Source organism: Lissotriton helveticus, chromosome 8 (genome assembly GCF_964261635.1).
Source record: "Lissotriton helveticus chromosome 8, aLisHel1.1, whole genome shotgun sequence".
NCBI lineage: Eukaryota > Metazoa > Chordata > Amphibia > Caudata > Salamandridae > Lissotriton > Lissotriton helveticus.
In genome coordinates this window covers 1,271,724,712-1,271,796,800 of record NC_136069.1, presented here as the reverse complement: position 1 = coordinate 1,271,796,800, position 72,089 = coordinate 1,271,724,712, and positions in this window count along the sequence as shown.

Sequence of the window (72,089 nt, the reverse complement as noted above, 5' to 3'; positions counted from 1 at the left end):
GCTTTTTCAGCATCTATTGCTATAGCAGCAATATGATAATTAAGGGAAGAGGCCTCACTTAAAATTATTAAAGAAAACTCTGGAATTGTCTGAAGATAATCGACCCTTGACAAAGCCAGATTGTTCCGGGCCAACAATATTGGGGAGAACGGGATCAATACGAAGGGCAAGAATCTTTGCAAAAATCTTATAATCTAAATTAACCAAAGAAATCGGACGATAATTTTTACAGAAAGAGGGATCTTTATTATCTTTGGGGATTAAACAGATCACAGCTTCTTGAAAGGAACCTGATAAAGCAATAAAAGATGTGGAAGTAATAAGGAGGCAAAGTGAGCATAGAATTACATAGTAAAGCCATCAGGGCCAGGTGCTTGACCCCTTTTTAATTTTGAAACAGCATTTTTAATTTCAGAAAGGGTGATATCCAATTCAAATGAGGTAAAATTTGTGTCGTATGAAAGAGGGGGAGGAATGGAATGAAAAAAAGAGGAATGTGTAGCAGAGGAAGGTTGTTGCTCTGGTGTGTAGGGATTCTTATAAAAAGAAACAAATTAATTGAGAATATCATTGTCTTTGAATAACGAATCGCCGGCATTGTTACGTATGGAGTCAATTTTAGTCCATTCCTGACGAATCTTCAAATAATTTGCAAGTAGTTTGCCCATTTTATTTTGGCCTCCATAATGCCAGGCACTGCTTCTTAAGAGATAGATGGAGTAGCCTCTGTGGAGGACTTATTAAAAGATATTTTTGCCTCAATATGATTCTTTAAGGAGACTTCAGAGTTAGAACAATAATAAGAATATTCAAGTTGTTTAATTTTGGCCAATAACTGGGTATTTTTGGCTTCAAAAGATTTCTTTTTCCGTAAAGCAAAATTTATAATAAAACCTCTAGCCGCCGCTATAAAGAAGTCCCAAACCATTATTGGAGAAGAATCTAGAGTAGAGTTAATAGAGAAGAATTTAGACGCAAACTATGTGAATTGGCCTGTGAAGTTGGGATCTGATAATAATGAATTATTAAAACACCATCTGCCAGCTTGAGGGGAGAAAGGTAGCAGATCAAAATCTACAGAAACTGGATCATGATCTGAGATTAGGATGGAGCCAATCTCGGAATGAGAGACAAGTTGGGACAAAGGTTTACTGAGGAAAAGATAATCTATTCTAGATTGTGAGTTGTGGGGAGGAGAATAAAAAGTATATTCCTGTAGGTCTGGATTACAAAGCCTCCAAATATCAGTTAAAGCTTTGCGTTGTATGGCAGAGGTGAATTGTGAGTGCATCTTGGTGTTAGAAAACTTTACAGAGGAATGTCAATCTAGAATAGGATCAAGGACCTGGTTACAATCACCACCGAAAATAACATAGTCATCATTAAACATGACAAGCTTATCCGAAATCTGATTCCAAAACATATTATAAACAGTAACAGGTGCATAAACATTGAACAATATTAAGGGTATTTGATCAATGAGTAATTTAACAATGACCCTCAAGATCATTCTCTTGATGGACTACTGAAATATGGTGTTTTTCATGACACAATATAGATAAGCCATTTTTCTTTCCTAAGGCAGGGGAAGAGAAAACTTAACACACCCAACCTCTTTTCAGTTTAACTGCTTCAGCATCTGATAAGTGAGTTTCTTGAATAAAAGCAATATCAGTATTTAATCTAGCTAGATGGGTTAACACATGTTGTCTTTTTATAGGATTATTAACTCCTTTAACATTCTAAGTTAGAACTCTAAATGAGAACTATTGAAGTGAACATGCACACTAATTAAAAAGCGTCAAAGCCATAACTATCAAATAGGATATAAACAATAAGAATTCAAAAACCAAGTAATAAAAGAGTTCAGGATTCTATCGGTAACAATAACATGTACGATTTTTAGAAAAACAATTGAGGAAGATCTATCAAATTAAATGTGAGCAACAGAGAGGCCAACAGAATAGCATTGCAAAATGTTATTACCTAGGAGAGAAAGAAGAAAGAAGACGAGAAAGATAAATAGATTCAGGATTAAGTAGGAAAACAGGATAAAGAGAAAAGGAATAAGGAAAAAAGGAATACTGGGTAATGTAAAAAAGAAGAGACAGCAAAAGAGAAAGGGGAGAAACTGGGAAAAGAACGACGAAAAAAGAAGGAAGAAAAGACCAGAGATGTAATTCAATAGTAACATATGACACTGAAGAAAAACATCAAAGAGACATACCACGGAAAAACAATGAGACTGAGGGTGGTGGAGCCTCATGAGGAAATGAACACACCAAACCGGAGAGACCACAGGGACGTGCGCAGGGAGAAACGACCTCCAAGTGAACAAGAAGAATGTACAAATCAAGGGGTCACAAACTGCATCTAGCAAAAACCAAAAGAGATAATATTAACAAATTAAAATCACAACAAGATCAGAATACAATACAAAATACAGAATTCAAAATACAGAGCACAAAATGCAAAATACAAAAGGAGAGAACAAGAATGACATCATGACGAAACAACACTCCAATATATAGAGAATTTATGCACAATATTTATGAACGAGGGATCTCCATCGAGTCATTTGTACATGAGTCAAGAAACTGCTGGAGCATCGCCGGGTCTTCATAATTCATCGTCTTGTTGTTATAAGTCACTTTAAATAGGCAAGGGTGGAATAAGCCATAGCGAGCATTCAGGGAAACGAAGAGCAGGTCTCATATCCAGAAATCTCTTGCGACGGTGTGCTGTAGTTTTGGCGTAATCCTGTGCAAAGAAAAGATTGGAGCCATTCTAAATGATTTTTCCTTTCTGCTTGGCAGACTGAAGAACCTTGAGTAAATCAGTGTACGCCAAAAAAGTACAGAATAACGCCTCTGAGTTTCACTGAAGAGGAAGAAGAAGTAGAGATACGAGAAGGAGGTCCGAGGCGATGAGCTCGTTGAATATTTAAAACTGGAGAGTTGCGTATGTTATTGCGCCTGTTTCGGCTTTCCAAATTTTTCACTTGGTGCTTGAGACTTTGAATTTACCTATGCATATTCGGAACTTGATCAGTTAGAACTTGAACTGAAGTGATGGTTTTCTCAAGATGGTCAACTTTTTGCTCCGTATGAGACCAGTTGTCTTCAAGACTTCGAAGGCGAGTGTTAGTATCTGCCATGTAGGGCTTGAGAGAACGAATTTCCTCCATGTAAGGTTTGAGTGAGTACATTTCTTCTAGTAGAAGCTCCATAGAGATAGAGGAAGTTGTGTTGGTAGGTGATAGGGGAATCGTTTTTACTCGTTTCCCTGGAGTAGAAGCAGACGAAGAAGGTAATTTAGAAGTAACTTTTGTATTCAAACGAGAAGTATGAGGAGAGGAGTATTTTATGGAGGAAGAGTCATTGGCTGCATCATCTAAGTTTTCTTGCAAAACACTAAAGGGGTTAACATCCTCCAGGGGTATGTTAGAGGAATTACCTTGCTGAGAAGAGTTACGGTTATGACGCTACATTACCATTGAGAGAGAAGTAAAGACAAAATGCAATAGAAATCAAAGGATGAATACTCTGAAGACGTGAACTGAAAAAACAGCAATAAAGTCTGTATGAGTTGTAAAAATGAATCCACAAAAACGACCAACTTCGTCATTATAGGAGAGAGAGAAATTCACACCTATACTAATAATATGAAAAAGATCCAATGCACAGTCCAGTAAAGGAGCGAAATTGCAAAATATGCGTAAATTCATGAAAAACAGACAATAACCTTGACATTTTTCATGAGAGTCACATATTGTAAAAAGCTCTTGTCGTATGGAGAGAAAACACATAGAAAGTAAGTATCTGCCAGCTTATGAGGTAAAATCTTATAACCAAAATGGTGGTGAGGCCGAACTATGAACTGGAGCTTTGAAGAAAAAAATGAAATAATAAAAAAAGTCGTAATATCAATTTTCCTGGAGATAAGACTCACTTAAAGGCAGAGAAAGGAAAACAGACGAGTTCTTGAAGTGTTGCATGTAATTTCACGCTCCAGTATGTGAGGGAGAACTTGCAGCGCATACGGGGAGGCAGAGGCATCAAAATGGCAGATGCGGTAAAACGCGATCCACCATAGCCGAAAAAGCCATAAAATAAAGGCTGTCGCTCACCCCATGCGTTGAAAAGAATATCAGCAGAGGCAGAAGGCGTTCCAGAAATAAATAGTGTGAAGCAGCGGACCACATAGACGTTGGGGGCACTCGAAGGGTCCCGTCCCGACTACGTCGCTGCGGAGCTGCTCAGAGATGTGGTCATTCTCATCGGCGCCGAAGCCACACCCCCTCTTTTCAAACTCCTGAACACACATTCAATGACTTACACCGCACTGGTCAAGCATACCTCCATGCTGTCTTAGATCTGAGAAACCTTCCAGACATCTTTTCTCAGCATAGGCAGCACCAGAGCAAAGAGATTGGACTTCTCCTAATTGGCTCCTAAAGGGTGGAATGACCTGCCTCTTCCCATATGCACCTTATCTAAAATGAGTGCATTCCACATGAAGTAGCACTTGGCTCTTTGTCTATCTTACTCCATGGATCACCCTTGACAGCTCTTGCATTGGTGATCGATACCCTCTCAGGTGATTAGCAAAATGTTTGACCTGCTTGGTAGATGTTCAGTTTGATGTCTCATCAGTGCATTACAGTCACAGCACTCCACATAATGGTTGAGGAGACATACGCTAAGTTCTCACAGACTACCTTATGATGAAGTACACACTGCAAAGAGGCAATCAATGACACACCCTCCTACATTCAGTTCATCTTCGGGTATTTGGCAGTGGCACACTAAGAAAGTTTTCCTTCCCAAGAGAATAACATTCCAAGTTGCTCATTTGCCATGCAAGTGTTCTTCGAGGTAAGCCTGGTTCACACTTTAATACTGGAGGCCAAACAAAGGCTCCTTTAAAACAATTGCTGCAGGTGGTTGAGCTGACGAGAGAGGGAAATCAGCTCCAATCATGGTGTGAGATGAAGGTGATGAGGATGAAAAAGGTGACAGCTTTACATATAGCAGCTATGTCCCCGGCAGTGCACCAGTATCACTGGCCTCTGCAACCTCGAAATGGCACAAGAGTCAGATGGAGACACCACTGCATTCAGTGATATCCCCAAGACACTCATTGTGTTTACCACCTACTTGTTCTCTACAGGAAGTCGCCTGTGTCAGTGGAACCACAAAAACGAATCCAAGCTACTATTACAGGCATGTTTAGGCAGGAGTGGCCCTATGAATGCCACCACCCAATGGCAAGTTTGTACAACGGAAGCTGTTTAAAATATTAGAACTGGAACTCCTCCCTTTTCCTTTAGTGGAAGGAGTGAGCTTTTTTAGAATTTGTAGTGACCATCTGCCTCAAATGGATGGTTTACAGTCAGACCAATTTTGCCAGAGTTGCTGCTCCCGTACTCCCTCATGATGTGCTGCAATTGATTGGGCAAGCTTTGCAGCAGAGTGCTGTGCACACTATCCACCTGACAACCAACATGTGGACCTGCTACCAAGCCACTGATTGCATGTGTATCACTGCAAACTGAATCTCTTTTGTGGGGGTTAGGCAACAGCTATCTACAGGTCTCAAAACTGAAGAACCTTTTAAGCGCATTCAGCAGCATGCAGCATTAGTCATATTTGCCATGAAATAATCTTCATACAGCTGCAAACATCTTGGAAGGTTTTAACAGCAAGGTGTTTGAATAGCTGCAACCCAGAGGTCTCAGAATTGGATTTGTTGCCACAGACAATGGCAGTAATGTAGTTAGTGCCATGGCAGATGGTGGCTATTTCAGTGTTTGAAGGATTGCATCAACCCAATCATGCAGGACATTCTCAAAAAAGAAGACTTAGTCAGCAACATACTGACCACCTGCAGAATTAATCTGCACTCATTTCAGCCATTCTTTTAAAGCCCAGAAACAGTTGAGGATCATTCAGCAGCATGCTAATAGGGTAGCAGTTAAAGCCCTTATACAGGAGAAGCCAACATGTTGGAACTGGCTGTATTATATGTTGCAACATCTCTTTGGGCAGTACAAACTGATCAATGATGATGTCATTCAAAGAGGAGGGGATGCAACTGGGAAAAGCATGACCATGGAGTCCACAAATTGGGGCCTAGTCAAATGCCTGACACAGATGCTACTTCCTTTTGAGGTTTTCACCCAGGAAGTCAGCAAGGAGGACAGTACGATGAGCCAAGATATCCCATTGTTTCATCTGCTACAGGACCAATTAAACAAGGTGTCGCAAAGGTTCAAAGGTGTGGAAGGCAATGGAGAAGTGCATGCCTTAGTTGAGAGTTTAATCCTTCACTTGGCTGTTAATCCAAGGCTAGAAAGAGACATTGTATCATCCAAAGAGTACTTCTTTGACACTATGCTAGATCCATGATACAAATAAATCCTGGCTACTTTCGTTCCTTTTTCTGAAATGAATATTTCACTATACAGGATATGGATTGTTGAGAGACCTTGAAGAGGAATGGCTAGAAATTTGGGTCCTGGGCAGAAGTTCAACAGCTTCCAGAGAGGGTGATGAAGTTGTCCCAGAGCAGCCAACACCCCAACAAGAAAACTGACAACAACAACTACAAGAACAGAAGAATGGTACCCAAACTCTGCATTGGCTTGGTTTCAAGTGGCAGGACTTAAGTCAAGTGCACAAGTGAAGGCAAAAGAAGTTCAGCAAGTGGCTGCACCAATGACCATTCAGAGGAAGTTTCAGTACTATCAGGACGACATGAAAGATGTCTAAGTGGATCAAAGCCCATTGGTCTATTGCTATAAGAAGATGTGCAAATGGCCAGAGCGCAGCAGGCTGGCAATAAAGTATCTGGCTTGTCTGGTAGCCAGTCTATCTGCTGAGCCTGTGTTCAGTGTAGCTGGCACAGTTGTCACAGTGAGAAGGACCAGTCGCTCACCTCAAAATGTTGAGAGATTGACCATGATCAAAATTAACCAACACTTCATACTAGACAGTTACACTGTTCTTGAAAAACCACAGGAGAAGGAGGAGGATGAGGATGATTGGTCAGACTCAATTATGTTAGCTGAACAACTTCTGGGTAAACCACCTGAGCTTGAGGATGAAATCTACTTCCCTCAGTGAGTAGACCACCATAGACCTTTTTAGTTATTTTTCATTGAACTGCTTAGTGCTTTGCCAAAAAAAAGTGGATATAGCTAGAGAAACATTACATATTTTGTTTGTGTTTGACTCATACAGCCCCTCCATTTTTAGGCACATGCATGACTGGAGTTGCAGTAGTGTGCAGTGAAAAAATCTCCCCATTCCCTTCAAGGACTTTGCCTGGCTCCATTCTATGTCTATTCTTCTTTATTTCCCAAAAGCAGAACTGCCCCAGTAAAGATAATTTGATTTACAATACTGCCAATGGTCCCAGCAAAGAACATTCGATTTACAGGACTGCCAATGCATTGCTTGCATAAAAGAGGAGATATAATTGTGTACCGCGTACCTGGATTGGAACAGGTAACTATTGTACTAATGAGTGTCCCATTATTGAGTGATTGTAAGTGATAATTGATGATTCATGTGGGGGCGAGAGTGAGGGAGGGTGTTAAACTAATTTGTAAACTTGATTTCGATGATTTGCAATGATTGGGGCCTGATAGTTAATCATTTTTCCTACAGGTGATTGGCCCTTTCACACTTAGCAAGATTTACTTGCAGAGTCTACTCCTTTTTTCTATTTCTTTAGAAACCAGACCAGTCAGTTTAGATTGGAAACACAAATCTAGTCAAAGTACTCTAAATATTTTTCTCTTCTTGTTCATCAACAGCCGTGCACTTCAGGTGTATCGCGCTCATTTGGGTGGGGATGGAGTTTGACTGATTTGTTACTCGGAATCAGGAGGAGGAGGCCGGAAGGACTCAGGGAGGAACAATCCCTACAGCCAGAAGAAGGAAGTTAACAATTTGAAAGGGAAGTCAACATGAGGATGAATCTGAGGCCTACTAAGCTCTGTGGACTGTAGAGAGGTGTGTTGATTCGAGAAATGCTGCTGAGTGTGTGTGCTGGCACAAATGTGACACCCCTCTTATGTGGTTGTGGTTGGGGCACTGTTGTAACTGGAGACAGAAATGTGATGTATCTTGTCACATCATCATCACATTATGCACGCTCTCAGCTAAATGTTATTATGACAGTCGTGAGATTATTCAGCATGGTACATGTTGCTACTTGTCTGTGATTGGTTGAAAATTGCTCTCACTTCACGGTTATTCGCACAGGAGTCATAACATGAATGATTCCAGCTGAATATGCTCTTGCTCTGCCTCTCAGTCTTGGTAAACTCCTCATGAAGCTTACCTTCTGTCCCTCTCCTTGAATCTACAATACTGCTTCTGTTCTACTATCCACAGGCCTTCTCTTCTACTGAGTGAAAGGCGAAACTCAATAACACTCCTGCTTACCTTACCGGTCTGGTTCAGTCAGGCACCTTGTAAGAAGAATGCTGATGTTATGTTATCGGATTTGTAGAGCGCTTGGCTGCCCCATCGGCTGGGCATCCCAGTGCTAGATTTGCAGATACCAACCGAAGAATGTAAGCAAAGCAGAGAATTATTCAGGGAAGCGCCAGATCTTAACTTCCCTCCTGAAAACCCCATGATCCTGTATGCTCCTGATAGTGCATGGGAGAGCATTCCAAAGTGGGGAAGCTAAAGCCCGCAAAGACCTAACTCCCACCTGTGCTCTTCTAACACAGGGAACACGTAACAGATGTTTATTAGGGATGTGGAGGACACGTTCTCATACAGGGGGGATGAGAAGAACAAGAGGGGCTTGGGCATGGAATATTCTATGAGATATACACAAGGACTTAAATTGAATTCTCCTTTCTACTGTAAGTCAGTGCAACTTACGGATGAATTTGGAGGTAAGGCAAGGGTTAGGGAGGGTGAAGATGGTACATGCTGCGGCATTCTGTACCCTCTGAAGACGATTGATGCACACTATACTAGCACCCTTTGTCTGTGCCTGAAAAGTAAGTGCACTGTCTAACCAAATACCCAGGTTTTTTACAGTTTCCTTGGGGGTAGGGGAAGCTCCCAATGCGGCATGCCACCATTAATTACTCCAAAGATGCATCTGTTTTCCTATAAGAAGAATCTCAGATTTGTTTGCATTCAGCTGAAGACAGTTGGCTGCCATCCACAATGGCCATCATGTCATTTCAGAGCAATGTGTTGGTCAGAGGTGTTGGATAAGAGATCACGACCTGAGTATCATCAGCGTATGAGACCATGGAGAGCAACGCCCGCCAGGGGTTGACCATAGATATTAAATATTGTTGGGCTCAGCGCCGAGTCCCGTGGAACCCCGTGTTTTGCGAGCTGCATCTGGTAGCCGTAAGGAGGTGAGATCACTTTGAAGGATCTGCCTGATAGAAAGGATACAAACCAGGAAAAAGCAGTGTCACCTAAGCCAATCTCTTGTAAGTAAACATTGCACCAGGTTTTTATGAGATACAGTGCCGAAAGCGGCGCGAAGGCCAAGAAGAATCAAGACAGAGGTATGACTCTCATGTAATGAACTCCGCAGATGTTCATTAACTGCCTCCATAGCTGATTTAGTGACGTGGCCGGGTCTAACATCATTCTGCACAGGGTCCAGAATATTGTTGGATTCTATAAATCAGGTCAGAATGGAGTTAATGTGAGACTCAGTGACTTTAGCCACAAAAAGAAGTGGTGAACTCAGGTGGAAGCTTTATGGTTTGGAGGCATCCAAGGTAGGCTTTTTTAACAAGGGAATGACCTTGGCATGCTTCCATGAGGCTGGTATGACTGCAGATGCTAAGGATAAGTTTATCAGTTCACAGAATGTGGGTAAGAGTTAGGGTAGGAATTGTAGAATCATGTTTGAACGGATAAGTTGGGGATCCCATTTACATTTTATTGCAGAGAGTCCATAACGTTTCACAGGATAGCGCAGAGAAGGAGGATAGAAGAGTGCCCGAGCAGCTAGTGTGATCAATACCCCCTTCAACATTAATAGCGGACAGGAAAGATTTATAAATATCTTCATCTTTCTAAACAAAAAAATAAGGCCTCACATTGAGAGTTAGAGATAATGATGGGTGCCCTTGCTGAAGGGGGATTACCAATATCATTCAGCAAGGAGAAGATACTTTTGGTCGGATTGTTACTATTTTAGATTTTTTCTGCAAAATATTCAGCGTGTGATTTCCGTATAGATTTATGGTAGGCCTTGATGGTTGAGCTGTATTGTGTCTAGAGAGCCAGATCATATTTGCATCTCCAAGCACGTTCTAGAACTTTGCAGTTTTTTTCTCATCTGGGTTAGGGTCTGATTACACCAAGTGCTCGTGTAAGTTCTGTGGCAAGGCATAAGTTTACCAGGGATATGTTTATCAAGGGCATTAGTGAGCCATTCATGGAGGTGGCTGTCAGCTGCTTCAACATCACCAGACTGTTGGGGCGTTTGGCAATGTAGAGTGTCTGAGAGGACATTAGCTGATGCCAAGGGCTTTTTAAGATGAGATTAGTGTGAACTTAGAGTGCATGGTGGTGGATTTTTAGGAGTGACATAGAAATGAGAAAGTGGTCTGTCCAGGCCATAGGAATGGACTTTGGGGGAAGGTATGTTAGAAAACACTGGATCTAGAAGATGTCCAGCAAAATGTGTTGAGCTTGGGGCATATTCTAGTAGTTGACAGGCTGCGAGGTCCCCCAGAAAATTGGTGATCTCACCATATTGGCGGTCCTCAAGGTGGAGGTTATGATCCCCCACAATATTAAAATTAGAAGATTTAGTACTCAGGATGGTAATGGAATTGGTAAGCGATTCACTGAACTTTTTAGGAGGGTCAGGGAGGCCGATAGATAAGCAGTTCTGTCAGAGTGACATTGTGGTTTAGAGAGATTTTAAAAAGTCCACCTTCACAATCTGTGATCAACTCATTAGTGAGACTACAGGCATAGTTGGTTTTACAGATGATTGCTATACCTCCTCCCCTTCTATCCTCTCTATTCAGAGCCTTTATTGAATATCCCTGAGGTAACGTAATTTGTGACTCTGCGACAGCGATGGAGCTATGCCAAGTCTCTGTGAGAAATAGGATGTTGGGTCATTCCACCTGGTTCATACCAAACACATTGACGTGGTGTTTTACTAAGGAGTGACACTCTGGGACACGGTTTGAACCGACTCTTGAGGCCCTGCGACCCCATTGCACTAAGATCCGGTGCCATGAGTGTCCGGGGCCTGGGCCCTGTATCCTGATCGCCCAGTCGGACCTGGCCTGTGCTGCCTGCCTTGGACCACCTGGAGGCTGATAACCCACCTTTCACACCCCATCTTCACTTCTGACATCTGTGCCAGTGAGTCCCGCTGCTGCGGGGGCGATTTGTAGCGTGTTTGGGAGCGTGCTCGTCGCACTGCCTGGCCAACTCTTGGGCGGGCATCTTGCATAGTCCCTGGGTCTTCCACCTTCAGGCCGGGTGAAGCAGGCGGCGCGCTCCCTGTGATTCCCTGCTGCAGGCTGCTCCCCCTCCTGCGGCGGCCTCCTTGCTCCTGGCTGCAACATCCTGCGGCCACCGTGCTAACCGCTCCTCTGCCTCTGCAACCTGCATGGTCACCTGCTAGCTGCTGACAACGACCTACTGTGGAGACCCACAATCGAGCTGCTGCTGTACTGGACACTGCTCCTTTGCCCTCCGCTGGGTACTCCTCTGGCGCTCCTTGCATCTAGCCGTCGCCGTGGGTTAGGCTGACCCTAAGCAGCCCCGGCTCACATTTGATCAATGCAGACAAACGCGTAAGGAGGGCGCCACCATCGATGTGGAAAGAGCGCACCGCTCCCTTGGCCCTCGTCCTACCCCCGGACTGTCAGCTCGTCCGATCATTACAAAATTCAAAATTTCCAGGACAGAGATGCAATTCTTCGGGTGGCCAGGAAAAAAGGTAAAATCTGGCACCTGGATAACTCGCTGTCTTTCTTCCCTTACTACACCCTGGTGGTTCAACCTGCCTGCCGCGAATTCCTGCCCACAAAGTGCATTCTACAAAAACATGAGATCTCCTATTCTCTGGCCTGTCTGGCCAAGCTGCTGGTCAGGCAGGGTTCCACAACTCTGGTCTTTTGGACCCCAAGGGTGCCGTCACCTTCGCCAAGAAACTGGATAGCACCCATCATACCACCCCAGCTAACTCTCAGGATTCCGACCCAGCCAACCTTACGATAATGACTGAAAAGTGCTCCTCAACTGTTCTTGGCTATCTATCTCTTCTTTTATGACTGTTTATGTATCTACTTGACATGTTCTCACTGCTGCCCCGTGGTTGTCCGATTGTATACCTCCTGCTGGTATGCTGGTATGCCGGGATCACATGGTATTATTTTTCTGGGTTGCAATGTTTTCCTTAAGTCTGCTGATATGTTTGGCTTGGCCACCCTGCCTTCTCTGCCAGGGGTGTACGCTGTGCGCTGCCATGCCCCCATCTTTGTTATTGACTTCCCCTTCCTAAGTTGTGGTTCCCCGGGGAGGCTGTGGGTGGTTGCTCAACCTGTTTGGGGGGTTGGTGTGGGTGGTGGGTGGGAGGGTAATTGGTTGACACGTCCTCCTTCTGAGGCACTCTTGTGTCTGACTATATGCCTGTTACTTTTTTTTGTATGAGTCAGGTTGACACATTTTATTGCATGTGGTGGGTTTGTTTGGGTTCAGGGTTTTCTGGGTGGTTTTGCCTCCTTTCGAAGTGATGTAGTTTACATATTTGGTCTTCCTGTACTCCTTCTGCTTGCATCACATCACTGTTACACATGCTCACCGCACCACCTTTGTGCAACGCATTGCGCCCATTCCTAAGTTTGTGATCCCTGATCCAGCCCCACCTGCCACCCTTCTCTTGATTATTAATGCCCCCCGCCTTCGCTCAGCTATACATATTTGCAGGTGCCTGTTATCCCCTTCGCATACCATACATTTCTTCTCTGCCTCTCCTTTTCCAGGTGGCCTGCACCACCATGCACCCCCAGTTTTTGCTCCTGATAGTATTTGCCAGACTGTGCTCCACTCTTCCCAACACCCACAAAGCATGTCTGACACCATTTGTTGGACCTGGAATATCTAAGGTCTAAATAGCCACCACAAAGCCCAACTTATTCGCGCTCACCTACTCCGGCACAAAGTGGACATTTGCCTATTACAAGAAACCCACCTGCTACCTGCGACCTCCTCCAGACTTCATTCCCGATACTGGGGAGAATCACACTCCTCTTTCTACTCCAACTATTCTCAGGGAGTGTTCATTCTCATACGTAAGTGGCTCCCTTGGCACAAGACTCAGGTACTCACTGACCCTGAAGGATGCTATGTTATCGTACATGGCTTCTGGCTGACCCAACCATTGACAATTGCGGCAGTGTACAGCCCTAACACGGACGACCCTAAAGTTTTTGCGCATGTCTGGCACCTTATTTTGTCCTTGGTCCCTGCTGCACTCCTTTGGGGTGGGGGGACTTCAATGTTACACTTTCTTCAGTCATTGACCTCTCCAGCCCTTACACCTCCCACCCACGTTCCACAGCTCTCCTTAAGTCCATACTCACCAACAACTAACTCCCTGTGTGACGCCTGGTGCCACATGCAGCCTGATGCCCGCAAGGGAATTTGCGTTACTTGTGCTCGAGGTTGCTGGTCCCGTCTTGATCTCTGGATCACCTCTCCGGATGTCCTCTCCTGGCTCATCTCTGCTGATCATATGGCAAGCACGCTCTCTGATCACGCACCAGTTCAGCTCAATATTCATCTTCCTCACTCCCAGCCACGGAACTTTACGTGGTGGCTCCCCCAAAATGCACTCTGAGACTCTGTCTTCTGTAACGAAATTCTAACCGCGATCACCAACTACTTTGAATTGAATGAAGGGTCTGTGGATTCGCCCTCCACACTGTGGGAAGGATTTAAAGCTATAATCTGTGGCAAATGCATTTCTAAACAATCTGGAGTCCTACCCTCCATCCGCAATACTCTTGATAAACTAGAATCGGAGACCAAGTCCTTGGATTCTGCCCATGCAATCCGCCCCAGCTCTGATACTCTCGCCCGCCTGTGCGAAAAACATTCAGAATTTGCTGATGAGGCCAATAAAGAGCTTTCTTTCCTTGGCAGAGAGGCCCAGTCTCGCTGTTTTGGTGAGGGTGACTGGCCCGGTAAGACCCTTGCCAACCTCCTTCACCCCTCCCGAGCTGCATCATATATTACGGCGCTTCAGGGTGGCGGCCCCACTCGAACCACCTCCTCTGAGGAAATAAAAGCACATTTTATGGAGCATTTTATGCAACTCTACTCCACTGGCTCTACTCCCTCGTGCAAGGTCTTCAACCAATACTTTGATACCCTCGAGCTCATATGGCTAAAAAACTACTATTGTGAATTTCTTGACGAGCCCTTCTCTAAAGAAGAAATTCTTGCTGCCAATAATAGTATGCCTGCCGATAAGGCCCCTGGATTAGACGGTCTCCTCGTCTTGTTCTAAAAGACCTTCGCTTCACTTTTGGTGTGGCATCTGGCCACTAAGTATAAAGACTCATTAGAAAGAGGTCTCCTTCCAACATCGCTCCGTGAGGCTATGTTAACGCTCCTCCTTAAGTCGGACAAACCCCCTGAATGCCTTGACTCCTACCGCCCCATGTCCCTTATTAAACAACATTATCGCAAAGTTACTAACCTCGCGTCTTCTCCTCCTCATGCCACTCATTGCTCTTCCTGATCAGTCCGGTTTCATTCCTTTTTTTTTATTTTTTATTTTTTATTTTTATTAGCATCATGAGTAACATCAGATACAAATAACTCAGAAAATCTCAAAATAATAGGGGTGAAGAAAGGCATAAAGAAGGGGAGAAAAAAAAAACAACCCATAAGAGATAAAGCATAACTCCAAACAGTATTGAAAATCATTGTATCAGTTAATACACTGAGACATAATTGATCCCCATATTTTTTCTACTTTTCGTTTTTTCCCCTGTCCCCTAGTTACCGCCAAAAAGCTTTCCATATTATAAATGTCTTTAACCAAGAGCCACCATTCCATAACCGTGGGGGGATGATTTTGAATCCACACCCTAGCAATAGCTAGTCTGGCATATGTCAAAAGTATATTCATTAATTCCCTAGATATATTGTTTTCCCCAGCGACCCCAATCATGATATCCAATTGGGTGAGTACAATTGGCCTAGTCATTTTGGCCGAGATAACACTAACTACATCCTTCCAAAAAATAGATAATTCAGGGCAAGAACAAAACATATGAACAATATCTGCCCCTTTAAGTGCACACTTAGGACATTTTGTACGATCGCTCAAATCGTTATCACAAGCCCATTTTAGAATCCTGTCTGGAGAATAGTACAGCTGGAATAAAGTTCTAAACAGCTGTAGTTTCAGACTTAACGACTGAACTGCATTATTTAGACTGTTCAGTGAAGAAGTTATCATATCAGGGGTTACATTCACCTCTAACTTAGTACTCCACTTTTCTGCCACCTTGCTGATGTCATCCTTGTGTAAAATAGAAAAAGTCCTATATCCATAACTAATTAATGCTTTATCAGAATCTCTATACATACAGTTCCAGACTTCGGATTCGGCTATACTGTTAAGGCCTAATCTGCGAGTAAGATAATCTTTGATCTGATTGTATTTAAACCAAGCCCCTTCTGGTAGGTTATTCGTTATCTTCAGCTTTTCAAAAGTAGAAAATCCAATATGATCAAACAGGTCTCCAAGATTACTTATGCCATGATCAGAGAACATAGTGTTAGCTGAATCATGAAACACTTCTGGCAAACCTGGATTAGACCAAAGGGGCGTTTTGGCATGAAATAAAGAGATATTATTCTTATTAATAAATTCTTGCTGCCAACAATAGTATGCCTGCCGATAAGGCCCCTGGATTAGACGGTCTCCTCGTCTTGTTCTAAAAGACCTTCGCTTCACTTTTGGTGTGGCATCTGGCCACTAAGTAAAAAGACTCATTAGAAAGAGGTCTCCTTCCAACATCGCTCCGTGAGGCTATGTTAACGCTCCTCCTTAAGTCAGACAAACCTCCTGAATGCCTTGGCTCCTACCGCCCCATGTCCCTTATTAAACAACATTATCGCAAAGTTACTCACCTCGCGCCTTCTCCTCCTCTTGCCACTCATTGCTCTTCCTGATCAGTCCGGTTTCATTCCTGGACGCACTACTTCACACAGTCTTCGGACCTTTTTTTCCGCCCTCCATCAGATCAACCCTAGTCTACCCGCAGTGGCAGCTCTTCTTGATGGCACCAAGGCCTTCAATACCTTGGAGTGGCCCTTTTTATTCTTTCTCCTACCATGTCTCGGCTTCAGCAATATCTTAATTCATAACATTTTACTCCTTTACACTCCTTTACACTCTCCCTTCTGCCCGCCTTCAGATCAATGGCCAGATTTCCAATCCCAACTCTATTGGGCGTGGCACCCACCAGGGGTGCCCGCTCTCACCTATGCTCTTTGCCATTGCGATGGAGCCTCTTCTTGCTGCCAGACTTTTTTTAAGCCCGCACCCTCTTGGTCTCCATGTACGCGGACGATATTACGTTATATATCCGCCACCCCCAAGAAAATATCAGCCCTCTGGTACACAAGAGAATACAGTTTGGTGGATTCTCCGGTATCCAGGTGAACTGGAGTAAGTCAGTCCTATTTCCGCTTACTGATGCCACTACACCATTCACCCCGGATTATCCTTTTGTTTGGGATTCTGGTCCTACTCGCTATCTAGGTATATGACTGAGCAGAGACGTGGATGACCTTTGGATGGCAAACTTCAGACGTGCGGGGACTGGCTCGAGTCAAAAAAACTCCAATGGAACTGGATTACCCTGTTGCTGGCAGGTCGTATAGCCATTGCCAAGATGGAGGTCGTCACTAAATTTCTCTTTTTCTGAATGTCCCTGTTCCCCTAACTGCCCACTTTTTTTGTATGGTCCGCTCGCTTATCATCTCTCTTATCTGGGATGGTTGACATCCCAGGATTGTATACAAAATTCTCACCCACCCCATGTCATGTGGCGGCATGGGCGCTCCCAATTTTAAGCTTTATGCCTTAAGTGCTCAGGCCAGTTTCTTACCCTTCTGGATTCACCCCACTCCTTACCAGCCAAATGTGGTGGTTTAAACTGATCTCACAGCCCCATGGCCGCTAGCCACTGCCCTGTTTGCTCCAGTCAAACTCCCATGCACTGAAATAGACACGGTTGAGACCTTACCCTGGGCCTGGGAGGGACTGCGCCGTATCTCTAATGCTCCGATACTATCAGCTAACACGATGCCGATTGTTCGACATCCTGCCTTTCCTCCTCCACGGCCCTCCGGCATGGCCAAACACACTTCCCGCCTGGGGCTGGCAACATTGGCGGACCTTTTCCCTGGGAACACATTCTATTCTCTCCCTTCCACCTCTGGTCCCATGGACACTTTGCTTTTCTATCAGTTGCAGGCCATCGGTAGGGAACTTCATCTTACGTTTCCCCAGCCCCCTCCCTCGATGTCTACTCTTCACATATTCATCCCCCACTCCTCGGAAGTTAGTTACCAACCTCTACGCCCTGACGTTGGTGGCCACTTCCATCTCTACTGACTGCTCTCGTTTGTCATGGGTTGAAGATCTTGGTGTGGATATCTCCCAGGCTGACTGGCTCTACTGTTGCAATCAAACAAAGAGATTATCACCCAACTATCGCCTGCATCTTATACGCTTTAAATATTTACACAGGCTTTATTGTACCCCCGTTCAGCTACATAAATTGGGACTCATCCCCAGCAATAGGTGCCTGTGCTGCTCTGCTCCTGCTTCGGACTTCTCACATCTTGCGTGGTTATGCCCAAAGGTCTCCCACTATTGGCGGGAAGTCTGAACTACCATTTCCGAGATCACCTCCACTCTGGTTCAGCCCGACCCTCCGCTCTGCCTCCTAGGCTTTGTTAAGTTTTGCCCCGATGCCTCCCGCTGCTTGATGGCTATGCTGCTTGTCCTTGCGTGGCATAGGGTATCCATGTGTTGGGGTCACAGACCTGTGCCTAAGTTCGCCCAATGGCTCGAAGATGCTTCACGGTGCCAGACCCTACTATCTGAATGCTGGGACCTCATGCCTGTGAGATCTCGCCCACTCGACATATGGGGCCCCCTGGTGACATACCTTCATACTCATTCTCCCTTGAGCCGGACTGCCTCTCCCACACTCCCCACTGACATTCTGCCCCTGGCGGCCGCCGGTGTTGGTCAGTAGCCACCTCTTTCCATGTCCTCATTCCCCTCCTGTCGGGCCTGCTCCTTGCCCTACGGTGATATCATTCCATCCTACAACTGTTTGTTGATCAATGGTGCTTATGCAGTGTTGTACAAGCTATTGCTAATTGCTGATTTGTTTTTGGACCCTCGTTGTAATCCGCAAATTATCCAATGTATACGGTGCTCTGACTTGATGCAAAAATGTGTTTTGTCCATGCAAATTTTGTCAATAAAGGTTTTAAAAAAGGAAAAAAAAAGATGCACTGACTGGCTCCAAGGAATTAAGCCAGAACACTATACAATGAGATTAAAACTAAGGACCTGATTTAGATCTCTGCAGACGGGTTATACCATCACAACGGTAACGGATATCCGATCCACCGAAATATAAATCCCATAGGATGTATTAGGATTTATATTTCCCCAGATGGGATATCCATCAGTGTTGTGATGAAGTAACTTGTCCAACAAGATCTAAATCAGGCCCTAAGTGATTTTTTCTTTTAAAGAATTAGCTTGTAACAATAACTAAACTAACACTTTGTGTGTAAAAAAACTAAAAAGAAAAACAAATTAGCTCTCTTGAGTAAAGCATTGTGCACTGTGCAGTCCAAATATTCTACTTGTTGTGCTAAATTAATGGTGGCAAACCAGAAAGTTGGGTACTTTGCTACTTTCAGCAGTTTGCAGCTGGGGAAGCTGTAATGGATAATTTATTATCTTGCTATAATTCCTATGGACCTGCTCTACTAGTAGACATTAGGAAAAAGAATGCACTGCAGTAAAGACAAAGGAACTGGATATAGCTTATATTTGGCATGTTCATCACAGAGTATACCATCTGCAAATCTCTATATCAGGCACTTGATCCCACTTTACTCCCTGGCCCCTCTCTCCAGCACAAATTATTTTCAACACAATCATTCACTTGTCAGTAAGAAAAGGAAATCTACTGTAGGGTAGGTTAGAGGGATTAGTGTAGGCTATAAAATAATGGGGTGTCACTGATCATCATGTGCTTATCTTTGGCTTAGTCAGTCACTGTGGTTGAGGGATGATGAAAGGGAAAAATTTGAACAGGTGTACATTTCTTTATGGAAGTCATGAAATAGATATACATAAATCACTTAGCCAGAAACATTTGGCACATGTCAAGAATTGTTTTTTTACATGTTTTGGGTCAGCAGGGGCAAAGCTTAGTAAAGAATAATGGACTAAAGCATTAGTAGGAGGTGACTGAGTGGGCACTGGGAAACACACCCGGCTTTTGGTTTTTAAAGCATTGAAAACTTTGTAAATGTTTCATTGACTGAATCGCACTCACATTGCACAGCCAACACTGCAGTGCCGAACTGAAACATGCTGCAGTTAGGTGGTGAAATGACATGGGCGTGGAGGTGATGAATGATGATGAGTGGGATATCTGCCCCACTTAACAAATGCAGTGAGTCTAGTTAATTTGTCAATAAGCAAGCAATGAGACTTACAATCAACCATCCCTGGATCCCCTTGAACTCGCCCTCCATCCGCCTCTTCTGCCTCCAGTGAACTGGCACTGCTGCTGGCCCTGGCATTGGTGGTCTGTGCAGCTACAAAGAAATTACACATTTTAGATGCCAGATACGTCTCCCCATATTATAATTTGTTTAATGAAATACAACCACAATACCTCCCTACAGTTCGGGTAACAGTATATTCTATCAAAACTATTATTTTGGGTGGTTTGTTGCCATTGGTTGACAATGTTGGAAAAGCCAGGTAGTAGAGCCAACAAAAAACTTTTTGTAATAGAGGGGCATAGTTATGATGTTGAAGTTCCTAAATCGAAATGATGGGGTGGAATAATGGTCTTGGTTGGTATATGCAAAATGGGACCTAATCCTTTCCTGCCATGCTGCACTGTTATGGAAACTGGTTTACAAATTAATGATAACACAACTCTGAGGAGGGGAACCACAATACCCATTGCCACTCTATCAATTTAACTGTTTGATCATGAGCAAGATAAATGAACCCTTCTCAACAAACATTCTGAACAAACATGCATGGTAAATTATTATTACTAGCTTACTTGGGCCTGCAATCACACATCAGAGTACCTAAAATCTGTTCTTGTAGTCTTATAGTACCAGAAGATATATAAGGAGGTGAAGGAAAGCTTGCTAACAAAGCAGAAGAAAGGTACAGACTAGTACAGACAGGAGAAAGTCAACTAGAGAAACATGAAATAAAGAAAAATAGGATAATGCAGGAATAACAAGAATTTAACAAACATTCAATAGAGCATTTGAAATAAAAGGGACAATATAAAAAAAACAAGGCAACATTACAATTATTCTAATAGTGGGGAGGGGTAAAACTTAGGGAAATTAATGAGAAAAGGACTTACTGGGGCCAGCAGAACCGTGAGCCTAGGCCGTGGTGCTGGTGGTGGTGGTTCCACCCGCAGCTGCACTGGTGGTGGAAGTGTCTCCTTTCCCACCTTGGATGATGCCCACTTGCCCTTGTGTGTTGATGTGAGAAAAAAAGAAGAAAGAAAATAGATTAGTGGTACAGTTAATCTCCCTAAAATATTTTGACAGGCAAATGCAGTAGATTTGTACTTTTCTAAATCTGATCACCTATATTACTAGTAGTATTAATCTGGCCTAATCCTAATTTTCTAAACCTAAAACCTATTCCTAATTTCCTAAACCTAAACTGTATATAAAACTATTAATGCAATGAATGATGTTTGCTTCTCAACCCCCTTTTCAATGCATAGATGCATAGTACACATCACTGGGAGATTGGGACTGTCTGAGCGATATAAGGAAAGGCACAGAGGACGCTAATCCACTGGTATTACTAACATTATCTTAGTGACAGGACAGAGGAGTCTGCATGACTTCTTAAATAATTTGCTCACATGAGCACTGATGTGAATGATTAGGTAGTGACGAGCAACTGGACAGTTCATGCTGGCTCATATAATATTCGTAATGTGACGCAAGCTTAAATTTCCTATGAGTGTGAACTGCATGCTATTTAAAAAAAAAAGCATTTTAGAAAACAAACAATAAATAGTTACACACTGAGCCTCGCAGCCTTGACATCCAGCAGGTTGAGCAGGTCCTGTTCGCAGTTAGTTATATTCACCCAGGGGTGCGTCCGCTGCTGCACCGTACACTGAACTCCACTGTGTCTGCACACAGACACCTGCACACTCTCCCCACAGCAGCCAACACTCCAGCATGGCGTACTCCCTCCCAGGCCCACCCCATGCTGCCAACAAGGATGAGAGGTGGTACTGCACATCGAAAATCAAGTGCCGCCACCTCCGCCTCAGAAGAAATGGTGCACCACAAAGTCTGCGGTTTGTAGAACCCACTCTGGCACCGCTGCATGTTCCCTGGTGTTTTGCCTTGGAGCTGGGGTGGAAAAAAAGAAAATAAGGAGCAGAGCAGAAATGAAGAACTAAAGGATGTAAAAACAAAAATTAAAAAGAATCAAGACTTTTTTTGGACAAAAACGTAAAATACAATAACACAAAGATACACACTGATTAAACGAAAGGTAAATGAGGAGTGGATGAGTGGGACAGGGGGAAGTTTGAAAGCGTGAGTGAGCACATCGCGCTACTGGCATGTAAATAAACTGTGCAAATGGAGTGACAAGCACTTCCGCCCGCTGGCAGAGTGCCACGAAATCTCGCTGAGTGTTTTTGCCACTCCATGGAAACCTGTGGAGCAAAACTCTGTGAGTTCCTTACAGGCCTCGATAGCGTCAAGAAGTTGGTTGAAGGTATCTTCATCCATAAAACAGGGTAGGGTCATGGTCAGGTTGATCTTCATCGACAGGTTGCTCTACTGGAGATGATGTCATTTCCTCTGTAAGATGAGGAGATATATGTTAGCATTTTTCATACGCTGATTTACATTGTTAAGGACAGACATTCATTCAACTTTCTCCTAGACAGGGATTTTTTGGCTTTATAGAGTACAGCATGTCAATATGTTCAGTTTTAGTGTATGAAATACAATTCATTGAGCCCATGTGGGCTGTCTCCACACCATCAATTACGGACCTGACATCGTTGGCGTGGTTTTCACAATATGTGTTGGCTTCCCGGCTCTTGTTTTTGTGTACTGCTTTTGATGCCCTTAGAATTCTCCTCAATTCAACAATGTTAACAAGTGCTAACATGCTTGTGCTCTCTTCTTTAAATATGATAACGTGTGCGTACTACTAACTGTAATTTCTGTTTTAATTGTAAGTCCCTATTAAAGTGGTGATACATGTTCCGAGGGCATGTAAATTAAATGCTGCTAGTGGGCCTCCAGGGTTTATTGTGCCCTCCACTTCAATGCCATTTGGCAAAAACTCTTTCGTGTGGTGGAGTTTTTGCTCGTGCGCACCTCACCAATGTTAAGTTGGCCAGCGTGATCATGTAAAAATTAGCGCTAGACCACCTCCCGGCGACATGCTGGTCACGGCAGGTCGCTACAGCTCGCATTGAGAAAGTTGTTGCTCGCATTGCAAAAGATGCCTCTCCAGTAAAAAATCTACTCAAGTTGCAGAAGGAAGCAGCGCCCCCTGGCATGCTGCAGTTTGTGCTGATTTTACAGCATGGGACAAGCTCCCAGCACTAAAAATCAGCCTGAGCAGAGCGACGGACTGGTATTCTGCCGTTGGCACCTTGCACTTTTTGGCAGTATTTTTACATAAAACTTTAAAAATGAATGATCTGCAGTTTCCAATATTGGATTTTTGTTATTTTGTCGGTTTACACTATTTGTATAATTCAGTCTAGAGTTGTAATTATTTGGTGTTTTGGCTTTATTTCTGTTTTGGTACTGCACACATAATATACACTTTGCCCAATTTAGGTCTGTCTACTTTATGAAGTAGCTACCAGGTGGTTGAGGTCAGGGGAGTGTAAGTGACTTAGCACCCAGACAAGAGTACTTAAGGTGGGTGTTGGACTTGGCCCTTTTTGTGGAGTGATCCCCAAACGTTTTGCCTTCTTCCTCCTATTTTCTCACCCTATTTATGTTGGCTATAGGACTCTGGGAACTTTACAATTGCTAATCAGTGCTAAAGTGAATGTGCTGTCTCCTTGATTGGTTTACATCTGTTTAGCATATTTATTTTACATGTAAGTCCCTTGTACATCTGTAAGGCCGGTAAATTAAAACCTACTAGTGGGCCTGCAGCGCTGCTTGCTCCACCCACAGAAGTAGCCTTTCAAACCTGCCTGAGACCAGCTACTGCAGTGCCTTCAAGCGCAGTATACTGCCACATTGATTTGCCCTTGATAACTACTTGCCAAGTCTTAACCCCTTAGGTAGGACCTAGGTAGCCCTGTTGTCAGGGTGCTGAGTAAGTAAAAGGTAGGACATGTGCCTTTATTGTGTGACATGTCCTGGCAGTGAAAAACACCCTTTTTTATTTCTCACTCCTGTGAGACTACTCTTCTTATAGGCTAGCATTGGGAATTCCCTTATATATGTTTAAGTGGTCATTCCTGATATGAAAGGAGTAGTGCTGCCATGTTTGGTATGTTTAGAATGATACTGAAAAATCATTCTTAATGGTGTAGGTGTATTTTTAATAACTATTTTACAAATGCCACTTTTAGAAAGTGAGCCTTTCTCTGTGCTCATAACTCTATATGCTTTGCAGCCTGACTTCATTACACGTCTGGCCCTGGTTGACAACCACACTTTGTGCATACTTTCTAGACAACCACAACACATGAAAGGACGGGTGTGACAAAAGAAGTATCTGGATCCATTTGCATACTGATAGTCTACTTGGACTGGAGAGAGGGATGTGGGATGAACTTACATTTGCATAGGCTGTGTCAAGCCCTCACGCAAAGGACTTGCTTACTCCCTACTGACCGTCTGAAGCCAGGGCTGGGATTAAAAGTGTGTATTGTGCACTTACTTGCAAGGTTTCTTTTGAAGTGCCCCCTAGACCAAAGACAGTTGGAGCATCAATTAATTGTTCAGGGCACTATTGGAGCTGGGATTGAACATCTGTTTGAAGGATTGCTGCGCTGCACAAGGGACCTATCTGAACTGTTCTTCTGCTGTTGCCATGCTTTCCTTGCTGGCCAGACTAAAGGACTCAGTGGATTTCATTTCTGTTTTTGCCCTGCTGCCTGCTGCTCCCTGACTCTTTTCTGCAAGGGAACTGTGGCACTACAAGGAAAGGTCACCCTTAAGACTGCAGATCTGGTTGGGCTAGTCCGCATGACTAGTGTCCCCCCAGGAGTTCTCCCACGGGCACAATGCGTGGTGAGTGTTGGTTACTGCCTGTGGCCCTGCAACTATAGGGCCTGGTGAGCTCTGTAAATTGTAACTGTATTTGTACCAAGATTAGCTCACAGAGCGCGCATTCCGGTTCCTGGAAAATCACCATTTGCACTCGCTATTTCTTACACAGTGATTTTGTACGAAGCGCCTCACTTGTGGTTCCCAGAGCGCTTTGGTCCAGCTAAGCCTTGGTTCACAGTACGGCTGCCACCTGAGTCGAAGGGGCCATGATGGACAATTCTGCAAAGCTAAGTGCCATCATGTGACACCCTGTCCCTGCTGAGCATAACCTCAATCATTCAATCAATCAATCAATCAATCAATACATTTGTAGAGCACGCTACTCACCCGTGAGGGTATCAAGGCACTGAAGGGCAGGGGGGGTGCTGCTACTGCTCGAATTACCAGGTCTTGAGGTGTCTCCTGAAGGTGAGATGGTCCTGGGTCAGTCGTAGGTGAGTGGGGAGGGAGTTCCATGTCTTGGCTGCCCGGTAGGCGAACGATCTTCTTCCTGTGGTTGGCTCTGCAAATCCGTGGGACGGTGGCGAGGGCGAGGCTGGTGGAGCAGAGCTGGCGGGTGGGGGTGTAGAACGAGAGGCGGTTGTTGAGGTATTCGGGCCTATGTTGTGGAGTGCTTTGTTGCGTGGGTGAGCAGCCTGAACGTGATCCTCTTGCTGACGGGGAGCCAGTGCAGGTTTCTCAGGTGGGCGGATATGTGGTTGTGGCGAGGGATGTTGAGGATGAGTTGTGCGGAGGCTTTCTGTGTGCGCTGAAGCCGTTTCTGAAGTTTGGCTGTGGTTCCTGTGTATAGGGCGTTCCCTGTAGTCCAGTCCGCTGGTGACGAGGGCCTGGGTGACCGTCTTTCTGGTTTCAGTGGGGATCCACCGGAAGATCTTTCGGAGCATGCGCAGGGTGTTGAAGCATGAGGACAAGACTGAGTTGACTTGCTTGGTCATCGTGAGGGAGGAGTCCAGGATGAATCCCAGGTTGCGCGCGTTGTCTGTGGGTGTCGGTGCGGTGCCGAGCATCTTGGGCCACCAGGAGTCGTCCCAGGCGGATGGGGATTGACTGAGGATGAGGAACCTCCGTCTTGTCCAAGTTGAGCTTCAGACGGCTGTGCTTCATCCATTCTGTGACATCTTTCATTCCATCCTGGAAGTTGGCTTTGGTGGTGAGAGGGTCTTTGGTGAGGGAGAGTATCAGTTGGGTGTCGTCGGCGAAGAAGATGATGTTGATGTTGTGTTTGTGTGCGATGGTGGCGAGGGGGCTCATGTAGATATTGAAGAGGGTTGGGCTGAGTGAGGAGCCCTGGGATATGCCGCAGATGATCTTGGTGGCCTCGGAGCGGAAGGGAGGGAGGCGGACTCTCTGGGTTCTGTCGGAGAGGAACAATGTGATCCAGTCCAGGGCCTTTCCTTGGATCCCAGTGTTGTAGAGGTGGGTTATTAGGGTGCGGTGGCAAATGGTATCAAAGGCTGCCGAGAAGTGGGCGTGGCCGGATGAGCAGCGAGATGGCCGCCTAACCAGCGAGCTCCGCCGGCTGTAATCACAATCCTGCATTGGCCAGTGGCAATGGTGACGGTCAACCTGAAGCATAATCGACCAAAAAATCGGCGCCTTGGAGCACCCGCAACACCCTGATACGGACTCCGCTGTTTTCACCAGAAGGGATATGCTGAGAGGCCCGATGGCCCTGGAGGTCTGTGAGGGAGCTGTGCGCTAACTGAGGGCGAGGCGCCGTGGGCCCGGACCACTGAGAAGCTCCGCAACAGGCGAGGTCCCGGCAATCGTATCATCAATGGTGGGGTAAGGCTCCGGAATATCGGGGGTCAAGCCACATATTAACATAATACTGTGTATGCCCGCCGCACCTCCGGGGAATCATACAGCCTTCTCCTGGCTGATCGGCAACGTGGGCGGCCACCATCTTAGTTTGGGACCGAACACTGAAATTGGAAGTCAGTGCGGGATTGGCCTGGTTGGCACGGAGCCCTCGGCGCTAACATCGGCACCCCTAACAATCCACTGTCACATGGCGCACGGGTGCCCCGGATGCAACGGCCGTGATCCCATAACCATACTGGCCTGGCGAGTTGTGCTTACCGCAGAGGTGGCGGCGCTCATTGACTTTTGTAATACTGCGGCGGTGAGCCGAAAAGCTGCTGTGATACGGGCCGCTCTGTGCTGGCTGTGTTCCGCCTACCGCTGGGACTGTGCACGCTTGGAGGGCCTGACATACCCAAACTCTTAAGTCACCGGATTGCTGCCTGCCGAGTGGCGTGCCTGGTGACAGCTGGAAACACTTGTCCCGGCCCTGCCGATATAGGAGCTGTGGGGGAAATCACACTTGTCGGGGCCTAGTGACCTGTGCCTGGCCTTGCCAGTTTTGCTGTCCACGCTATCTGCGCTCCCCTAATTGTCAAAGCAGATAAAATAAGCCCGTATGTGACAGGGAACCCTGACCCATCCTATATCATAGCACACCTGACGATTGACCGTTAGTCATGGGGAAGGGGGATACGCGCCAGCCGAGGCTCACGTTTGAGCACAAGAAGACGTCCAAGCAGGCCGAGCAGGACACTGGTGCGTCAGGGGGGCCTACAACAGAGACATCTCAGGACGTAGATGTGACTGCACTGCTTCTGGAGGTGAGGTCCAGCCTGAAAAGTATCGATGCAAAACTCGACAACATGACGGCTCAACTGGACAGTGTGAGATCTCAGGTGGCCACCCATGAAACGCGCATCGACAGTCTAGAGAACAGACACACGGAGTGCTGCGAATTCCAACAGGGAACCAAGGCCCACATCAGCAGCCTGGAAAAGAGGATAGATGTGCTCTGCGCCAAAGCGGATGACCTCAAAGCGCGCTCTCGAAGATGCAATGTCCGAATCACGGGCATTCCAGAGACAACGGCGATGGGGAAAATGGAGGTCTTTGTGTCCGATTTTGTAGGTGTCCGACCTATTACACGAACTCTTCGATCCCAATCTGTCCTCTGTCTTCACTGTGGAACGGGCCCACAGAGCACTGGGGAAAAAGCCACCCCTGGGGGCCCCACCAAGACCGATATTAGCCAAGCTGTTAAACTACCAGGACAGAGACCTCATACTGCGATTGGCTAGAGAGAAGGGGAAAATATCACACAAAGGAAACACTATATCCTTCTTTCCCGACTTCACGCGCCTGGTGCAAGCTGCGCGCAAGGAGTTTCTACCTGCTAAAAAACTACTGCTCCAGGCACAGATCCCGTACTCTCTCATGTACCCAGCTAAGCTTTGGGTTGTGCACAACGGCACGACTCACCACTTTCTGGACGAGGGGACCGCCCTAAAATTTTCAAAACACATATGCAATCCCAGATCAAGGAGGAGGACAGATACTGGGGCTGAGACCGCAAGCCAGATGAGTGACAATGATTGAATCGTTGGCCCACATTGACATTATTTGCTGGTCGCGCATGGCCTGGTTTTGGTGATTTCATAATTTGTCTTCTGCAAGTACCACTGTGTTCCTATACCGGTACTGTAAGTTGCCGCATGTGACTGGCTGCGGAGTTGCGAAATGGCTTTTCTCCTATTTTGTTTATTATAGAAATAGACTAACTAATACAGCCACCCTGTGTGAGCAGGGGTGTACGCTCAAGATGCCACGCCTCCAAGGGGTTCTCCCGCAATGCTACTGTTTTACTGTTTTGGCGCCATTTGTTTAGGCGACCTTGGCGCATCAGGGGGGGTTTTGACACAACCTGTTTGGGGGTAGGTGTGGGTGGGGGGAGGTGTTGGGCCGGGAGTTCTTTGGTGTATCGTCAGACGTATTGTAATCAGCATGTTCTATTGGAAATCAGAATGCACGTCATGGGTCGTGTGGTAGGAGGACATGTGCTTGAGTGCTGTACTCAATGGTGGTGACCCGACTCTTAACATGGAACATAAGGGGCTTAGGGGACCACAGAAAATCCAGACTCATGCACAGCTATCTACTCAGACACAACATAGATATTTGTTTTTTACAAGAAACGCATATCAACTCCTCCTGCTCTCCTAGGCTTCTCCTGGGCTTAAGCACTCAAGGTGGGGTTCTGTATACTCAGCCATTTATTCCAATTATGCTAGAGGGGTAGCCATTCTTCTGCGCCGCGGCGTGGATTGGAGGGAAGAATCTGCACTGGTGGGTGAGGCGGGAATGTATGTCGTTCTGCATGGGGTTTTGATGGGCAAAGTGGTGGTGATGGTTGCCATATATGGTCCGAATGTAGACGACCCGAAGTTCTTCAGAGACATTTGGGCTAAGATTGATGTTACTGGCTGCTCCACTATCATATGGGGTGGGGACTTCAATGTAGTGCTCGAAGACACAATTGATAGAAAGGGCGCATCCAGGCAAATGCACCCACAAGCACGCCAGGCACTAAAGAATATCATATGTGAGGGCTCCCTTGTCGATGTGTGGAGGGCTCGCAACGCGGATGCAAGAGTAGGTACATGTATATCCGCTCACCATGCTGCCTGGTCCAGATTGGATTTTTGGTTGGTCTCGGCGGATGTAGCCACTTGCACCACACGAGTGGATATACTGGCCAGGTCTCTGTCTGACCACTCCCCATGTTTACTGGAGCTAGACATTCCAGGCAACCAGAGTAGTGCCTTCTCCTGGCGTCTTCCACCAGATGCATTCCAAGATGCCGCTTTCACTGAAGAAATCAGGCAAGACATTGTTGACTACTTTGCTACTAACACTGGCAGGGTCCAGCCTGATGCTGTCCTCTGGGATGCATTTAAAGTGATAATACGGGGGCAGTGCATCGCACGTAGGGCTGGAGTCCTAAAGTCCATCAGGAACACACTGGCAATGATAGAGGGTGAACTGAAAGTCCTTGAGCGATCATTTTGTGAGACCCAGACACCTGCGCTGGCAGGGCAGATTAAGGCCAAGTTGCTAAGTTTTTGCTGAGGAGGCGCAAAAAATTTTGGGGAAGCAAGCTGAAGCCCGCAGATATGGTGAAGGAGATAAACCAAGCCGCAGACTAGCCAGGATGATTAAATCCACCCCCACTCCCACACGAGTACACACTGTGGTTAATCACACGGGAAAGGCACTGACAGACCAGCGGGAGATACTACAGTCCTTTGCCACTTATTATGCCACACTGTACAAATCCACACATAATTTATCAGAGGAGACGCTTGAGGCCTTTTTAGAATTCATAGCGCTTGTGTGGTTTAACAATGCACACAGGTAATACATGGACCGCCCCGTAACGGTACAGGAGATCGCAACCACCATTAAAGCGCTACCACTAAATAGGGCGCCAGGTCCGGATGGACTAACGGCAGCCTTTTATAAAACATACACAGAGGAGCTAGCTCCTCGCTTACACGCTGTGTTTGTTGAAGCGCATGAAGTAGGGATACTGCCAGACTCGATGAGGGAGGCCCTTATTGTCACGCTGCTTAAACTTGACAAAGATGATAAATGCATAGACTCTTACCCCCCTCTGTCCCTAATTAATGTGGATGTCAAGATCTACGCTAAGATTATAGATGATGGCCTACAGCCTTTGCTCCCATATGTGGCCCTGCCAGATCAGTCGGAGTTTATACCAGGACGCTCCACCACACATAATCTACGAAAGGTTTTTTCTGCCCTACACTACCTCCACCTGGACACACAGGCTGCTGCGGTATTTCTGGATGCAACAAAAGCCTTTGATTCCCTTGAGTGGTCGTTCCTTTTTACCATACTGACGCGCATGGGGTTCAGTCCACTATTCATACATTTAATTTGCTTACTCTATACCTCCCCTAGAGCCAGAATAAGACTAAATGGCATGATCTCTGACCCATTTCCAATCTCCAGGGGGACCAGACAGGGCTGCCCCCTGTCCCCCCCTCCTATTCGCAATCGCTATGGAGCCACTTGCTGCTAGAATTAGACAGCACCACACAGCAAGGGGCATTGCACTCAGCTCCCGCAGCCTACTCATCTCCCTGTACGCGGATGATGTGACCTTGTATGTACACAACCCAAACGAGAACCTCAACAAGTTACAGCGAGAGTTCGTAAAATTTGGGGGTCTATCCGGCGTCTCCATAAACTGTTCTAAGTCAGTCATATTTCCACTCACTGATAACACCACAGAGGTACACTCAGACTATCCCCTCCGATGGGAGGCAGACGAAGTGAAATACTTGGGGATTTGGATAAGCAGGAAAATACAGGAGATCTGGAACCTCAACTTTGGCAGAGCGGTCACCTGGCTTGAGGGCAAAGTAGCGATTTGGTCCAAGCTTCCCCTCTCCTTAGCGGGTAGAATTGCGCTAGCAAAAATGATTGTGCTACCCAAGTTCCTCTACTTATTTGCCAATGTGCCAATTCCACTGACACAACACTTCTTTGCGCGCTTACGCTCCAATCTGTTAGCACTTGCATGGGCAGGGGGACAGGCCAGAGTATCATGGGCACTGCTGACACTCCCGCTGCGTCACGGAGGTTTGGGAGCACCAGACAGGCATTTATACGCACTTTGCGCACAGGCCCAATACCTTCATTTTTGGGCCTATCCCACGCCTTACCAGCCGCACGTGGCAGTGGAGATAGACATGGTCTCCCCGATTCCACTCAATGTGGCCCTATATCACAAAACACTGCGACCGTCACAGGATATCAACACAGCGGATATGCTCCGCTGGTCCTGGAGAGAGCTATTGAAACGGTCTTCTGTTCCCCTGTTGTATGCGCCCGCGAATCCCCTCAAACAGAATGCCATGTTCCCATGCTTAGAAGCCAACAGCGGTGATATCTCTATTGCAGGCACCACCTTGCGCACATTCGCAGACATATACCCGGTAGGCACATTCCTGGAGCTGTCCACAGAGACCGCAGAGAACCCGGTGGCTTTTGCTGACAAATTTACATACCACAAACTCAAAGCTGCATGCAGGGCACTCGGGGATTGCTTCCCTGAGGAGCCACCGCAGTTACTGGCACTACAAAACATACTAGCTACAGCGTCCCGCAAAAAACTTGTGTCCAGGCGGTACAATTCCATGCAGGAACAATCCCCATTGGTGGTGCCCAGGTCGCAGCAATTATGGGGTGACGAGCTGGAAGAGCCTCTGACGGATGAGCAGTGGACTTTCTGCTGCGGGCAGCTGTTGGCACTATCCCCAAACTATAAACTTAGACTTGTACACTTCAAGTTCTTACATAGATTCTACCACACCCCAATCTTTCTTTACCGCATGGGCCTTAGAGAAGATGACAGATGCTGGAAATGTGGGGCGGAGAAGGCTTCCTTTCTACACGTGGCCTGGCACTGCCCGGCGCTCTCTGAGTACTGGTTCGAAATATTTGATGCTATTAATCAATAGTGGAACGGCCGAGGCCAATGGGAGTCCTGGTACACAACGCTTAGACTCCAGTGGTTGCTACGCGCATTGAGTTGCAATTTCCACTCAGACTGATATCATTGTTATACGGCGCTGTCTGATTGCCATTCCTGACCCGACGTAGCGCAATATTGTATTCATGTTTTCCCATACCAATGCTGCTAAAATTGTTTTCATTAATGGTCACACTGCCGAACACCTATGTTACTGTTAGTAATGTTACAAAAAAGAAAATTGCATCCTTTGTATAACATCAAACAACATTGCCGAATTGACACGTGCTTATTGTACATTTCACTTGAATTCGTGATGTAATTGTTGCTTTCACGATTTGCAAATGCTCAATAAAAATATATTTTTTTAAAAAGGCTGCCGAGAGGTCCAGGAGGATGAGAGCGGCTGTCTCTCCGTTGTCCATCAGGGTCCTGATGTCATCGGTGGCTGCGATAAGGGCGGTCTCGGTGCTGAGGTTGGCTTGGAATCTGGACTGGGATGGGTCGAGCGAGTTGTTTGCTTCGAGGAATGCAGTCAGCTGTTTATTGACTTTCTTCTCAATGTCTTTAGCCAGGAAGGGGAGAAGAGAGATGGGGCGAAAGTTCTTGAGGTCTTTGGGGTACGCTGTTGGTGTCTTCAGAAGGGCGTTGATTTATGCGTGTTTCCAGCTTCCAGGAAAGGTGGCTGACGTGAAGGAGCTGTTAATGATGTTCCGGAGGTGGGGTGCGATGATGGTGTCGGCTTTGTTGAAGATATGATGAGGGCATGGGTCGAAGGGAGAGCCGGAGTGGATGGTGTTCATGACGCGGGTGGTGTCTTCAGTGCTGATGGGCGTCCATGCGCTAAGGCTGGTGGTGGGGGTCGTTGGTTTGGTGGCTGGGGGCGGAGTCTGGGGTCCGAAGCTGTCATGTATATCTGCGATCTTGCGGTGGAAGAATGCGGCGAGGGAGTTGCAGAGGTCTTGCGACGGTGTGATGTCGTTGTTGCTGGCGCTGGGGTTGGAGAGCTCTTTGACGATGCTGAAGAGTTCCTTGCTGTTGTGGGAGTTGTTGTCCGCCGCTCTTTGAACGATGTCCTTTTGGTGGTGCATATCATCTGGTGGTATTCGCGGGTGGCGCTCTTGAGGGCTGTCATGTTTTCTGAAGTCCGTTTGTGGCGCCAAGCTTTTTCGAGGGTTCGGCATGATTTCTTTACGATTTTGAGGGCGTCTGTGAACCATGAGGTTTTTCTGTTGCTAGTCTTGCCTGGGGGTTTCTTCAGTGGAGCGAGGTCGTCGGCGCAGTTGGTGATCCACTGTGCGAGTTTTTCTGCTGTGTCGTTGGTGTCAGGGGTGTCGACAGGTGGGTTCTGGCTCAGTGATGTAGTCAGCTGGTCTGTGGTGACTTTGCTCCCGCATCTGCGGGGGATTTGTAGCGTGTGGTGGTGGGATTTGGTCTTCTTGAAGGTGAAGTGGATGCAGCTGTGGTCGGTCAAGTGGAGTGTGAGAACCTCCCCTTCACCATGAGAAATCCTTTCCGGCTGTATTGGGCTTGAACCGCTTGCAGGGAAAAGATCCCTGTACTACCCCCAGTAGCTCTGACCTCTCAAGATGCCTCGACTGGCTTGACGCGGGCAAAGGAATGAGAACTGCTCCAACTCTATGCAAGGTACAGAGCCCCAGGAAGTAGTCCTGTGTGGTCCTCTATTAGGGTGGGGCCCCCCAAGGTGACTACTAGTATGTGAATTAGCAGCAACTGTGCCGTGTGTTTTCAGGCAGCTGCTCTCTTACCATTGCTGACTGCAGGATACCCAGTGAGGTATTCCTGCTCTAGTTTACACTGTGTGCACCCCCCCCTTAGGAGGCATACATTGGGGGCACATGTATTTGAAGGATTGGGGCACTACTCAGTGAGAAATCAATAGAGGGTCTTTGACTTGGGACATGCAGCTCTTTCGAAATGGAAAATATTACTGGAGTAAATTACCCTAGCCACACAAGCAATGATGTGCTCTATATCCCCATGCTTAATTACCATATTACTATAAATAAAAAGTGCAGGGATTTTGTCATATGGTTCAACTGCAATGTGATGTGATGTGGCATTTTTATAGCGCGCTATCACTCCAAAGAGCATCTTGGGGCTTCGACTCCTGATTACCAGCAGATAGCCAGACTAGACTACCCAGGTTTGAAAAAAGGTAAACATAGCAGGGCTTTACAGCCTGTATCCGACAGTGTGTAAATCCATGTTTTCAACATTTTCTAAACCTTGGCTCCGTAGTGGTTCCCGGAGGTGGTAGGGTAATTTGTTCCATGCTTTTGCACCAATGACTGCTAAGGATTTTCCACCTTTGGTTGTCAACCTAAATCTAGGAACGAGAAGGAGATTTGCTGTAGAGGATCTAAGTTCCCTCGTCGGATGATATTGTGTGAAATACCTACGCAGGTACAAAGGACCCTGTTGGTGAAAGGCTCTATAGGTGATGATAAGGACCTTGAACAGAATGCGCTTATGTACTGGAAGCCAGTGTAGGGCATCTAATGCAGCAGAGGCCGAGGATTTTCTGGGCCATCTAAGGACCATTTTGGCAGCTGCATGTTGGACCATCTGAAGTCTGTGCAGGGCAGATTTATTTAGCCCTGCATACAGACTGTTGCAGTAATGTAGTCTAGATGTTATCAGCGCCACTGCAACTGTCCGCCTAGCATGCAGGGGGAGCAGGTCAAAGAATTTTCTGAGACCCCTAATAATATTGAAGCATACACCTGCTACTTCTTTTGCTTGATGGGTAAAGGACAAGGTGTTGTCAAATTTAATACCCAGGTAATGTGCTGCATTAATAGTCTTTGGTGGAGCCTCTGTCTCCTTAGGCCACCAGTCAGGAGGTAAAAACAGTTATTGGGTCCAAAAGGCAGAATTTCTGTTTTCGCAGAATTACACTTTAAATGATTATTTGTCATGCACGTAAAAGTTGCCGATAGGCATTCCCTCAGGGTCATTTCCGCCTTAGTTTGATTCTTATCAAGAACCAGAACCATCTGGGTATCATCAGCGTATGCAATTGTGCTAATACCGAAGGAGGAGATCAGTTTGATCAGGGGAACCATATACAAGTTGAACAATGTGGGGCTCAAACTAGAGCCCAGCGGTACCCCTGTGTTCAACACTTTCTCCTCAGACCTAAAGTTTCCCAACATAACGATCTGGCGCCTATGTGCCAGATAATGTTTAAACCATTCGAAAACGGTTCCCGCTATGCCCGCATTTGCTAGACGATGTAAAAGGATGGCATGGGACATCGTATCGAACGCTGCAGAGAGATCTAATAGGATCAGGACTGCCATCTTGCCCTGATCCAATGCAGCTCAAATGGTTTCAGTTGAGGACAACAATGCAGATTCAGTTGAATGGTGTGCTCTTAAACCTGCTTGGCATGGGTGAAGAATTTCATTCTTTTCCAGGAAGGCCATGAGTTGCTTATTAACATACGATTCCGTTACTTTGCAAAGTGCTGGGAGGAATGAGATGTGACGCAGGTTAGAAAGGGTCGCAGAGTCCTGCAAAGCCTTCTTCTTCAGTGGTCTAACTACTGCCACTTTCCATTGGGGGGGAATTTCACCTGATTGAAGGGATGAATTTAGGATAGCATTAATTCCAGGGTTGACTTCTTCTATTGTTGCTTTAAGCAGTGTAGAGGGGCAGGGATCGAGAGTAGATCCTGACTTAATCGCAGATATCCCTTGATATGTATCTTCCAGACTAATTTGATTGAAAGTTTCCCAACAGGGTTTGTATATATCTATGTTGGTTTTATCCTCTAACTCCGCTTTATCAAACTGCGGGAAGTCTTTCGTGAGGGTATCAATTTTCTGTACGAAATAGTTAGCTATCGCGTCACAGAGGGTCTGGGAAGGTGGAATCTCTTGAGTTAAAACTTTGGGCTTTCTAAAGCTGTTAACTATTTTAAATATTTTTTTCTGTTGGTTGCTAGAGGCTTCAATTTGTGACGTGAAGTACTTATCTTTCGCGCCTTTTATGGAGGCATGGTAAAGCCTCCTTGCTCTCTTATATGCCTCCTTTTCTTCATTCCCATAGTTTCGTCGCCACCTTCGCTCAAGAACTCTAACTTTAATCAACATTTCTTTTAATTCACATGAGAACCAGGAAGCAGATATCTTCCTTTTCCTGGAAGTAGGACTTCTAACTGGATTTTTAATCTGGTTACCGATCGCCATCATCCAGCTCTCAAATCTCTGATAATCAGCCGTGGTATTCCCTGTGAGAGCCAGTTTGCTCTCCTTCATCCATTTACCAAGGTCAGAGTGCTCTATGATTTTCCCCCAACAAGGTAAGGATATACCCTTTATTGATGTCTTGTTTGTTTTTATCTCCTTTCCCTCTATCTTGAAGCTAAATTTAATGAAATAGTGATCGGTCCAGAGTTGCCTCACGGAGGGTTCAACCGTCATTGCTTCCATATTGGAGCCAATGCAGTCGAGAGTGTGTCCGGCCTTGTGGGTCGGTTCTGATATCTTCATCGTCAGCCCCAAGAAATGCAGCGTTTCTTTAAAACTGGATGCATAATGGTCATTTGGGTCGTCCAAATGAAGATTCACGTCTCCTAGTAAAGTAAAGTTAGCCAACCTAAGAGTCATATCACTAAGGGCTTCCCCAACGCTCTCCAGAAACTGTGTGGCTTGGCCAGGAGGGCGGTACAGCCGTGCCCCTGCAAAAGTGAATGTGTCGGACACTTGGATGCAGAAACTGAGGCCTTCAGCTCCTCTAATATCTGTAAGCTCCTTTGTTATACATTTTAGGGTATCTCTATAGATAATAGCCAGCCAACCACCTCGCTGTTCTACTCGGTCTTGTCTACAAATAGAGAACCCGGGAGGCAGGGCATGCACTATGTCAGGGTTTGACCATTCACGTAGCCAAGTTTCGGTGATAAATAAGCAGTCTAGCTCCTTTTCAGTAATAAGGTCGTATATGTGCAAAGAGTTTTTGCACATTGACCGTGCATTTATCAGTCCCCCTTTTAAATATTTTGGTTTCGTTTCCTCTTTAGGGGTGTAATGAGTTTCTAGAGTTTGCCTACAGCCATAGCAACTAAAAGGTCCCACCTATGCATCTACGTTAAGAGCATGTTGGCAAATATTAGTGTATTTATTTAGGGCTATTAGCTCCTCTCTAGGTATGGTATCTACCTGGGCAGAATGTCTAGCCCTCTGCCAGTCATCGACGCGGACGAGCGCAGATGGGCAGGACTTAGGCTTGACTTTGGCGCGACTCCGACGCGCCCGCTGACCGCGTCCGCCGCGCGGAGTCATCGCCGTATGGCTTTATACTGTGGCCTCGAGCGCAATCTATGTGTTTTGCTCCCAAACCAGGTCCCCATACTCACACTCGTGTGGGATCCATGTATTTGTGGTGACAGGTCCTCATTCGTGTACTTATGGGGATATCTGCTGGTTATTTTGGTTCTCCTAATCCATCTGCTACATCATATGCCCTAATTTACTAATGTATGTCATTTGTATCCTTGCATTACAACCATAAAGTATACTATTTTAGTAATTGCATGGTATGTACAGAATTAATGATTCATGTACCTTTAATCCCTAATCAAAGTACAGAATTTCATGCCCTGAGCTTGTAATGTTTGTCGTGTTCATTCTTGCTTAGTCAGGATAATGAGAACTATCCCGGAATACTTTTGATTCAGGTTGTTTTGGTCTATGTTATGTGTACAATGTATACTATATATTTTTATATAATTCTGTGTGGAGTCTCTTTTGTGGTGTATTTATTGTGTCATTGATTTGAGAGTATTACGCAAACACTTTACACATTGCCTCTGATGATAAGCCTGGCTGCTCTGCGCCAGGCTACCAGGGAGTAAGCTGTGGTGTAAGCATGGGCGGATTTTGCGAATTGGCAATCCGCGAACTTGCGTATTTACGGATTTGCAATCCGCAAAATCCGCGAACTCTCGCGAATTTGCGGATTTAAAAAATGTTTTTGTGTTCGCAAGGATTTCTGCCAGTTTGCGAGGGTTCTGTACCAGTTCGCAATTGCGAAGTTACTTGTCGGCTCACAACGGCCGCGACTATGTTGTTTCTACATCTGGTTCATCATCACAGGTTCACAGCACCCTCTGTTTCACCACTGCCACCCTCTGGTACACCCATGCCACTCTCTGGTACATCGCTGCCACCCTCTGGTTGGTTTATCACTGTAGATTATGGGGGTGAAAAAAAGCAAGCACACCTGCCCTGCTTCAACTGACATGAATTAATTTGGGGTTGATTAATGTGTCACTGAATTTAAACTTTCAGTCTGGCTGGCACCTGCTTCCTTATCTGTAATTTGCTTTCTGTTGCAGTGCACTTTTTTTTCACAGGACCTTTGTGGCCTATAGTTGCAAGTAGGCAACTGAACTCTGAAGGGGCCCCTCAGGAAGCACTACAGGGAATGGTTACTAATGATAAGATTGAACTTTTGTACCTGCTGAGTGCTTTCAGTTTTGTCTGTAATTGCTTTCTGTTGCAGTGTAATTTTTTTAACAGGACCTTTGTTGTATACTTGTAGCTATTCTCTGAGCCTGCTGTGAGGGTCAGAGCAGGGTCATAGAATAGTTGCAAGTAGGCAAATGAACTCTGAAGGGGCCCCTCAGGAAGCACTAGAGGGAATGGTTACTAATGATAAGATTGAACTTTTGCACCTGCTGAGTGCTTTCAGTTTTGCAAAAATCCAAATATCCAGCAGCATCCACAAAAAGTAATCCTTCCAGGTCAAGATCCAAATCAAAGTGACCAGCACATACAGAAAGCACTGGGAGGAGCCTGGTGGACAGGAACAGGAAGTTGGAGACTGTGGGGCACTTCCTTCATCCCACCCCCACCCCCCAAAATGGACTCCTTGCAAAGAAAAAGTGCAGGCAAATGTCAACCTGAGGAGTTATTCTGATAAAAATCATAATTTTCAAGGTTTATGCTGCCTGCTGGTGGATTTCTTGTGCGAAATTGCAAATTTTGCAATCTAGCAATTGCGAGATTGTCGCTGCCCGCCGCATCTACGTGTTCGCAAGTGTTTACTCCCGCAAAATTGTATAGTATTCTAGTTGGCAAGTGCGACCAAGCAAAAAATCCGCTTCGCACGGATTTTACGAATTTTTGGCAAGTTCGCGAGAGTTCGCGGATTGCGAATTTACCGAAAATCCGCAAAATCCGCGAGCGGAACGGATTTTACGCCCATGCTTACTGTGGTGTTTAACTTACTTAGCCTTACTAGAGTGGTGGGTTCTGCCTGGCTTATGTGCATACCCTAACCAACCAGAAACCCCATATCCAACAGTGGGCATTTGCCCATCTCAAATAATCCTATTTCTTACAAATGCTAGTCTAATTTTGCTGAAGTGTCACCTTAGAGTTCGGACAATGCAGTGGATATTTAGATTATTATAACTGTGCAATTTATATTTTTTGACCATTTGGCCAGGTTTTACATAGAAAAATGTTTGAGAGGGACTGAAAATTAGGAGTCTGGTATTCCCACATGTTATGTCATTCTGAATTCAGCAGATACTGGTTTAGGACAATTTGGAAAATACAGGCAATGTGAGAAGAAGGCCCAGGTATGATATTGAACTCAATAATTAGAGAGGTGTAATAGCATCGTAATACATATATATATTTCAAGCACCACATCTTTGTTTTTGGGAGCCTCCGGCCCTACAGGGTGGCTTCTGCAAGTGGGAACAAAGCATCCCATAAACCAACTATCTGAGCAACAAAAAAAGCTGAAGCCAGCCTCCAGTAGTTTACCTTGTGTTTTATTCCATGGTATATTTCACAGCACATCAAATTTCCTGACGTGTTTCAGCTTTCACAAAACATTGTTCACAGGTACAAATGTTTTCAAAGTGTCACATACTTTTAAAGGCATCAAAGTCCTCTTGCTTTAGTCCATCTCATACAAAAACCAAAATACACTTCCTGGATTAAAATAAATTGGTTAAAACTGCAGGAATAATAAAATACTGACATCAGTGGCATTACGTTGCTGCAGTTAAAATATCATTCTTTAAATAGTCATAATCATGATTGAAAAATGAGCGCATGCTTTAAAAGTTCAGAATATAATCCATCAATCAATCAGTCAGTGAATTAAGAAGTGTGCTAGTCACCTGTCAAGGTCTCAAGGCGCTGGGGGGGTGCAGCTCCGGTCAGTCGAAGAGCAAGGTCTTGAGGTACTTCCTGAAGATGTGCAGAGTGGGGGCGCTTCTGATGATGATTGGGAGCTCATTTCAGGTCTTTGCTGCAATGCAGGAGAAGGCTCTTCCACCTATTCTGGCTCTGAGGATTCATGGGGTTTTGGTGGAGCGAGGTCGCAGAACGGAGGTTTCTCTTGGGTAAGTGGAAGGAGATTCTTTCCTTAAGATATTGGGGTCCAGTTTGTGGAGGCAATTGTAGTCGTGAGTGAATATCTTGAAGGTTACTCTCTTCTCGATGGGGAGCCAGTGGAGGTCCTGCAAGTGTTGGATCATTTGTTCATGTTGGTGGATGCAGAGGATGAGTCTGGCTGCGGTGTTCTGTATGGTCTGGAGCTTGTGGAGCAGACTTTTTTTATCCCGGCGCAGAGGGCTTTTCCATAGTCCAACCAAGCGGAGGGTGTTGAAGCAGGTGGAGGTGACTGTATTGATCTGTTGGGTCATGGTGAGGGGAAGTCGAGTATGATGCTAAGGTTCTGGCCGTGGTCCATGAGGATGGACTTCCTGGAAGCTGAGTCTGATGGAGTGGGGGTCTTTAGTGAGGAAGAGGATGAGCTGGGTGTCGTTGACGTAGGATACTATGCTGAGTCCATGCTGTCTAATGATGGTGGCGATGGGGGCCATGTAGATGTTGAACAGCGTGGGGCTGAGCGTTGGCTGACTCTTCGGGTTCTGCCAGTGAGGAAGGAGTGGATCCAATCGAGGGCAGTTCCCCAAATGCCGGCATCAAGGAGTCTGGTGGTGAGAGTGCGGTGGGAGACGGTGTCAAAGGCTGCAGAGAGAGGTCAATTAGGATCAGGGGTGCGGTGTGGCCTTGGGCGAGGATGGTGTGGATGTTGTCTATAGCGGCGAGTAGGTTGGTCTCGGTGCAGAATCCTGATTGGGAGGGTGTGAGGATGGAGTTCTCTTCAATGAATTGTGTTAGTTGGATGTTGACAATCTTCTCTGTGACTTTGGCCATGAAAGAGAAGACAGGGATGGGTTGGTAGTTCTTCTGGTCCGTCGGATCCGCTGAGGGCTTCTTTAGGATGGGCTTGACTTCTGCAAGTTTCCAGTCATTGGGGAAGGCGCGGGCTTCGAAGGTGGCGTTGATGGTGCATCTTAATTCAGGTGCAATGGAGGCGATGGCTCTGTGGAAGATGTGCAGAGGGCAGGGGTCCGTTGGGGCTCCTGAGTGAACATTTTTCATGATTGATATGATGTCTACAGTGGTGGATGGAGTCCAGGAGAGGACGGTGGGCTGGTTGTCCTTGCTGGGGGGAGGAGTGGGTTTGGTGTCCGGAGTCTGTTGTTGAAGTTGTCTTAGAGGGATCTTATTTTCAGGTGGAAGGAGGAGCTGAGTTTGTTTCGGATGTCCTGTGAGGGTGTGATGTACGTGGCTTCACTGGGGGGCTTGGTGAATTCATGAATGATGCTGAAGAGTTCCTTAGAGTTGCTGGCGTTGGCATGGATTTTGTTTCAGGTGAAGGTCATTTTGGTGGATCTGATGAGTTGGTGATGTTCTGTCATGGCGTTCTTGTGAGTGGTGTGATCTTCTGAAGTTTTGTTGTTTCTCCAGTTCTTCTCGAGACGTCTGCAGTTGCGTCTGGATTCTTGGATGTCGGCGGTAAACCAAGTGGCATTCCTGGGGTGCTGTCTTTCAGGGTTGCGGAGGGGGGCATGCTTATCTGCGCATTTGCTAATCTTTCTTTCTAGTTCTATGGCTGCGGAGTATGCTTCGCTGTTGAGGGTGGAGTTGAGGTGCTCCTCGGTAACGTTGCTCCAGTTCCTTTGCAAAGGGTCAGGTGCAGATTTGGGGGTGGTGAGTTTGTCGACTTGGAAGTGTACGCGGTAGTGGTCCATCCAGGGGGGTTGTGTGGTGTGGCTGAAGTGGATGTTGTTAACTCCTATGAAGATGGGGTCAAAGGTGTGTCCAGCCTTGTGTGTGGGGGTGGTGATGAGTTGTTTCAGTCTGAGGTTGGCAAGGTTGTCCAGGAGGGTGGTGGAGTTGGGGTCGCTGAGGTTGTTGAGGTGGAAGTTGAAGTCTCCAATGAGTATGTAGTCCATGGAGGCGATGGCATGGGGCACGATGGTGTTGGTGAGTGCACTTCAAGGTGCGGTGGGTCTGCAGGTGAGGGTGCCACGTAGGGTCATTCTGGGGTTGATCTGGATCTGGAAATGGAGGTGTTCAGTGGTGAGTAGGGAGTCATTCATGCTGGAGGTTGTGAGTCGGAGGGAGCTCTTGCGTTTGATGGCAAGTTCTCCGCCTGGGTGGTTGGAGTGGTCCATTGGAGATGGTGGTGGTGATTTCAGGGGCAGAGTTGGTCCACGTTTTTGTGAAGAAGGCAACGTCTGGAGTGAGGGTGTTGAGAAGGTCCCAGATCTCCACAGCATGTCTGTGCAGGGAGCACACATTGAGGAAGATGCATCTAAAGGCTTTGTGGGTGCTGGCGTCCAGCGCAGGGGCGGCTGCCATGAGGGTGCGGAGGATGGTGAAGGAATGTCTGCAGTGTCAGCCGGAGAACTGGCCATGGGTGGTGTTCAGCGTAGATACCTGGCAGTTGTTTTTCCTTACATGGTTGAGTTCAAGGAGGGTAGCTGAGTCATAGCGGTGGGTGGTCGGAGAACCAGGGTCCCTGGCGCTGGTCGTGGTAGGGTTGTGGACGAGCACTGACGGGTTTGCCTTTGTCCAGCCTTCAGTGCGCCAGCAGCGTACCCGTTGAGTGCGGCTGCCATACAATACTGGAAGGGGGAGGGAAGTGCAGCTGGGAGGTGTGAGCTAGAACCGGCAGGTAGGAGGGGCTGTGGGGGCAGCCACAGCGAGTAAAGGTTGTCAAGAAACAGGCACGGAGGACACAAACAGGAAAAGAGACAGGAAAATAAAGAAAGAGGGCAGAATAAAATGAGAGCAGAAATTAAAAGCACAAAAGGACAAAATGACAGACAAAGACAGAAAACGGCACAACACAAAGACAGACAGCAGCGGACCAGCAGAAGCGCAAGGCTCTCCCACTGGTCCAGCAGGGATGAGGGGCAGGAAGGAACCTGCAGTGGGGGAGGGCCTTACACCTACCTTGCAGAGAGGTCAAAGGGGCAGTGGCAGCAGCGCAACAGCAGATCTGCAGGGGCGGAGAGCTAGGTCCCTGACCAGGAGGTCAGAGGTCTTGCTCATTATCATTTGTTTTATATCATTCTTACAGTGCTGCTTCATAAAAATACATCAACTTACAAGGGTCTGGAATCCACAAGAGCAGATAATACACCCCTTGACTCCCTTGCTCAAGCCCCACATGTGGGCAATGTTAGGATGAGTCCTTTCTTTATGTGCAGGCAAGCACACCATGCTCCCTTACTAACATCAAGCACCACATCTTCATTTTCGGGTGCCTCCGGTCCTACAGGGTGGCTTCTGCATGTGAATGCTTAGTATCCATAAACCAAATATCTAAGCACAAAAATGCTGAAGCCAGATTCCAATAGTTTACCATGTGGTTTATTCCATGATATATTTCTCAGCTCATCTAATTTCCTGACGCGTTTGGGCTTTCACAAAGCCTTGTTCACTTCCAGGCCACATTACGAGGCGCACACTGGCCGTTAATTTAAATTTTCTTTATTCTCCACTTGACAACACAACCGACAGACTTGTTTTGGCTACACGCCTTTGTCAGTTCAGTTCAGTTCAGTTAAACTTTATTTCGGCTAATATAGCCATAAAAGCAGGAAGTACAAACAAGAAAACATTTGTAGACAAATATAAAAATACCCTTGACAACTATTACTTGCATAACACATTCCAATTAATATAATGGGGCAGAGTAACAATTAATTCTATAACAATTAATTAAATATATTTCATAAAATACAGATAAAACCCATAAAAAAGGTTAATTCCTGATAAAAAGCCAGATTAAAACCTAGATTTAAAATCTTTAAAATCACTCAATTTTTACAAAAGTGGACTCAGTACGTTTTGCATAGTTTAATTCGATAGGTGAAGACTGCAGATTCCAATATTATATTACAATTTGTGTCCAAGACGTTTCCTAATAAGAAGCACATTGAATAGGAACCTGCTTATGCAAAAAAACATAATTTGTGAGGTATTAGACTCAATGATACGCTCAGCCTCTTTATGCGTCCTGATACCCATATTTTTACACAAGGGTTTTATCCAACGCTGTATAGGTAACGCGTAAGCGGAGCAAAAAAACAATAGATGCGCATCATCTTCCTTAGCCTTTAATGAGCAAAGGGTACAGATGCTATCCTCATTTTTGCCTCCCCATCTACATGTATGAGCATTGGTCTGTAATACCCCATATCTAAATTTCAAATATAAGGTTTTTGCTAATGGTGGATTTATCTCATCCACGAATGGTTCAAATGCAGCGTTGCCTTTTATGGACTAAAATTTCTGAGTCAATATGCCAGTAGATAGACAGTGAGATGGCACATCGCTAACATAAGACCAGTAAGTAGTTTTTAAAACCTTTTTACACGCTGAACTCATATTCTGGGGTTCATCCCAAAAGTGGGACAGCCCTAACCTGGTACACCAAAGTTCAATGTGTTTTAACCACGCAATTTTCTTGTACTCATCAATCTGGATAATTTCTATCAGTCCATATTTATAGTTACGCAACTCCGGGGTTGTCCATAACCTTACTCAATACAGCAATGGCCTAAGAGCTGCTTGGTGATCTGTCCGCTTAAGATCCAAATCCAAAAATACTGGAACTAGGGGGGTTCTAGTTGGTAATTTTAATAACCTGCGCAAAAAGTGGTTTTCTTCCCGTTCGAAATTGTGTTTACAGCAATACCCCCAGACCTCAGCACCGTAAAGTGCAGCTGATTGGGCCTTTGCCTTAAAGACTTCTAGTGCCGGTGTAATGGCTTTGGAGTCACTAGCTCCATGCACTTTTAGAATGGGCATCGAGTTTTGCTTGAAAGCCAACCTACTTTTTGTCAGGTGTCCCTTCCATGAACGATTACTGTCCAGTGTAATACCTAGATAGTTAAAGCTCCCCACATATTCCAATTTTTGGTTATTTAAGGCCAAATTCTTCCTAAAGGACTTTTGCGGATTTATTGACATGTATTTTGTTTTAGATGAATTTATTTCCAACCCCTTCTTTACACAGTAACCATAAAAAGTGTTCACCAGATTTTGAAGGCCCTTCGGAGTCTGTGAGATGAGGATTGTATCATCGGCAAAAAGCAATGCCGTAATTGCCTCATCTCCTAACCTCGGAGAGTCATGGTCACAATCCCTTAGATAAAGAGGTATATCATTAACGTACAATGAAAAGAGCGTAAGCGCCAACACACAGCCTTGGCGCACACCACGGCTCACAGGTATGGGCTTCGATATTTCACCTCCCTTTCCCCATCTAACTTTTGAATAATTCCCTGTGTGTAGTCGGATGAGTTCATTAAGTAGCTCGCCTGGGACCCCCAAATCTCTTAGTGTAATCCGCAGACGATTCCGTGGGACGAGGTCGAAAGAAGCCCGCAAGTCTATAAATGCCACGTACAAACTGCCCTTCCTTATGTTGATATACTGCCAGCAGATGCACGTGAACCTAAACACTTGATCTACTGTGCTGACTTTTGATCTAAACCCTGCTTGGTATTTAGATAATATTTGTATCTCGTCCATCCATTTTGTAAGTCTATTTAAAATATGTCTGGCAAAAACCTTCTGTAATAGGTCAATTAAACTAATTGGGCAATAATTGCCCGGATCATATTGATCTCCTTTTTAAAAAATTGTTACAATTTCTGCCCCTTTCCAACTTTCAGGGATTGGCGTTCCAGCCACTATAGAATTACATAAAAAATTGATGTATGGCCCCCATACTTCCACATCATGTTTTAGTAGGTCTCCAGGAATCCTATCCGGTCCTGGAGCTTTACCCGCTTTAATAGCCCCTAGTGCCTGTATAGTCTCCTCTATGCTAAATCTTAATGGCGCTATGCTCAATTCTAAATTGCACTCTAGTTTTTGTGTGAGCGACCCCTCTTCTTCTTCTGAGTAGAGTTTAGCAAAATGGTCGCACCAGGTTTTTTCATCTAAGTAAAGGTCCTTGGGTGATCTGCCCTTTCTGTTCCCTTTTGATATTAAACTCCAAAAGGTGCCTTGATCTCTCAGTTTAGCTGCTATTAGTAAATCTTCCCATAGTGCATCATCTCATGCTTTTTTCGTTTGGGTCAGAGTTTTGTTATATGCATGTCTGCTTTCTCTTATAGAATGGGAGTTTTTAGTTTTAACAGCCTGGATCAGATGATACTTTGCTGTGCGACATTCTTTATTATACCAGGGATTAACCAACTCCAAGTGATTTGGAGTCTTTTCCCTTTTGCAAGCTTTACTCAGAAGGGGGCCTAGAGCATCAACCAATTTGTAATGTAGATCTAAGACACCCTGACTGCCCAATAAGGGTTCCTTACAAGATGCGACAGTATCAGAGAAGGTATTGTATATGTTTATCATTACATCTTCTTTAGCCAGGATATAAGGCCATCTTAGTGCACGTCTGTTTTAGATATCTGAGGTTCAACAGGGGAACTATTTCGTGCGACCTCCTCTTCTCGATTGGATATAAAGGGTTGTAGGTTTAACCATAATTGGAGTGGAAAGTGATCACTCTCAGTCCTGGCATCTATTTTAAGATCAATGAGTAAATACCATAAGCTCAAGGAGACTAATATGAAGTCTATGTGTGACTTGCAGTTAGCTTTATAGAATGTTGGGGCTGCCGGTCTATCCGACTGTAGGCGGCCGTTACATGCTCTTAGTTCATGGCCTACGATCAACTGAAAAATGTGGGTTGCTGCTACAGTGCATTTAACTGGCCCAATAGCATCATCATCAAAGCTTTATTCGAGAATTATACTCATAAAAGCACAAACATACATTTAAAATACATCATTTAAAAAGTTAAATTCGAATTATACAAAATTTTAAGACAGTTGTGCAGACATAATCAATAAGAAACGTTGATGTATAATTACACAAAACCCACAAAATGTACCCCGATCAATATACATTAATAGGAATTGCCCTCCGTCTAATGGACCATGCCCACCCCAAATACTTTGCTGTTGCTAGGACAACAGGCATATCGGTGGAGGTACAAAGAATTCGTAATGCCTCAACACCCCTAAGTGTCCCTAGATTTCTACAGACAGGGGCTAACCAAGCTTTTCGCGGGGTATTATAAGCTATGCACATGAATAAAAAGTGACCTATACTTTCGTCTGCTGCACCACAGACAGGGCAGCAGGAGGTGGTGGAGCTCCTCCACCTACCCGTCAATGATCTCAGAGGAAGGGCACCTGATCTTAGCTGGAAGAAAAGCTTCCTGTCCCCTGGGCTAGTAATACTGTCCCAGTATGGTTCTAATACAGGACATTGTTTAACTTCAAAAAAACGCAACGTCATGGTGTCAGATCTCGTTTTTTTCCATAGTCTTCCAGCTACCCAGTCCCAATATAGGCTTTTAATCGTATTTTTACTTGGGAAGGGTTCCACAGATGGATTGTCCCATATATTTGAGAGGCCAAGATCGCCTAAGACAGTCCTGAGATTTTTTAGCCAAACTATCTTATGGAAAGTATCAGCTTTAATTATGGCCAAGAACCCATCTGCATAGTGCCGCATCTACGGGGTAGTCCAGAGGCGTCTCCAATAGAGAATCAGGCGCAACCTCGCTTGGTCGCTAACTGGTCTTCTCCCTAAATCAAGACCAAGTGGGATTAGTGGTGTACTCTGCGGGAGTCCTGTGATTCCCCTAAGAAATCTATTCTCAGATAACTGCAAAGGGAGGAGCTTCCCAAATCCCCACAGCTCTGCCCCATAAAGTGCAGACCCAAGAGCCTTGGCGTCATATACAGCCAAGACCGGTTTTATTGGCTTAGTCTTCGACTTTTTGTGTTCCGCCCGAAGTGCCCCCGAGATCTGTTGGTGCCTCAGAACCGCCATTTCTATGTGCTGGGACCATCTTGAGTCGTTTGCAATCTGTATCCCCAGATAGGTAAATACACTGACCACCTCAAGCTGACAGTTATTCAGAAATATCTTCTGCCGGGTCTACGTTTTGATGTAAAGGCCATCAACTTGGTCTTACCCACATTGACTTCTAGGCCATGCTCCCCACAAAAGAGATCGAAAATATTCAAAGCTCGCTGGAGGCCAGCCGGGGTTTTGGATAGAATTAGCGTATCGTCGGCGAACATCAGGATCGGAACCCTGAGGCCCGCCAACGAAGGCGCGTCTACACTGGCATCCAGCATCCGAGCCACAATCCCATTAATAAATAGGGAAAAGATCAGGGGAGCCATTGCGCATCCCTGCCGCACTCCACGCTCAATCAGGAAGTCAGCAGATGATTCACCATTCATGCCCCATTGGACTTTGGCGAAATTACACTCATGCAACCTCATTATCAGGGAAAGTAACTCAACCGGAAGACCTGTTTCACTCAGAACTGCCCAGAGCTTTCTCCTAGGGACCAGGTCAAAGGCAGCCCGCAGGTCAACAAAAGCAACATACAGGCTGCCCTCACCAAGCACCACCGTCCCCCACTGCAGCAGAGCAAAGCGAAACACCTGGTCGATTGTACTTGTTGCCCGCCGAAAACCAGCCTGATAAGGGGACAGGGCATTGTTCTCGTCAACCCAATCCATTAGTTTGTTTACCACCATCTTCCCTACCACTTTTTGGACAGTGCCGATCAAGCTTATCGGCCTGTAATTAACCGGGAGAGACCGATCCCCTTTTTTATATATCGGTATGATGGTTGCTCCCTTCCATAGTTCAGGGACAGCTGTTCCCTTTACTATAGCATTTCCCAGAAGAAATACATATCTGGCCCACCTCACCTTGTCGTTAATAAAAACATCAGAGGTTACACCATCTAAACCCGGGGCCCTTCCCCCGGGCGCAGCGTGTATTGCGACTTCGGTTTCTTTAAGGGTAAATACATTTCCAGTGGGGAATACAGCCAAAATTGCTTCCACATCCTTAAACTCTGCAGTCTCAGCATATTGGGGTTTGAAATAATCCACCCAGGCACCCTCAGCGACATTATTATCGGGTTTGTCTGGGGTTCCACCTCTACCCCACTTAACAATATTCCAGAATAACCTGGAGTCCTTAGCCCCCAAAGCCTCCTTTAGTTCAACCCAATGCTTTTCGTCCCATGTTTTTTTTGCTAGGGATATACTGACCTTGTAGTCTTTCCTGGCGCCACTAATCACTACCCTGTCCCTGCTCCTAATTGCTCTGCCCAAATTTAACCTGGCTGCCCTGCACTGATGGTTAAACCACCTAGCTGGTTTGGGTGGTTGTTTCCTGTTTGTCTTGCGAGTCCTCAGGAAGTGCGGTTTTAGGAGGGAGAAGAGCCTGTCATGTATGTCAGTTATTTCCCTAGACCCAGGGATTACTGTATTTGCATCCTCCATAGCGGTGATTACAATATCTACATTTGAACTTATAAATGCCATAGATTCTGCATTAGCCAATACACTCGGCCATTTAAATCTGCGCATGTCGTTGGCCATAATAGGCAGTGGGCCATCAGTCGATGGAGAATTCCCTGATTTGTCCAACCACCAACTGTGGGTCACACAGAGAGGATTATGATCACTCTCCAATCTGCCCTTAATTTCCATGTCGCATACCAACTGCCACAAGTTTAGGCTACAAAGGACATAATCTATCCGGCTTTGGTAATGACCATTGTCGAATGTGCAGGCGCCTTCCCTATCGCTCTTCGTTCTCCCATTTAGGGCTCTTAGTCCTTGTTCCAGGCAAATGGCATTCAGTTGTAATATGTCTTTCGTCCAGCGCTTGACCGGGGCCAGATTTAGAATAGGGACGCCCCACTGCATGTCTTCCTCTTTCCCCAAGGGAACATCGGAGGTATCCAATGGTTCGAAAGTCCTATTTAGGTCACCAGCTACTACAACTTTATTTCCCAAGGACTGCATTTCCAAAAAAGTGAACAAAGCCTCTAAAATGGGTGAATTCCCTATGGTACTGCCCCTAGCATAGATGTTATAAATGTCTATCCTTCCCCAGTGTTCTGATGCTATTCTTACCATTTGGATATCCTTGCAACCCAAATCCACCACTTTGATTGTTGCATGTAGGCTTTGCCGTATCCAAATTGTAAGGCCTCCCATCGGTCGGCCCCTGCCGCCTCTGCTAGCCGGGATTGCAAAATTTAGATAGCCAGGGAGGAATATAGGATTGCAGGCCCATGTCTCTTGGAATAGACATACATCAAAACCATTGATGAAGTCTATCCAATTTTGGGATTCCAGCTTGCTACTCAACCCCGCGATGTTCCATGAGACCAACTTCCCTAAACAGGGACCTTCTATAAGGGCTGCTCTTGTAGACACCCCAGAGTGCCCAAATACATATCTGGCCCACCTCACCTTGTCGTTAATAAAAACATCAGAGGTTACACCATCTAAACCCGGGGCCCTTCCCCCGGGCGCAGCGTGTATTGCGACTTCGGTTTCTTTAAGGGTAAATAAATTTCCAGTGGGGAATACAGCCGAAATTGCTTCCACATCCTTAAACTCTGCAGTCTCAGCATATTGGGGTTTTAAATAATCCACCCAGGCACCCTCGGCGACATTATTATCGGGTTTGTCTGGGGTTCCACCTCTACCCCACTTAACAATATTCCAGAATAACCTGGAGTCCTTAGCCCCCGAAGCCTCCTTTAGTTCAACCCAATGCTTTTCGTCCCATGTTTTTTTTGCTAGGGATATACTGACCTTGTAGTCTTTCCTGGCGCCACTAATCACTACCCTGTCCCTGCTCCTAATTGCTCTGCCCAAATTTAACCTGGCTGCCCTGCACTGATGGTTAAACCACCTAGCTGGTTTGGGTGGTTGTTTCCTGTTTGTCTTGCGAGTCCTCAGGAAGTGCGGTTTTAGGAGGGAGAAGAGCCTGTCATGTATGTCAGTTATTTCCCTAGACCCAGGGATTACTGTATTTGCATCCTCCATAGCGGTGATTGCAATATCTACATTTGAACTTATAAATGCCATAGATTCTGCATTAGCCAATACACTCGGCCATTTAAGTCTGCGCATGTCGTTGGCCATAATAGGCAGTGGGCCATCAGTCGATGGAGAATTCCCTGATTTGTCCAACCACCAACTGTGGGTCACAAAGAGAGGATTATGATCACTCTCCAATCTGCCCTTAATTTCCATGTCGCATACCAACTGCCACAAGTTTAGGCTACAAAGGACATAATCTATCCGGCTTTGGTAATGACCATTGTCGAATGTGCAGGCGCCTTCCCTATCGCTCTTCGATCTCCCATTTAGGGCTCTTAGTCCTTGTTCCAGGCAAATGGCATTCAGTTGTAATATGTCTTTCGTCCAGCGCTTGACCGGGGCCAGATTTAGAATAGGGACGCCCCACTGCATGTCTTCCTCTTTCCCCAAGGGAACATCGGAGGTATCCAATGGTTCGAAAGTCCTATTTAGGTCACCAGCTACTACAACTTTATTTCCCAAGGACTGCATTTCCAAAAAAGTGAACAAAGCCTCTAAAATGGGTGAATTCCCTATGGTACTGCCCCTAGCATAGATGTTATAAATGTCTATCCTTCCCCAGTGTTCTGATGCTATTCTTACCATTTGGATATCCTTGCAACCCAAATCCACCACTTTGATTGTTGCATGTAGGCTTTGCCGTATCCAAATTGTAAGGCCTCCCATCGGTCGGCCCCTGCCGCCTCTGCTAGCCGGGATTGCAAAATTTAGATAGCCAGGGAGGAATATAGGATCGCAGGCCCATGTCTCTTGGAATAGACATACATCAAAACCATTGATGAAGTCTATCCAATTTTGGGATTCCAGCTTGCTACTCAACCCTGCGATGTTCCATGAGACCAACTTCCCTAAACAGGGACCTTCTATAAGGGCTGCTCTTGTAGACACCCCAGAGTGACGTGTTAAATTTCCTACAATCCCCTCCATATCAAGATTTTTGTCCTCATTATTTTGCACAACCTCCAGAGTTCCAACAGTGCTAGTTGTGATTAAATCTTCATTTGCAGATACCCCAGAAATTGAGATAAACTCCCCACATGTTGCCTCCAAATTCACGGTTTCCCCGCTAGTGCTAATTTCATTTGGCTCCACATTTTCGGTTAACGAGAGAGTTAATACAGATTCCCCACATATATCCCAAAGATTCATATTTTCCCAGTTGTTCAGTGGTATAAACAGATTTAGATTCATCATAGCCCCAACCCTGGGAATTTTTTCCATTTGGTCATTGAGCCCACCCTGGATCTGCCATCACTTCAAAACGATTATACGTTGGTACATTACAATAGTTTCCCCGTTGGAAGGGTGCAGTGAAAGGAACAAATCCTGGAGAGGGGGGATTGTTGAAGCAACCTGCTTCAGGAACTATGCCAAATTGAATGCCTGGTGGTCTTGGATAGAAGAATGTAAGGTCCACAACACCAATTCCAGCACTGTTTGTGCCCCAATTTTGTCTCGTGATCAAGCGTACCACCCTGGAATCCTGGAAATTAACTACAATACAATCCCCCTCCAAACACTTGGGAGTACAACCTATCCAGTCTGTCCTTCTTACTCCAATGATCAGCCTATCCACTTCCCTGGGCAATGGTCTATTGATCCTTAACCAGTTCATTACCTTGTTTTTCAGCATCTGGAAGGATTCTCTTTGCCCAACCTGCAAAGATGGTACATTGGTGAGGATGACAACGAAGGGATAGGAATCTGGGGGGAGATTCATTGGTGGTGTCCTGCGAAGGGTCCTCATAGGAAGTGTAACAGGCGGGCCAGGGGCTGGAACAACAGGGTGGGATGTTGGAAAGCTTGGTGGGGGTTGTGTAACAGGCAGGCCAGGAGCTGTAACAACAGGGCATGATGTTGGAATGCTTGGTGTGGGTTGGGAATTGTTCATTACAGGGTTACCAGTTTTGGAACTGTCTTTATTACCCGTGTCTACAACATCAGGGCACTTTTTGGGTTGGAGAGTATTGTTTCCCCGGCTGTCCGGTAAGTATAAGTTAGTCTTTGGTACTTGACCCGTTGACCGAGGCCTATTAGTAGTAGTGACTACAGGGGGGAGAGGCTCAGCAGCAGAAACACTGTTTGCCAGCCTACTTGATTTTGGAGGATTATTACTATCCCCCACCCTGGGATAGGACTTTATTAATGATTTGGTGGAAAAGAAATTATCAAGGGTAGCCTGCTCGAAGTGGTCATGTCGATCGGCTAGTCTTTTGACTCGTTCTTCAATGGGAGTCAAGAGAGACCTCATCAACCTTTCCAACTGGGCGAGCAATGGTGGAACAGGAGATAGGGTCTCGGCCAATCCCACCGTTGAAGGGTCACTAGGGTTAGATGCAGGGCAAGCCAAGGTTACTCCATCACTAGTGATCTTGGCCCCATCGGAGCCAACCCCATCAGGCTTGCAAGGGGTACACAAGCCTAATCCAATTTTCCTTAGTTTTTTGGGATGTTTGGGAAGATAGCACTTCTTCGGGGCAATGCATCTTTTCCTTTTGGTGCACGGTTTGTTAGTGGCCACGTGGAGTGGCACAGTCGATTGGGCAGTATTTACCTCACTAATAGATAAGTCAGTTGATATAATGGGCGAGGTAGGAACCAGGATGGTCCTATCGTCACCCGCAGGAAAGTTAATCGATGGGCCAGGTGACTGGGAAAAAGCATAGGGTGTTTCTAATACCGCTGGCAGGGTTAGAGATGATAAAGGAGGGACCAATGCCGGGAAACCCAGAGATGGCCGTTTCTCCAAGGGAATTTTAAGGAGTTCGATAGATAGCCTACGCTCGGCACGTCGCTCCGCCAAAGCAATCTCCTTATCAATATCTTGAGTTGCCCGACTAAAATATTTGTCTAGGGGACCCAAGATTATTAGTCCCATCTCGGGCTGGGGGAAGCTTTGGATAGGGGTAGACAGAGGGGAAAGCATACTTAGCAGGCAGTGTACTTAATAAGGGGAGAGCAATATAAGCCCAAAACACAATTTATCAGGTCACAGTAGCAGACTATGGCAATGAATTGAAAGTTAAGCAAGTTAAAATGTCAGAATGGCTTACACGTGAAATCAGTGACCCCAAAGCAGTAATACGATGTCAGAGAGCGGGCCCAGCCCAGCCTCCTTCAGCCCCTGACGGCCACAGATGGTCCCGCCCTTGTCCCGGGCTTCTCCCGGTGCACTCACGCGCAGCGGTAGGCAGATCTTGCTATATAGAGTGTGGAGAGGGCAGGGGGCGTGTCAGGCAGGGAGAGCGGACCAGGTGTCTCCAATGGGTCTATACAGGGACTCCTGGGATACGGAGTCCCTGTTAACGCTCGCAGCCCTGCAACAGTTTGTGCCTCAGCCCTCGCACTCTGCTACAAGTCCTGTCAGTTCCTTTCCTCGACCCGCGAAGCGGGACTCGCGCAGCGGGTCCGGCGAGCGGTCAGCAGCAGCCCCAGAAATTCAGCGGGTATCAAAGCAAAGGGCAGCAACCACAACGCCAAACAAACACAAAGTATCCCACAGAGGCTCCAGGTAGCACCGCCTTTCAGTGTTCGAGGGCGGGGGGCATGTCAGGCAGGGAGAGCAGACCAGGTGTCTCCAATGGGTCTATACAGGACCTCCTGGGATACGGAGTCCCTGTTAACGCTCCAGGCCCTGCAACAGTTTGTGCCTTAGCCCTCGCACTCTGCTACAAGTCCTGTCAGTTCCTTTCCTCGACCCGCGAAGCGGGACCCGCGCAGGGGGTCCGGCGAGCGATCAGCAGCAGCCCCAGAAATTCAGCGGGTATCAAAGCAAAGGCCAGCAACCACAACGCCAAACGAACACAAAGTGGCCCAACAGCATCCACGTTTGGAATATCATTTGCTGTGTCATGCTCTTCAAGTAAGTTATCAAGTCCCAATACCGGTTCATATTTACAATTAAAATCCCCTCCTACTATTACTTGGGCATTTGGTCCTAAGGTATCTAAAAATGAGTCTAGAGGTTCTACTACCTTAGATTCTTTATTTGTTGGCTGTGGCCTATTATATATGTTTATTAAGTATATGGTTTCATTCCCCCTTGTCACCATCTTTAGTCCCAACAAATCAAGGGAAGTAATATTTAATGAGGTAACTTCAATTTCTAAAGAGACTTTAACCCAAATCACCAGGCCCCCTGACGCTCTTCCTCTTGTTGAGGGAATTGCGTCACAATGGAAAGTTTTAAAACCAAGCCTGTGTGGAGTTATTAAAGACCAAGTCTCCAGAAGAAGGATGATATCATGGTCCTCAATATAGGTACACCAGTCGAGGTCCTGAAGATTCTTGGCTAGCCCTGCTATGTTCCATGATACTAGTCTTAAAAATAGTATGTCACTGGATCTGAGTGGGGGTGCTTCCAGCAATATATCTTGTGTAGATTTAGCGGCTAGAGGGGCAGCTTGGGTGTTTAATTCTTCCAGAGAGTTAGTTCCTGTAGTAGGTCCCTCAAGCACACTTCTGTCTATTAGGCTTATACTCTCCTTTTCAGAGATATGGCCAACGCAATTAGTAATCTTGACTGTTTCCTCTGCCTTTTGGATGGGCCCAATTGCAGACCTATCATCGTGATTCAGTATGGGCACCACTACCTGTGCCTGTGTATGCTCAAACTCTGGATTTGTCATAATTAATTTGCCTACTTTGCTACTTAAAGTTGACCCCAAACCAGAGCTATCAATCAATGTGAGTCAATCATTCTGATACAACGCACTCAGTGCTTGATATCTAGTGTGCGTTGTGATCGCAAGGATTGGACTCCTATAAAAATTAGGGGGCCCTGATGGGTTATTGCGCTGAGGGACCTTGTCTAAGTGACTATAGAAATATCCCAGGGGATGCACACCCACGCTATTCTCACCCTGCTTCAAAGAAGCAGCTGTAAGTAGTACAGTCGCAACATGCTGGGGGTGTCTAAAATTAATGATAACACAATCACCCCTGCAAGGTTTCCTGGCATTTCCAATCCAGGGTGCTTGTCTAGTTGACAATATCTGATCAGAAAATTGGATGGGAAACCCACAGTTTTTATTCAGCCAGGAAACTGTTTTGTGTTTGAGTGAGTCGTGTGACTCCTGGCAAAAGTTAGACTCTATGGGGTGTAAAGGTGGGACATTTGAAAGAACAACTACGTATGGTTCACAAGCTGGTGGGAGATTAACTGGTCGTATTTTCCTTAATGGGGTTGAATTCCCCTCCATACTTGTTGGGGTTCTTTTGGTCTGGGTAAGCTGGTCATCCAGAACGCTTGTCACCTTAGCCGTGGCCGTAGTTGACCCCCCCGCCTTTGGTTGCTGTACAACATTGTCTGCTGAAATATTCCTTTCCCTCATTTTAGGGCTCTCGCCATTGGTTGTCTGGTTTAAAAGCTCCCCCAATCTAGATATTTCAGTGGTCAGGGCATCGATTTTTGCCACTAGAGGCTTGACAATCACTTCTAGTTTATCCTCTAACAACTTAGCAATATGGTCCAACAGATCAGGGTTTATATTAATGCCAATGTCAGTAGTCATAGTTCCCTTGTGACTGGGAGTGCTCCTCTTGGCTGTGTCAGGCTTTTTCCTAGTGTGTGTTCCTCCCCGTTTGGACGCTGTTTTCCTACATTTCCTTACTGCTCTCTTGGCTGGTGAGCAATAAGTGGAAACCTCCATAAGATCGTCAGGCGCATCATCCTCTAATGTGTCCTGGTCTGCCCTGTTTATCTCCTGGGATTCCACTATAGGAGCACTGGAGATGACATCAGTAGTGGAAGGGGAGGCTAATGTCAATCCACCACTGGCGTCAGATACAGACGTTATTGTTTCTGGTAGATTATCACGCCCCAGTGACTTCCTTCTGTCATTGTTAATTTTGCTCACCATTTTCACTAGGTAATTGTCCATAGTTACTTTGCTTTTAGCCATTAATAATAGCTAGGTGCTGGCCCCTTCGATATCAATGTCTTTGAGACCACCACTGGTATTAGACAGGAAAACAGGAACAGTGATTTGTAAAATCAAAGTACTTCCAAGTTTAACTTAAGAACTGAAATAACAATTAAAATGTAATCTGAAAGTTCACGAGTCTTACTTCTTAGGGGGGTGGCCCAGCCCTGCCTCGGTCTGCCCGGACTGCACAGACTGCCCCGCCCTTTTCCTGGGCTTCTCCCGCGCGCGACTCGCGGTGCGGGGGTCGCTCCGTTTACTTATGCGCCTCCGGGCGCGCTGGTGGCGTGGCGTGGTTGTAGCGCGACTCCCTTGTGCTGCTGGAAGTGGTAGTCCGGAAGCCTTCCCCCTCACGGCGTGACCGGCAACTGCGACTTCAAGCCGTTCCCCTCACGGCGTGTCCGGTAAGTTTTTGCGGCCCCCAGGTGCTCCGGGCGCTCCGTTTACTTATGCGCCGCCGGGCGCGCTGGTGGCGTGGAGTGGGTGTAGTGTGACTCCCTCGTGCTGCTGGGAGTGGTAGTCCGGAAGCCGTTCCCCTCACGGCGTGACCGGCAACTGCGACTTCAAGCCGTTCCCCTCATGGAGTGTCCGGTAAGTTTTTGCGGCCCCGCCTTTGTCAATGTCGGTAAGGTAAACAGCAGTCATCATTTTTAAATGAAACAAAGTTAAACATGGAGAAAGGAAAAACGGCACATACGGCTAGTAATTAACATAGATAAAGGGTATTCCTGCAACTTGAGCAAAACCATTGCTCCTTCATTTATTTATTTTGCAGGTTTGTAGAGCGCTAGAATAAACTCCCAAGGGAGTATCTCCGCGCTATCTGACTGCTGAACCTGCAGGAGATCGAATTCCCTGGCTCCAAACTAGTTCTTAGACTATGTGGTTAGACCTGAAACAAGAACGTCTTCAGCTTTTTCCTGAAGGCCAGATGGTTTTCAAGCTGCCTAAGCTGGAGAGGGAGACCATTCCATATCCTCGGTCCCCTCACAGACAGACTTACCCCCTTGCCTTGCCCGCTTGATCCTAGGAATCGTGAGAAGCATTTGGTCACTGGACCGTAGAGTACGAGGAGGAACATACGGCACAAACTTGTCTGCCAGATAGGAGGGACCCAAACCATGAAGTCCTTTGTGGACCGTACAACAGTTCTTAAAAACAACTCTCTGACGGATGGAAAGCCAATGAAGCCTGGAAAGTAGAGGTTTTGAAGGTGTTCTCGGAGGGGCATTTAGAACCAACCTGGCTGCGGTGTTCTGCACAACCTGTAACCTATCCAGGTCCTCCTCATTAGCTGACAGCAAGAGACCATTACAATAGTCAAGACGACTGATAACCAAGGCCTGGACCAGGGTCTTTCTGATGGTGTCTGGAAGCAATGGAAAAACTCTGCGCAGCAATCCAATGGTCCAAAAGCAAGATCCAACAATGTTGGTAACATGCTGCTTCAAGCTGAGTTCTTGTTCCAGACGTACCCCTAGGTTCTTGACTATTTGCTTAGGCTCGGGGACTGGGCCTAGATCTAAAGGCCACCAGTCAGGAGCCCAGCTGATCTTAGCCCCACCGAAAAGCATAACCTCTGTCTTTGAAACATTGCACTGCAACATATTCAAAGACATCCACTGGGAAACTGCTCTCATCCCCTCAGAGAAAGAATGTAATACCTCTGGAGTAAGATGGTCAAAGGGAAAGAGCAGCTGGGTATCGTCAGCATATGACACTGGGCAAAAACCAAAGGCTCTCAGGATATTAGCCAGGGGGGCCACATAGATGTTAAATAAAGTAGGGCTCAAACAGGAGCCCTGTGGCACCCCCTTAGTAATCCTGGTCTCCTCGGATTCATGGCAGACATATTGGCATGGGTAAGTTATTACTTTTATCTACATTGATTTATTAAAGCATTAATTGATTCTTAATACTCATGATTGTTCAACAGTGTATCAGCCTAGTAAATGTACCCCTATTCTTCGGGTTTAGGTCTTAAATACCCAACCTATGAAAAGTACAGTTTTCTCTTTCCTTTAGGATCTAAAACAAAGCATTTCGGAGTTTATCAATCGCACCCTGAATGGGCAAAACCAGACAAATTTGCTTCCTCTTCTATTCCTATGAATTCATTTTTGTGCCTTCCCGTCCCAAGCAACTAAAAAACATAATTTTTGTTGATGTTTCCCAATTCATATATGTCCTCCTTCCACAATCATGCCCTGGATGGGCTGTCTTACTGGGACTTATCTTTATTTTGAAATTATACTAATTCATTACTGTATATGTTCCCTAGTTGTAGGACTTCGTCCGCGATGCTTACTTTATTCCTCCTCCCTTTGCCATATCCTTCCATACCCACCCTTTTCCTTCTCTTAGTGTGGATTTCGACGTGACCTTTAGTGAGACTATTGTTCAATCATGGAATGTGAATCCACAATTCCTCCTCATTGTTCAGACCTCCCAGTGTCTTGGTTTGTAATTCCACAATATACCTAGACTCCATTTGCCTTAGCTTTCTAGTTCTGTCCCCATCCCTTTCATCTTTGGCGACTTGGTCTATACAAAAGAATTTTAAAAGGCTCTGATCAGACTTATGGTTCTCTTGGAAATGGTGTGCCAAGGGATAAGTGCTATTCCGTTTTTTTATTGCACGCATGTGCTCAAGGTCTCGTTTTTTTGCTGGATGGATGGTGCTCCCACCGTACTTCATTTGGCAGGGACAGAGCAAACAATAAAACTGTAAAATCCGTATCACAGTTCATAATTCTGTTAATTGTCCTTTTTGTTGACCTCCCTGGAATTTCAAATTTCTTTACTTTCTCACTCTTTTTGCAAGCTTTGCAATTTCTGCAAGGATAAACTCCTGTAATCGTATCCTTCTTTTTCGGGATTCTTAAAAAGTGACTTCTTACCAGATGGTCCTTTAAGGAAGATCCCTTCCTATATTTCATCTGGGGTTTTTCAGAGATAGTGAGCCCACTACGTTATCCACTTTCAAAATTTTCTAATTCCTTTGAAAGATTTGGAAGACCTCAGGTGACCGAGTAGTATATTCTGTTATCATCCTGATTGCCCCTTGCTCTTCCTGAATTCGTCTTTGTGGTTCAGTTTTTTATCAATAACAGATTCCCTCTCTCTAGGTTGCCTGCTTTCTCCTCTGCCCCCTTTATAGTCCCTACTGTGTACCCCCGGGCTATAAACCTCCTAAAGTTGTCATTTTTTAATTTTTCAAATTCATTTTCGGTTGAACAGTTCCATTTTAACCTTATGAGTTCCCCATAGGGGACCCCACTGATTACACTTTTGGGATGGAAGCTGCCCGCATGTAACGTGCTATTTCCAGCCGTTGGCTTCCTATACAGTGTAGTATGTAAGGTATTGTCTTTGATATGCCACTTCTGTTGCACTGATACATTCAGTGAATTACATGTTGCATTTGTTGTTGTTGATGAGGGTCAAGACATAGATTTTAGCTTCTTCCTCCCACCCCTTCCAGATAATAAAAAGGTTGTCTATGTAACGAGCCCACAACACCACTCTATCCATCCATTGCTCATTTTCCCCTGCCCAGGCCACGTGCTTCTCCCACCAGCCCACTAATAAATTCAAGTAGCTGGGGGCGAAGTACGTTCCCATCGCAGTCCCCTGCTCTTGGTGCTACATCTTCCCTGTGAAAAGAAAAATGCTATTCCTAAGGCAAAAAGAAATGAGTTCCAACAACATCAGATTGTGTTCGTAGTACTTCGCATTTGTCTTTTGTAGAAAAAAGTTCACTGCCTCCAATCCCTTTTCATGTTTTATGCTAGTATATAAACTAGTCACATCTAATGTTATTAGAATCATGTCTGGCTCCCACTTAATATTTGCAATAATCCGCAAAAAGTATTTTGCGTCCTTTACATAGGAGCTTAAGTCCTTCACTAGGGGGTTTAAAAAGCAATCAATATATAGTGAAGCATTCTCCAACAGACTGTCCCGAATGGTTTCTCATTCATTTATGCACCTTAGGTAGGTGGTAAAACATCGGTAGTTCCGGAATCTCATAGTAGATAAATGTATAATCACTATCATCCAAAATTCCTTTGCTTTTCTATTTGTCCAGTACTTGGGACTCTTGGATACTCATTTCATACGTTGCTCTTGTGACCTTTGTGTAGCAATCTCTCACTTATCGTTGCCTCCATGCTTCGTTTTGGTAGGTCTCTTTTCCATTAACACAACGTTTCCACCTTTATCAGAAGGTTTTATTATCAGATCTTCATAATTTTTCAAGTCCATTATTGCTTTCCATTGCCCCTTGGAGATGTTTTCTTTCGAAAGATTAGGGCCTTTTGCTTGCAATTTCTTAAGGTCATTAGTGACTATGTTATGAAATGTGTCTATTGCATCGTATGCAGTATGAGGAATAGTTTGTGACTTCATCCTTAAGTTACTAGTTGCTCCTATTTGTGATACCCCTGCTTTCTCTAGAAATTCAATTGTATCCATTCCCTCTGGAATGTTCTCAAGATACTTTGTCTGTTTCCGATGCTTTATTATACTTTCATAATCAGTGAGACGCTTATTCATGCGTTGGTGCAACTCGTCTTTTGATTTTGTATCTTTATCCAGTGCTATCTCGTTCTCAATTAACTTTATCTCTTCCAGCAGTTTCTGTCTGTCACTCCAGGCGTATTTTATGAGAATTTTTACCATCCCCACTGCTGACTCATGGGTATACTCTGACCATTCTTGCAATAATAACAGGTCCGTAATTCTCATATGAGGGTGTAGTGTATATTATCAACCCTCTTGGTACACGATTGGCATCTAGATATCGTTGCAGAGAGGTGGCCTCCCACCACTTTCTGGTTTCTTTCTCCTACGTTTTTTCTAGCTTATTGAACAGGGCTTTTAAATTACTAATCTTTGTTTGACTCCCTACTCCTCCCCTCGGGTCACTGTCCGCTTTACGTGCACTTTTGGAAAATATGCCTTCAGCCGCTTCCTCTCTCTCTCGATCTGAACATACTTCGTCCCCTTCTCAGATCCAAGAAGGCATCCAAGCAATCATTATCCAAGGGTACCTAATTACTCACATCCTTGTGAGTAAGCTTCTGTAAGGGTTTTGCTTTCAAGGACAAATTTGGGATCCAATGCCGGCAGTAGTCAACCATTCCCAAAAACATCCTGACTTCTTTTTGGGTGGTAGGCACATTCATTTTCATGAACACCTCTATTCTTTCTTGTGACACTTTCCTCTTGCCTCTCTCAATGCGATGACCCAAGTAATAAACTTCAGTTAGGCAGTACTGAAGCTTGCACTGGGACACCTTGTGTCCATTTTCAGCTAAGAGATTCAGTAGGGCAATTGGATCATCCCTTCAAGCCTCTTGTGTTTCTGATGCAATTAGGAGATCATCTATATACTGGACTAGTACTGAATAATTCTGGGGCAAAATCAAACTCTAAAGGGGATTAAATATTGAATGACTTACAGTATACCCTAGTGGGATACAACACTATGTTAAGACATGATTCTCCTGACGGAAAGCAAATAAAAATTGGCTTTCCTCATGCAATGGGATGGAGAAAAATGCTTGGCACAGATCTATTACAGTAAACCGAATAGCTTCTCAAGGGATCAGAAACAGGATAACAGATTGGTCTGGTACCACGGGACAACATGGAATCACAATGGCGTTTATTTTCCTAACATCCTGAACTATGCAACATTTCCCGCTTAATTTCTGCAATCCCATGATAAGTGAATTGGGCGGACTTCCTAATTACGCACGGGGACCCTCGCCCTGCGGTGGTCACCCAAATCAGTATAGTTCACCCCTGTATACAAGGTTCACCACACGATTCTTACAAGTCCCATTCATATAAAGTTCCCTGTCTTAGGTGGAACTACTAATGAAGTCTCACGTCAACTCCCCAAACCTGCAGTCTTCTACACCATTAAATATATCCCCGTATCTTAGGCTACATCGGGACCTGAAACTCAAATCTCATTCCTTGGACCACATCCGGCCCGAAACCACATTCACTCGACTCTCACACAAACTCCGCCAGTCATCACACAATCACATCACTCCCACAATCTACTACACAACGCATCCCTATTGATTCTCACTGCTCAGTTTGCCACACTGTCAGGTACCGTTGGTCTCCGCCAAAGTCTGACGCTCTCCGTTCTCGGTCATTAGGCTTTATTTTGGGACTCTAGGGTCCTAGTGCTCTTTTCTAGATTTTCTGGATTCTCTCTCACTTCATGTGAGAACCATCCTACTCTGCTATGAACTGAAGGAGCTGAGTTTCCAAATTCTTGAACTGCCCTAGAACCTCCACCCAAGGGTACTTTTTCTCGCATGAAAGCATGGGGGGAGAGAAATCATTAGCGGGTCAATAAGTTCTATTGCGATTCGCTAAGGCTCTTAAGAATCACAGATTATAAAATGAGGTTAGTAGGTTTATTACAAAGCCATAAATAGCTGAACGTACAGACACCTCAAAATTAGGGTGTAGAAATACATTGGAAATTATGCAAAGCCAAATCTACAAATGAAGTTAAGACGGTGGAGGATGAACAAGATAATTGGTTCAAGGATCAGGATACAAAAGATTAAGGAACAAAAGTTCAAGTTCCCCTGCATCGAAGGTTTGTGGTAATAAAGTATTAATCTGTCCTCTACACTAGCACTAACTTGACATCCCGAAATAAGCATTTTGCTGGGCAGGAATCAGTTAAGGTGTCAGCGTGTGAGGTCTGCCTTAGAAGTCTCACGACATCTGTTGGGCCAAGCAGCATGAAGATACAGAGCTTGTTCTAAGATGCTCTCTCTATTGAGGCAGAGAACAAGTGCGGGGCTTCTTTCCCTATTTATGATACAGTGGCTTTCCAGGATCCTCACAGGTCACGCCATCTGGTCAGGCCACATCCTCATAGGTACTTTTCCATTGGACAGAGATGCTCCCAAGCGGTGGTGAGATGACCTTATCAGTATCAACACTCAATGTATCCCCTTCTCTTCTTGCCTAACTTCTAAACAAAGACATTATTCTAACTAACAAGGATGATTCTTCCACCTGAGACAGAAACGTGAGAAAGAACAGGATATAACCTGCACATGAAATTCAAAAATTAATTTGAATGTGAGAATTCAGCTAACATAAGAGAAGTGGCGTTGTGTAGTAGATTGTGGGAGTGATGTGATTGTGTGATGACTGGCGGAGTTTGTGTGAGAGTCGAGTGAATGTGGTTTCGGGCCGGATGTGGTCCAAGGAATGAGATTTGAGTTTCAGGTCCCGATGTAGCCTAAGATACGGGGATATATTTAATGGTGTAGAAGACTGCAGGTTTGGGGAGTTGACGTGAGACTTCATTAGTAGTTCCACCTAAGACAGGGAACTTTATATGAATGGCTTCTCCCACCAGCCCACTAATAAATTCAAGTAGCTGGGGGCGAAGTACGTTCCCATCGCAGTCCCCTGCTCTTGGTGCTACATCTTCCCTGTGAAAAGAAAAATGCTATTCCTAAGGCAAAAAGAAATGAGTTCCAACAACATCAGATTGTGTTCGTAGTACTTCGCATTTGTCTTTTGTAGAAAAAAGTTCACTGCCTCCAATCCCTTTTCATGTTTTATGCTAGTATATAAACTAGTCACATCTAATGTTATTAGAATCATGTCTGGCTCCCACTTAATATTTGCAATAATCCGCAAAAAGTATTTTGCGTCCTTTACATAGGAGCTTAAGTCCTTCACTAGGGGGTTTAAAAAGCAATCAATATATAGTGAAGCATTCTCCAACAGACTGTCCCGAATGGTTTCTCATTCATTTATGCACCTTAGGTAGGTGGTAAAACATCGGTAGTTCCGGAATCTCATAGTAGATAAATGTATAATCACTATCATCCAAAATTCCTTTGCTTTTCTATTTGTCCAGTACTTGGGACTCTTGGATACTCATTTCATACGTTGCTCTTGTGACCTTTGTGTAGCAATCTCTCACTTATCGTTGCCTCCATGCTTCGTTTTGGTAGGTCTCTTTTCCATTAACACAACGTTTCCACCTTTATCAGAAGGTTTTATTATCAGATCTTCATAATTTTTCAAGTCCATTATTGCTTTCCATTGCCCCTTGGAGATGTTTTCTTTCGAAAGATTAGGGCCTTTTGCTTGCAATTTCTTAAGGTCATTAGTGACTATGTTATGAAATGTGTCTATTGCATCGTATGCAGTATGAGGAATAGTTTGTGACTTCATCCTTAAGTTACTAGTTGCTCCTATTTGTGATACCCCTGCTTTCTCTAGAAATTCAATTGTATCCATTCCCTCTGGAATGTTCTCAAGATACTTTGTCTGTTTCCGATGCTTTATTATACTTTCATAATCAGTGAGACGCTTATTCATGCGTTGGTGCAACTCGTCTTTTGATTTTGTATCTTTATCCAGTGCTATCTCGTTCTCAATTAACTTTATCTCTTCCAGCAGTTTCTGTCTGTCACTCCAGGCGTATTTTATGAGAATTTTTACCATCCCCACTGCTGACTCATGGGTATACTCTGACCATTCTTGCAATAATAACAGGTCCGTAATTCTCATATGAGGGTGTAGTGTATATTATCAACCCTCTTGGTACACGATTGGCATCTAGATATCGTTGCAGAGAGGTGGCCTCCCACCACTTTCTGGTTTCTTTCTCCTACGTTTTTTCTAGCTTATTGAACAGGGCTTTTAAATTACTAATCTTTGTTTGACTCCCTACTCCTCCCCTCGGGTCACTGTCCGCTTTACGTGCACTTTTGGAAAATATGCCTTCAGCCGCTTCCTCTCTCTCTCGATCTGAACATACTTCGTCCCCTTCTCAGATCCAAGAAGGCATCCAAGCAATCATTATCCAAGGGTACCTAATTACTCACATCCTTGTGAGTAAGCTTCTGTAAGGGTTTTGCTTTCAAGGACAAATTTGGGATCCAATGCCGGCAGTAGTCAACCATTCCCAAAAACATCCTGACTTCTTTTTGGGTGGTAGGCACATTCATTTTCATGAACACCTCTATTCTTTCTTGTGACACTTTCCTCTTGCCTCTCTCAATGCGATGACCCAAGTAATAAACTTCAGTTAGGCAGTACTGAAGCTTGCACTGGGACACCTTGTGTCCATTTTCAGCTAAGAGATTCAGTAGGGCAATTGGATCATCCCTTCAAGCCTCTTGTGTTTCTGATGCAATTAGGAGATCATCTATATACTGGACTAGTACTGAATAATTCTGGGGCAAAATCAAACTCTAAAGGGGATTAAATATTGAATGACTTACAGTATACCCTAGTGGGATACAACACTATGTTAAGACATGATTCTCCTGACGGAAAGCAAATAAAAATTGGCTTTCCTCATGCAATGGGATGGAGAAAAATGCTTGGCACAGATCTATTACAGTAAACCGAATAGCTTCTCAAGGGATCAGAAACAGGATAACAGATTGGTCTGGTACCACGGGACAACATGGAATCACAATGGCGTTTATTTTCCTAACATCCTGAACTATGCAACATTTCCCGCTTAATTTCTGCAATCCCATGATAAGTGAATTGGGCGGACTTCCTAATTACGCACGGGGACCCTCGCCCTGCGGTGGTCACCCAAATCAGTATAGTTCACCCCTGTATACAAGGTTCACCACACGATTCTTACAAGTCCCATTCATATAAAGTTCCCTGTCTTAGGTGGAACTACTAATGAAGTCTCACGTCAACTCCCCAAACCTGCAGTCTTCTACACCATTAAATATATCCCCGTATCTTAGGCTACATCGGGACCTGAAACTCAAATCTCATTCCTTGGACCACATCCGGCCCGAAACCACATTCACTCGACTCTCACACAAACTCCGCCAGTCATCACACAATCACATCACTCCCACAATCTACTACACAACGCATCCCTATTGATTCTCACTGCTCAGTTTGCCACACTGTCAGGTACCGTTGGTCTCCGCCAAAGTCTGACGCTCTCCGTTCTCGGTCATTAGGCTTTATTTTGGGACTCTAGGGTCCTAGTGCTCTTTTCTAGATTTTCTGGATTCTCTCTCACTTCATGTGAGAACCATCCTACTCTGCTATGAACTGAAGGAGCTGAGTTTCCAAATTCTTGAACTGCCCTAGAACCTCCACCCAAGGGTACTTTTTCTCGCATGAAAGCATGGGGGGAGAGAAATCATTAGCGGGTCAATAAGTTCTATTGCGATTCGCTAAGGCTCTTAAGAATCACAGATTATAAAATGAGGTTAGTAGGTTTATTACAAAGCCATAAATAGCTGAACGTACAGACACCTCAAAATTAGGGTGTAGAAATACATTGGAAATTATGCAAAGCCAAATCTACAAATGAAGTTAAGACGGTGGAGGATGAACAAGATAATTGGTTCAAGGATCAGGATACAAAAGATTAAGGAACAAAAGTTCAAGTTCCCCTGCATCGAAGGTTTGTGGTAATAAAGTATTAATCTGTCCTCTACACTAGCACTAACTTGACATCCCGAAATAAGCATTTTGCTGGGCAGGAATCAGTTAAGGTGTCAGCGTGTGAGGTCTGCCTTAGAAGTCTCACGACATCTGTTGGGCCAAGCAGCATGAAGATACAGAGCTTGTTCTAAGATGCTCTCTCTATTGAGGCAGAGAACAAGTGCGGGGCTTCTTTCCCTATTTATGATACAGTGGCTTTCCAGGATCCTCACAGGTCACGCCATCTGGTCAGGCCACATCCTCATAGGTACTTTTCCATTGGACAGAGATGCTCCCAAGCGGTGGTGAGATGACCTTATCAGTATCAACACTCAATGTATCCCCTTCTCTTCTTGCCTAACTTCTAAACAAAGACATTATTCTAACTAACAAGGATGATTCTTCCACCTGAGACAGAAACGTGAGAAAGAACAGGATATAACCTGCACATGAAATTCAAAAATTAATTTGAATGTGAGAATTCAGCTAACATAAGAGAAGTGGAACATGAATTGCAGTCTACACGATTGATTATATGCACCCCTATAATGAAAATGGATTTTTGCGCTACATCACCAAGAAAAACATGGCAACGCGTGTGGGCCAAACTATGAGAATAAACTGTTGAGGTGGATCTGGAAACAGTGATACACCGACAGAGTCCCTATTTCTCTGAAGACAAATCAAAATGGAACAGGTTTGGCTATAAATTACTGATTATTTTGGTATTCATAAGACCAGTAGAAGCGTTACTAATGAAAGAAAAACACATAACTTGAAAAATCAACTTTTAGATGTATTTTTTCCACTCTGTGTGATAAATTTTTTCATAAGTAAGGTGAGGTAATAGTACTGAAGGGTGTTATATTGTTTGACACCGTGCAAGCGTTTGTGTAATGAAATGTAAGAGAGAACTGTGATACTCTTGGCACAACTATGGCATTTATGAAAATGTTTAATTTATTCAATGAGGTGAAAATACGGAAAGCACTAGTACTAAAAAACATTGTCTATAAAATGTATGATAATCCCAGTTTAGACATCGGATTGGGATTAAAGTGAGATGATCAAACCTGCAACTCCAGTATTTTCCACATACATTTTTTCCAGTGTTCTGTTCAACTGGCACTGGGAAAAAATCATGAAATGAGCGATAAGTGAATATTGCCTTGAAAAGATTTCTGTATCTCCCTGTGGGGTCATTTCCTGGCGATTTTACTGGGAACGTAGTAATGAGCACCGAAATTGAAACCCTTCAGTGTCACATAATTTAATGTCAATACATTCCATGCATTTTATGTACAGAAGGAAATGCTGTCATTTGGGAAAGCTACTGTTAACCTTCATAGCCACTAGCAAATCAACCTCATCGATTTAGACATTACACGCCACTAATCTATCACTGATGAATGTCACCATTATTTTAAAATACAAGCTTAAATCTGCGTGGCTGAAACATACATTTCACAGCCATTATTTAGACCTTCAGCGGCACCTATATGTTCAAACACTTTCTATATTTCCGAAAGCGATACATTTCAACATACTTGCAGGAGGTACGAGGCAGGTGTTTCTGATTTTTTTTTAACCAGTGATGTGAATTAAGAGACATTTGGCGAAAATGCATTCTTTTTTTTAGTTGCGAACATGAGGATTGGTCGGTATTAATTTACAGATCCCGATAATTTCAATAGATACCTTAAAAGTATGTTTTAACGCAACTAGCTATTTATTCGTATTAGAATCAAAGCGATTACGTCGTACATTCGACATTTTCGTCGTTATAAATTAAAAAGTTCAAATATTTGTACTCGGTAAAGTCTCACATTTAATAATTCATCTTGAGAAATTGAAAATAAAAGAAAGGTTGTGCTTCAAACAATTGAAATATAGCACGGCAAGGCATTTTTCACTCTGTGGGTGTATGAGAGTAAACATTATTGCAGACATCCATATTGATCTGAGTTGTAAAATGCATTTACATAGGGTTCTATAACTGGAAGTACTTAATACAGCGCTCTAGGGGCCATATTATCAAGAAAGGGAATTCCCACAGAAGCCCAGGTTAACACCAGAACCTGGGCTTCTATGGGAATTCACAAGGGTATATTATCAAGCCCATTATCGCCGCTTTAGGGGTAGTTTCCTGCCGATAAAAGCGGCGATAATGTATCGCCCCTTCTTGATAATATGACCCCAAGAATCGATAAAGAAAAAAGCAGAACTTATGACTCTTATAGAGGCTTCATATTAAATCTGTTTGTAATTATTATTCAAGTTCAATCACAAAGCATTATCGTATTTATAGCTTTTTATAAAGAAGAGCATATCATTGCAACAACCACTAAAAAAGAACTACAATAACTTGCAACGGACCTATAAGAAATATACTATCATTGATTGCATAAACTGTGGGGCTCAGAACTAATAATGCTTTGCGCCAGGATAGAGTTACTTTTGTAATGCAAACTCGACAGAAAGTTTATTGTTGCAATTTACTATCTAATCAAAATTCGTGCTAGCTCTCATAACAAACAGGGAGGGGAGGGTCACAGGGACACAACAATATTTAAAGACCACTCCTGGTTCAAGTCCCCAACTCAAAATACAATACACAGAAGGAACACAAGGGGTCTAAGGCAACACGACGTGTGGCTAGCTATCCTACAATCAAGTCTGAACTCGTGAGTGGGTAACCTAGTTACACTGGATAGCTAAAAAAATGGTAAGTTATGATGAGTCAATGTGCATGAAAAAACGTACATACAGTACCACAGTACTCAATCCCAATTGCTCAAAAGTGGATAACCATCAAAAATGAATTTAGTGATCAGTCCTATCATTTGCTTCTCCCGTAACACGTGGTAGGTCCCTTGATCATCGAGACCCTTTAACCACAAATATGCTAATGGAGCAAGATCGAGTCCATAGGCACTTATGGACGACCATGCGACAGCCGATCGATGATGGTTGCAAAAAATATATTAAAGGTGCAGTGCAAAGCAAATTAGTGGTGATAGTAAAATAGAGTGGAATGTCCTAAAAAAACTTTATTCAACAAAGGACACACCCCCTAATTAAAAACAGAACAGTGCAAGCGACAGTGGAAACAAATATCTGTCGTAAAACAAGGCCAACATGTTTCTGTCTAACGGGGCATAAAGTCCCCCGGCTTTCATCAGGGCCTCTGCTCTAGATATATTGCTACTGCTGAAATGTGATGTGAATACTAATAATATAACACAAATCTAAAGGTTGTAACAAATACAACCTGTAAGAAGCTAATCCTCCGAGCCAGTGAATGCTGACGCGCATCTAAAAAGAGATGCAGAGAAACAATAACAAACAGTGAACATTCATGTAATGAATCAACTATATGTAAATGCAATCATGCACCATTCCCATCAAAAGTAAAATACTTTTCCTCACCCAGCTTGAACGGGGACTGGACCTCACCTCACCTGGTCCGTGCTCAGGTCTCCAGAGGACCCGCTCTAAACGCCAAGAGACAATAACCAGAGAGAAACAGTGATGTTCATGCTCCTGAATTCATCAGAGCCCCTCATGGTTAAACATATTAGTCCCTTGACCGCAATCGAGTCCGCCCACATGGCGTCCCTCTCTGAACTCCAACACAAATCCCTTTAACATTTCATATTTTAAAATATGCCAGCAAGCTTAGAAATCTACTTAACCACAAGGAAGATGTGGCACGCCCTGTCTTGCTCCTGGATTGCTAACATGGGCATGTTTAAAAATCATGTAATATAATATCTGCGCAGTATCATTTAGATAGTGTATCCCTGAAATACTTCTATCTCTATGCTACTACACATGAGATATCCTTAAGCACTTGCTTACTGCCCAATTCCAAACCCTGTCGTACCTAATTGACAAAGCAGTGTCCTTTACTCGAATCCTTAAATAAGCCCGTCCCCTTACGTCGGTGCCTCCCCCAAAGACTTAGGTTTGAGCTTTGAGGCACCGACGGACAGGTACGACAGGGTTTGGAATTGGGCAGTAAGCAAGTTGGTGTGTAAGTGGCTGCATGGGTTGGTGAGTAGCTACATGAATGTCAATATGGGTTATTAATTGCCTGAGTATCTGTATGGGTGCCTGAGTGTCTGTGTGGGCGGGTGGGGGGTCTGACTTTGTGCATAGATGTGTGAGTGGGTAAGCCACTTGGTGTATGGGTTTAAGAGAGAGCATATGTGTAAGGCTGTATGGGTAGGTGAATGTGTGTATGGGTGTGTTGGTGAGTGTTACATGTCTCAGTAGTACATGTGTGAGTAACTACATATGTGAAAGGCAGTATATGTTAGAGTACATAAATGACTATATGTGAGAGTGAGTGA